The 56,010-nt window shown below is 50.0% G+C and overlaps 13 protein-coding genes across 13 annotated transcripts; 8 read left to right on the top strand and 5 right to left on the bottom strand.

Annotated features, from left to right (window-relative positions):
- Window positions 1-1,472: 1,472 nt before the first annotated feature.
- Window positions 1,473-3,779, bottom strand: FIBRA_08291 (uncharacterized protein; the record flags this gene model as incomplete). The annotated part of the gene is made up of 10 exons (XM_012329938.1): window positions 1,473-1,568; window positions 1,620-1,969; window positions 2,036-2,126; window positions 2,182-2,591; window positions 2,644-2,832; window positions 2,887-3,091; window positions 3,144-3,250; window positions 3,304-3,464; window positions 3,519-3,600; window positions 3,650-3,779. 10 exons carry the CDS (start codon window positions 3,777-3,779, stop codon window positions 1,473-1,475), a joined length of 1,821 nt encoding a protein of 606 aa, XP_012185328.1.
- A 735-nt stretch (window positions 3,780-4,514) lies between these two features.
- Window positions 4,515-6,835, bottom strand: FIBRA_08290 (uncharacterized protein; the record flags this gene model as incomplete). Its single annotated transcript, XM_012329937.1, has 10 exons — window positions 4,515-4,601; window positions 4,660-5,009; window positions 5,099-5,183; window positions 5,246-5,655; window positions 5,703-5,891; window positions 5,943-6,147; window positions 6,213-6,319; window positions 6,373-6,533; window positions 6,583-6,664; window positions 6,712-6,835. 10 exons carry the CDS (start codon window positions 6,833-6,835, stop codon window positions 4,515-4,517), a joined length of 1,800 nt encoding a protein of 599 aa, XP_012185327.1.
- Window positions 6,836-11,079: 4,244 nt separating this feature from the next.
- FIBRA_08289 (uncharacterized protein) lies at window positions 11,080-15,767 on the top strand (the record flags this gene model as incomplete). Its single annotated transcript, XM_012329936.1, has 12 exons — window positions 11,080-11,594; window positions 11,646-11,874; window positions 11,931-12,318; window positions 12,378-12,850; window positions 12,915-12,975; window positions 13,033-13,125; window positions 13,184-13,332; window positions 13,391-13,529; window positions 13,613-14,184; window positions 14,909-14,998; window positions 15,044-15,256; window positions 15,321-15,767. The coding sequence occupies 12 exons, from the start codon at window positions 11,080-11,082 to the stop codon at window positions 15,765-15,767; spliced, it is 3,369 nt and encodes a 1,122-aa protein (XP_012185326.1).
- A 156-nt stretch (window positions 15,768-15,923) lies between these two features.
- On the bottom strand, window positions 15,924-24,350 carry FIBRA_08288 (uncharacterized protein; the record flags this gene model as incomplete). The annotated part of the gene is made up of 12 exons (XM_012329935.1): window positions 15,924-15,963; window positions 16,014-16,105; window positions 16,169-16,311; window positions 16,366-16,519; window positions 16,575-21,982; window positions 22,036-22,325; window positions 22,374-22,666; window positions 22,732-23,436; window positions 23,488-23,869; window positions 23,921-24,120; window positions 24,180-24,260; window positions 24,309-24,350. 12 exons carry the CDS (start codon window positions 24,348-24,350, stop codon window positions 15,924-15,926), a joined length of 7,830 nt encoding a protein of 2,609 aa, XP_012185325.1.
- Window positions 24,351-25,267: 917 nt separating this feature from the next.
- FIBRA_08287 (uncharacterized protein) lies at window positions 25,268-25,834 on the top strand (the record flags this gene model as incomplete). Its single annotated transcript, XM_012329934.1, has 3 exons — window positions 25,268-25,430; window positions 25,482-25,751; window positions 25,815-25,834. The coding sequence occupies 3 exons, from the start codon at window positions 25,268-25,270 to the stop codon at window positions 25,832-25,834; spliced, it is 453 nt and encodes a 150-aa protein (XP_012185324.1).
- A 1,201-nt stretch (window positions 25,835-27,035) lies between these two features.
- Window positions 27,036-30,377, top strand: FIBRA_08286 (uncharacterized protein; the record flags this gene model as incomplete). The annotated part of the gene is made up of 5 exons (XM_012329933.1): window positions 27,036-27,481; window positions 27,533-27,647; window positions 27,694-27,808; window positions 29,640-29,917; window positions 30,108-30,377. The coding sequence occupies 5 exons, from the start codon at window positions 27,036-27,038 to the stop codon at window positions 30,375-30,377; spliced, it is 1,224 nt and encodes a 407-aa protein (XP_012185323.1).
- A 720-nt stretch (window positions 30,378-31,097) lies between these two features.
- On the bottom strand, window positions 31,098-32,539 carry FIBRA_08285 (uncharacterized protein; the record flags this gene model as incomplete). The annotated part of the gene is made up of 5 exons (XM_012329932.1): window positions 31,098-31,508; window positions 31,644-31,919; window positions 32,020-32,163; window positions 32,226-32,475; window positions 32,526-32,539. 5 exons carry the CDS (start codon window positions 32,537-32,539, stop codon window positions 31,098-31,100), a joined length of 1,095 nt encoding a protein of 364 aa, XP_012185322.1.
- Window positions 32,540-32,714: 175 nt separating this feature from the next.
- FIBRA_08284 (uncharacterized protein) lies at window positions 32,715-33,875 on the top strand (the record flags this gene model as incomplete). Its single annotated transcript, XM_012329931.1, has 4 exons — window positions 32,715-32,934; window positions 32,983-33,251; window positions 33,308-33,376; window positions 33,432-33,875. The coding sequence occupies 4 exons, from the start codon at window positions 32,715-32,717 to the stop codon at window positions 33,873-33,875; spliced, it is 1,002 nt and encodes a 333-aa protein (XP_012185321.1).
- Window positions 33,876-35,804: 1,929 nt separating this feature from the next.
- FIBRA_08283 (uncharacterized protein) lies at window positions 35,805-37,330 on the top strand (the record flags this gene model as incomplete). Its single annotated transcript, XM_012329930.1, has 8 exons — window positions 35,805-35,924; window positions 35,990-36,254; window positions 36,303-36,358; window positions 36,415-36,543; window positions 36,614-36,619; window positions 36,673-36,820; window positions 36,880-37,044; window positions 37,098-37,330. 8 exons carry the CDS (start codon window positions 35,805-35,807, stop codon window positions 37,328-37,330), a joined length of 1,122 nt encoding a protein of 373 aa, XP_012185320.1.
- A 1,638-nt stretch (window positions 37,331-38,968) lies between these two features.
- Window positions 38,969-40,751, top strand: FIBRA_08282 (uncharacterized protein; the record flags this gene model as incomplete). The annotated part of the gene is made up of 8 exons (XM_012329929.1): window positions 38,969-39,416; window positions 39,469-39,524; window positions 39,587-39,715; window positions 39,785-39,790; window positions 39,842-39,989; window positions 40,054-40,212; window positions 40,266-40,435; window positions 40,488-40,751. 8 exons carry the CDS (start codon window positions 38,969-38,971, stop codon window positions 40,749-40,751), a joined length of 1,380 nt encoding a protein of 459 aa, XP_012185319.1.
- Window positions 40,752-41,492: 741 nt separating this feature from the next.
- FIBRA_08281 (uncharacterized protein) lies at window positions 41,493-44,385 on the top strand (the record flags this gene model as incomplete). Its single annotated transcript, XM_012329928.1, has 4 exons — window positions 41,493-41,599; window positions 41,663-41,826; window positions 42,146-43,701; window positions 43,756-44,385. The coding sequence occupies 4 exons, from the start codon at window positions 41,493-41,495 to the stop codon at window positions 44,383-44,385; spliced, it is 2,457 nt and encodes an 818-aa protein (XP_012185318.1).
- Window positions 44,386-45,140: 755 nt separating this feature from the next.
- FIBRA_08280 (uncharacterized protein) lies at window positions 45,141-48,663 on the bottom strand (the record flags this gene model as incomplete). Its single annotated transcript, XM_012329927.1, has 24 exons — window positions 45,141-45,256; window positions 45,312-45,334; window positions 45,389-45,420; window positions 45,481-45,600; window positions 45,654-45,666; window positions 45,729-45,844; window positions 45,909-46,033; window positions 46,091-46,248; window positions 46,304-46,428; window positions 46,477-46,547; window positions 46,604-46,629; window positions 46,681-46,734; window positions 46,794-46,818; window positions 46,872-46,933; window positions 46,990-47,130; window positions 47,186-47,287; window positions 47,342-47,369; window positions 47,420-47,479; window positions 47,531-47,585; window positions 47,640-48,091; window positions 48,143-48,257; window positions 48,317-48,341; window positions 48,393-48,411; window positions 48,474-48,663. 24 exons carry the CDS (start codon window positions 48,661-48,663, stop codon window positions 45,141-45,143), a joined length of 2,253 nt encoding a protein of 750 aa, XP_012185317.1.
- Window positions 48,664-49,925: 1,262 nt separating this feature from the next.
- FIBRA_08279 (uncharacterized protein) lies at window positions 49,926-52,669 on the top strand (the record flags this gene model as incomplete). The annotated part of the gene is made up of 10 exons (XM_012329926.1): window positions 49,926-50,062; window positions 50,119-50,241; window positions 50,291-50,613; window positions 50,666-50,785; window positions 50,845-50,913; window positions 50,967-51,261; window positions 51,323-51,703; window positions 51,755-51,946; window positions 51,996-52,369; window positions 52,419-52,669. The coding sequence occupies 10 exons, from the start codon at window positions 49,926-49,928 to the stop codon at window positions 52,667-52,669; spliced, it is 2,265 nt and encodes a 754-aa protein (XP_012185316.1).
- Between the last annotated feature and the right edge of the window lie 3,341 nt (window positions 52,670-56,010).

Below are 56,010 nucleotides of genomic sequence, written 5' to 3'. Positions count from 1 at the left end.
CCCCCCCCCCCCCCCCCCCCCCCCCCCCCCCCCGCCACAGTTACTCGCACAGTGTTCAGCCTCCTACCCCCACCCACACCATCCCCGCCTTCTGCACCCCCCGCACCCCCCGCACCCCCCGCACCTGCATCTCCCGCGCGGCGCAGTCTTGTCGGCGCAGGAATCGGTGCTGGTGTGGGTGTTGGCGGAGACGGTGTGGGTACTGGCAACACTAACGACAACGGAAATGGGTTTATGGGCACTGACACTGGTAGCAATGCTAACAACCTCGAAGACACTGGAGATTCGCCCGACGTCGACAAGCGCAAACGCCAAGTCGGCGTCGCTCCAGGCATTGATCTCGGTATAGGTGGCGATGGTACTGGGGAAGGCTCTACGGATAATGGCAACACAGAAGATGGCGAGGACGATATCGATCCTGTTGGCAGTGCATCCTCGAGCAGGAAGCGCGATGGCTTGGTCGGCGTTTCTCCTGGGATTGGTTTGGGTGTTGGGGGAGCAGACACAGGCACAGGCACAGGCACAACAGGATCGAGCGACAAACGCGATGGTTTAATCGGACTTGCTCCAGGCGTTGGACTTGGTGTTGGGGGAGAAGGCACTGGCACAGGAACAGCAGGATCGAGCGACAAGCGTGATGATCTAGTTGGGCTTGCTCCAGGCATTGGACTCGGCGTAGGTGGAGATGGCTCTGGTGAAGGCTCCACAAGTTCAGATAGTGCAGTAGACGTGGGCGCTGGAGTTGGGGTTGGAGTTGGGGGTAATGGTGTTGGCTCAGGCTCTGATTGAGTACATTTTATTGCCAACCATATCACTAGAATTGCGGAGGATGAAGTAATAGATTAATCATACTGTACCTATAATCAAACATTTAAGATCAATCATAATTCTGCAGATTTTGATGCTGCTTGTGGGGAGGTGTAGACGTTTTGATCGATACAACAACCTGTCTTGGGCTCCTTTTCCTATCGTAACTGTCTTGGGAATGAGTTTAGATTCCGACACGAATGGCCAACACCTACGGAACCATCCGAAAACGACTGATTGAAGTATTATAGAAGCCATGATACTAAGACACGTTGCAATACATTGTAGAAGGGAAGCTTCATACTACTCTGATTCACAAATAACTTATAAACTCGTTTACAAGCGCCTATGCAGCTTCGGAACATGATTTGGGTTCATCTCCGACAAGTCCGTGTCTGGCAGACGTCACCCATGCGTCGGAATCACTCAACGCGACGCACTCTGACTACAATTTTATGGCGAGCGGATTCAATGCAGAAAATATCAAGTTGGAGTAAGGTCATGACACAAGGTGTTGCACAAGTTTTTCCTATATCCGATTATTCTTAACAACCCCATGATGAACGAATAGATAATACAGTGAAAATCGCAGCATTCTTCTACAAATTAGCTACTTCTAACCCGGACACGGGTAATTTTTCGATGGTTATTTTGGCAATGTCGTATCAAGTACTGACTCCCCAAGCGGATTTTATGAGATCAGAGGCCCGCTCCGCAAGCGCGTAGACACAAGCCTGCGGATGCATCGATGGGATATACGGCTGAGAAAAGCATATTAGACATCCATTCCACACACTAGATCGCATGCTCACAAATACGGATGCATCGACAACACGAAGCCCTGACGTGTTCTTCACGAGAAGTTCAGAGGTGACGACACCACCATCCTGTGAGGCGGGCTCCATATGTGCAGTGCCAACAGGGTGAAATACAGTTCGGGTGTACTCGCGGGCGTACTCTTCGAGCTCCGCGTCGGTCGTCGCGCCTGAAAGACCGCCATATGGTTGAATGATGTAGCCATCCCATGCCGGGGAGGTTAGGTACTGCATCGCGTCCTTAATTGCCTGCACCATCACAGCGACGTCGAATGGAGTTCCGAGTAGGTTTGGATTGATTTCCGGATAATCAAATGGACTGTCAGACGATAGTGTCAAAGTACCACCTGTCAATACAAAACCATTGTGATGGTGAGTAAAGTCTCGTCAAGAAATTCTTGTGGGATACTCACGGGAAGAAGGCGATACTACGTTTGTGAGAATGGTCAGATAGTATCCCGTGTCGGGGTACGGGGCCGGGTTGTCAGGCGTTCCGTATCCGTTCTATACATAGTTCGATTCAGTCAAATGTAGGGCATAGAGATGACAAACGACTTACCGCAAACAGCATCTCTAGCTGAGGTGACATGGGGCCCGCCGATGGGTCTGAATAGCTCTCATAGATTGACGCGTTGTCGGGCAATCGGAGCCATCCAATCTGATTGGAGCCATTATCAACGAACAGTCCAGTCCCATTGGTATACCATGCTTCATAAATTTCCGCCTCTAATGTCGCGTTTCGTTCTACTTTTTCGAATGTGTTGGTCGAATTCACTAGCCATGCGTTGGCGAGTAGGGGATGATCAATTAAATTCTGACCGACGTCACTCAGGTTGACGAGAGGAGTCACTCCGACGCTTTCGAGCGATGCGGTGTCTCCTATTCCACTAAGCAGCAGAATCTGTGGTGTTCCGATAGAGCCCGCGGACAAGATGACCTCTTTAGTCGCAGTCACTGTATAGGTCTCACCTAGCATCATCGAGTAAGACTAGTGAAAGCGCAGATTCAACAGGAAACGCACTATCAACGCTCTGTGCCATTTCGACTGTAGTGAAAGCCGGAAGTCCGTTGACGGTGCTAGATGAGATGACCTGAGTCACTTGAGTTTGAATAAGGACATCTAGATTTGAGCGATTATAAGCCAGTTCGAGGTACGCAGTGGCAGAGCTGCTCCTCCTTCCGAATGTACTGATCGAGTTCTGAATCCATCCTGTGTGAATCATAAGGAAATCATCCCTTGATAAGAGAGAGAAAGACCACGCACCAACGCCTAGCGGATTCCCAGAGTTCATGTCTTCATTGTACGGGAACGTAGTCGGCATTTCCACTGTCGTGTTGATAACTCGCCCATCTATCCAAGATGGATAACCCGGAAGACTGACTTGAATGGGGCCAGACGTGCCATGGATGGACGGATTGACTTCCCCAGTTGTGTCGTGGTGATCGCTAGGCGGAACGAGATTTTCACTCTATAATGATAGACTTGAGTGTACCCTCCTCAGAAGAGAAATCGAAGCCTACCTTCAACATGTAGGGGTATATCTCATTCCATGACCACCCATTATCACCAGTGTAGTTCGCATACCTATCCCAGTCATCCTCCGATCCCCTGTTCCATACCATGTAGTCTACAAAGTACGCTTGCATAAACCAGACAGAGTAACTTCAGACCATCACTCACTTATCGTGCTGCTGCCACCAAGTATGCGACCGCGTGGATATGGAATGGCTCTGTTGTTAAGCCCATTTTGCGGGGTTGTTGTGTAATTCCATGTGAGCGACGTATCGGGTGATAGAGTTGGGCAGTAGAACGGGATTTCCACATCTACATTGTTTTCGTTTCTGTATATGACGCCTTAGCTTTCCTACACTTCAATTTGCATTCACAGCACTCACGAGATACCCGCTTCTATGACAAGAACAGAGAAATCGGAGACCTCCGTGAGCCTGCTGGCAACTACGCCTCCTCCAATTCCCGCTGCACACAATCAGGTAGAATACTCGGCGCATTAGGGTAATTTGCTCACCGCCGACTATCACAAAATCATACTCTGTTTGTGGTAAAAGAGATGGGTCTGTGTAAATAGCACAATGGACTGCAGGGTAAGCAGAGGGGGCAAGCAGGGCCCAAAGTAGAAAGCGGTGACGAGGAGCCATGTTGTCGATCCTGGCGAATCCGGTAAAGCGAGGGCCATTTTATACTTTCGTCCATGGCCGATTCCCCGATACAAGGAAAGAACTAAGAGTATAAGCGATAGAAAAGAGAGCCATACAGATTCCAAAATTCACACCTTGTTCCACAATGCCCGTGTAAAGTGATCCATCAGAATGAACCATCCTCTGGCCCGCAGATAAGATTAATTCTGATGCGTCGTCCAGGAACGGCTCGTTCCTGGACGAACGGGAAAGACGACCACTTGTACGGGATGATATGCGTCGTTTTGTACACCAACACATTTTCATCGACGGCGTGGTGTGAACCTAGACTTGATTTAAGCCAGGCTCAACATTTTCTTCAAGTGCTGGACGCTCCGTTGTCAGCAGGCAATGCCTTGGCTCTCGCACGATATTATGCACTTCCCGAGACACTAATACGATCTCCCTGCAAGATCTAATTGCCGCATAAGTCCTAGAAGTTGTGCATACTCGCGTAAAGATTTGACAACAGCGAATCACCTTGATTCAGCAGTAATGACTGAACAGCATTTATCTCAACCTTCTAAGTAGCTGGAGAAAAGAATGGGCAATTGGCCTGGCGGGACCAGGGCGAAACCAAAAGTGGCACGCGAAACCTAACCCTAAGTACAACACTTGTCCAAAATTATGATACTAAAATCACACACCTACAAAGTAGCACAAGTATCGGCAGGAATAATCATAAACAAATAATAATCACAACCATCTCTCCTTAATCAAGTCCGCCGCACGCTCTGCCAGCGCATACACACAAGCCTGTGGATGCATCGAGGGGATGTAGGGCTGCATAATGACACGATCAGGACTTGTTATGACTCGTAAACCAATCAGGCACACTTACCAGGACAGAAGCATCAACGATTCGTAAACCAGATGTACCTTTCACTAACAACTCAGATGTAACCACGCCGCCTTCGCCAGACGCTGGTTCCATCCGAGCCGTACTGACGGGATGCCATACAGTCGCGCCGTTGTTCTTGATATACGTCTCCAACTCCTCCTCCGTTTGTACATTAGCTAGTTCTCCTGCTGGGCCACTAATGTATCCATCCCACGCAGGAGCACTCAGAAACGTCTGCGCGTCTTGGATCGCCTGAGTCATCACCGCCAGATCAAACGGGCTGGAGAGTAGTCCAGGGTCAATGAGTGGGTAATCAAAGGGATCGTTCGATGCCAGAGTAACCGATCCGCCTGAATGGATGTACAGCACGATCACGCGTGTCATCAATAAGTATGATCAGTGATCCCGACCATCCGCATCACACAAGCTAATTACGCACGGGAAGCAGGCGAGACCACAGCCGTGACAATTGATAAATAATATCCGGTTCCTGGGGTTGGTTGTATGCTCGATAAGTAACCGTTCTGAGCATACATTAGTCAAAACCGTACGCTGCGAGTACATAAGCTTGATAAAGCCCACGTACTGCAAAGAGAAATTCTATCTGGGGAGACGAGGGCCCCGCGGAGGGGTCTGGGTATGTCTGGTAGATGGCTGCATTGTTAGGCAGCCTCAACCAGCCAAGTTGGATGATTCCTGGGATGACGAACAGTCCGGTACCGCTCGCACCCCACTCAGAGAGTAGTTGTTCTTCGAAAGTACCGTTTCTTGTCACCTTCTCGAAAGTGTTGTTGGAATTGACTAACCACTGGTTAGCAACGAGCGAATGGTCAGTTAAGTGCTGGCCAACGTCGCTGAGATTAACGATGGGCGTCACTCCGGCGCTCTTGAGCGCGGCCGAATCACCTATGCCACTCAGCAGCAAGATCTGTGGTGTGCCGATTGACCCCGCAGACAATATCACCTCCTTAGTTGCCCGTACGGTGTACGTTTTGCCTATCACATGCGTAAGACATCTGCAAGTGTGGAGAGGGCGAGCTTACTGTTTGCAGACTGTGCAATTTCGACTGTAGTAAAAACGGGGTTGCCACCAGACGTACTTGAGGAGACCAATTTGGTCACCTGAGTCTGAATGAGAACATCAAGATTGGAACGACCATAAGCGGGTTCGAGATACGATGTTGCAGAGCTGCTTCGTCTTCCAAATGTATCAACTGAATTCGGATTCCAACCTTGAGGAAACTTTAGTTCACATAGACATTAACACAGACAAGTAGACCCACCAACGCCAATCGGAAATCCAGAGTTCATGTCTTCATTGTAAGGGAATTCAGAATGAAGCTCTTGTGTAGTATTAATCACACGGCCGTCGATGTACGTTGGATATCCTGCGAGACTGATCTGAACGGGTCCTGACGACCCATGAAGCGCTGGGATGATTTCTCCCGCTGTATTGTGGTGATCGCTCGGCGGGACGAGATCCTCGCTCTACATAACGCACGTGAACAATGAACTGGTGATCACTGCACACTGCCATTTCCTGTTCGACGCACCTTGAGCATGTATGGAAAAATCTCATCCCATGACCATCCATTGTCCCCTGTATACTCAGCATACCGATTCCAATCGTCTACGGATCCTCGATTCCAAATCATATAATCTGCATGACATCCGTGTGAAGACGTTGAACATAGACGTAGACGTACAGCTTACTTATTGAACTGCATCCGCCCAGTACGCGACCCCGTGGATACTGTATAACTCTGTTGTTGAGGCCGACTTGCGGCGTCGTAGTATAATTCCAAGTGAGTGACGTATCGGGTGATAATGTACTGCAAAAGAATGGGATTTCATCCGCCTCATCGACGGTGTTGCTGGAGGGACATTCAGTTCAAATGTTATGTAGTATGCTCTTGCACTCACTTGACGCCTGCTTCGATAACCAGGACGGAAAAACTCGCGTTTTCCGTAAGTCTGTTCGCAATCACATTTCCCCCAGTCCCCGCTGAAACCAGTAAGTCGACATGCAAGGACACGAAAACGACCACTCACCCCCCACTATCACGAAGTCGTACTCGGTCTGGGGAAGCTGAGCGGGGTCAGTATAAACTGCACCCCGGACAGCCGGGTATCCAACGAGAGCGAGGACTGATAGTAGCAAGGCGCGCTGTCGCATATTGGGGGGATCTGGAGACTGCTTTGATCTAGCTCGATCCTTTATACCTATTCCGACGTGATGTGAACATTCTAGCAGATCGGAACCTGAAGCGAAAAGCTGCCGACATACATCTACATATTAAAGATATGTCAGCTCCTATCCAGCGCTCTCGACGTATAGGGCACACTGAATCATAGCATGGAATGGATGTATAGTAGCACACTGAGGAGGCGCTAGGACTATTTTGAGGCGCGCCCATCACCAGTGCAATCTGTCACCAAGCTAGAATTCTGAGGCGCAGGGAGAATTGATACGTAGAATCCCAAGGACACTCGAGCTGATGGCAGGTTGCTGTAGCGACTGTGCTGGCACGAGCGCCGAATCCCGAGAGGTGTCATACCACGAACAGGGAGGAACACCCAACTCGCCGCAGAACGCAAAGGACATTTGTACAGGCGCTTGAACGAAGCGCATCTACGCGATTGTCAATCACACCAGATCAGTGGGAGGAGATACCGACCTAATTCGCCAGAAAGGACTGTAACCATCAAGAAGGATCACACGCATGCCAACCAGTCCCATCGCAAAAGCTGAAAGCTCAAAAATATGCTCATCCCGGCGGTCTCTCTCGGCATTCCATTATCAAGTCGCTCTCTTGGTTCACTGTGAGATAGTCCTCTGCAAGTGCGGGTCGGAGTAGAGCCCAGCGTATCGTAGCCTCGTGATATAGCGTTCTGGCGATAACGTAAGCGATAGCGGTACTAGCAGGTGGTCGTGCTGACTTGAGTTGACAGACCTGGAGCCCTGGGTTCAACAGAACCTTATCGCTCTTCCAGAAATTCCGGAGTTAACACTCATGGTCTTCTCAACCAATCAACTGGGCTCTCACAGGCTTCTATAAGCGCCTGTATAATATGTAGAGCAACTCGCTAAGTCAATTCGGATCACCTAGTAAGTTCAAAGCGACAAATATTGATGGACTGTAGCAGGCAACGTATCTCACCATGCGACCATAGCATTGAGTTTCACAGCTCTCTATTTACAGCCTTCTATGTCTTTCGCTTGGGTTATCGGGTACCTGAGGCTGGGGCACCTTAGGTGGATCATGCGATTTGCGACATCAAACTGTGAGCACCTGTCAATACTTTTTGACGCAAGGTGGCGCTGGTCAGTTCATGCGCAATATGCAACCAAACATTCTCGGAATCCACGGATCTGCAGATACTTCCGACAGACCCGAGCATCAGCTTACATCCAGCACGCATCAGTCTTGGTGATCGTACCTCGAGATGTTGAACTAGCTGTAGTGGAGCTGCCAACGCCGACTCACAGGTGTGGGAGCTTACCTGTTGCTATCTTGCAAGTTTCGCTCTAGGGTCGTGTGGAGCACGAAGAAGATATGTGAATTCAAGCTGTTGTATTCATATACATCGAAGCCGCTGGCAGAAAGCCTTGGGTGACCGCAGCCGCCTGGGCTAAGCCAACTTATAATCCCGGAAGGAAGTTGTGGCCCATCGGTACCTGAATGATCCCAGGGGCGTGCTTTCACTTGAGTAAAGTGGATGGTCTGTGATAGCAATGCCTCGGCGAGGATTGAGCGCAAATGCTTACATGTCTAGGAACCCGAGGTATCCTTTTGCTTTGTGAATGCGTTAGTGGAAATGCTTTCGGACCCAAATATACTCCTGCGCTCGAAGAAGCTTGACCTGGGGAAGGCCGCATTGAGCTGCATCAGTTGTTAAAAACCGGAAAGACCACGTATCGTCGAAAGTCGATGTAAAGTTCCTGGAAGCAAAGTTCAACTTTGCAACGCCCAGACGAATGATTCCTCCGGCCGGTCTGCCGGGGGCTATTTTGAAGCTCCGACGAATACCGCCTTTGGTCCGCATAAGCTTCCAAAGGCTTCCAAGCTCGACTTTGGACCCGCTCAAGGTCCGATTCCAATATAGCGTGCGCCTGGCAGCTCATGCCTTCGACTCTCATGTCAAGTTGCATTACATGTTCTCCCGCTCACTGCGGTGGAACTCTGTGGTATGCGCTACTCAGAATCAGCTACTTCAGACAGCTCGCACGGTACTCCGGCTTGTCTGCTCTCGTCGCCACTCAAATTGATCTGTACAGCCCAGGGCCACAAGACCGACCGCGCTCTAAACAATTGCAACTTTGCGGAATTTGTAAAAGACTTTGGTTTGGAACTTGGGATCACTTGTTTTAGATGGACAGTTAGACTTGAAGAGATGAGACCATGCCGGCGCCCGGTGGGTGTCTTCACGCTTTCCTCTGTTTTTACTGTCATTATGCAGCCCTTCGATGTGTTAACATGCGACATCAGCCAAGGCTGTATGACATGTATATGTGGACTATGAGGGGCTTGAGGATATAGGATTGAAGATATCTTTGTCATGGCAGATTGTTCAGTTGTTCTAGCTCTGCAGATTCATTCATAAGGTCCGATTACTCATCTCATATCACTCCAGGGAATCCGGCACTCGGTGCATTTATAGTGGTACGCATCCTGAAAACTAGGGTAATGCATCATAGCGCTCACTTAGACTATTTAAAGTCTAGTCGGATTGCGGCGAGCCTCTATAATGTTCTGTGGCGTCATCTTCGTCATGATCAGTCGTGAAAGCCGACCCGGTGAAGACACAGGTGCGCAAGATTATCATTCTCCGAAAGCAGGGAAGAGCGTAACGCCCTTCGTTCACTGTACACCTTTTTTGCGACTTGCCGTACTTGTCCGACCGAGCCGCGTTGGCCCAAATCCATCTCATTATACGCTTCATCTCATCATCGCTTCAGTCTGCCATCCTTCTGTTCCATTTGTGCCATAGCTCGGATTAGGTCAGAGCGGATATCACACCCGAGGTAGCCAAGGCCGAATTACAATCATTTATATGTCATCCTCGGTTGTGGCGGCGATGGCAATGATGCTTACTGATACAGTGACGGTAGCTTTGCAATACACTCGAGACGGCCGGCGGTGGCAGTGGAGTTAATCGCCTGTTCTTTGTTCCATCAGTATTCATATATCGGGATCAAACATATACCTTGACCAGTTGGTCCCCTTTACAAACCACAGCGCTACAGTCGCTCTGTACCCAGCCCGTACTTTGCCTTCCAACAACTGTCAACACTTAGAAACTTTCCTACACACACTGAGCTCGCTGTATGCGTAACCTCTCGAACGATCTCGTCTACCAAGCTCAACGGAAATTTGCGCTGCTTACACGCGTCAAGGATGTCGTCCGTCATTGATATTGCCCACAGTGCTATTCTGCTACGAGTGTTGCTCACAGCATGAGCGGCTCGTTCTCTGCCCTGCTCTAAAGTTGAAGTCCGAAGGTATTAAAATGTGCTCGAAGCTTACGGAGAAATGGATTACTACTTCAATTTTGGCGTCGAATATCTCTCTATGGTCAGTGATAAGTCCTCCAATCAATCAAGTTATGAGTGCTGCTGATTCCCTAGTGACGCATACGCTGGTGTTTTATTGATCTCTTGTCTCAAGTAGCTTGCACAAACACTTTGACCTAGATACTCGGTACCAGACGTGTTGCAACAGCTGCCTTGAGGCCTGAAGTCGGCTCACTCGGTACGCCTAGAAGCTCGACTTCCTATGCTAGACTTATTTCGCACTGCGTGGGTTTTAGGCTGTTGAAGTTAGCGATCGACGATCGCATTGTCCACTAGTGTATACTTTGTTTCGCGGAAGCAGAAATTGCCCTAGACATGATCGGTACGAGGCAAGCGCCGATGTGACTCACTCGTGCCGCTGGCATATCATCACTTTCGAATAAGTACTTCAATTTCCAACTGCAATGATGGGCTGAGTGAGTGGAGATTTACCGATTCGGTTCCTGAGGCCAGCAAATGGAAGTGCAGAGAAAGGAAATCAGAGGGGGAGATTAGATTGCTGACCTCTTCAACTACTTACGGGGGAATACAAGCTCACAGGATCGAATACAGCTTCTGATACGCACATCCCTTAATGGATCTCGCACGCCCCAGCTGCAGGTCAATTGCTTGTTTTGCTGCAGCCTCACTCGCCATAGGTCTTCCTTGACTTTCTTCGAGCTCACCCCCTGGCATAGCATCGGGATGCCACGCAAATCACAATAAGAATGTTCGAACTGCACGTGTCACGAAACCAAAAAAAAAAAAGCTGGTGCGCGTTCGCGCAGCATATATGCGTCGGTTAGATTCCCCGCCCTTGCTCTTCGGAGGCGACCACACTCTGCTCTTCCCTCTTCGTCTCCACGATGAGCTCGTCTCTCGTCTCCCAGTCTTGCTTCTTGGAACAGATTATTGTCCCAGCTTTCTCCCGTCGTATCTGTCTGCGACGCTTCTCGAATGGTCACACCTCGACCGCGGTGGAGGCCATACAACAGCTCGAGCCAGATATCCTTGGCGTCTCAATCCAGCTCGCAAACGACGGGACTATTGATGCCATTGCGCTTGCGACAGGAGACCGCGTTTTCCTCTTAAGCATTGAGGATGGCAGCCCCGGGAAATTCGCAGCACTCAATGCACTCTTCGCCGGCCCTCTTCTCGCGACATTTCGAATGGCTGACGTCGCTTTGCAAATTTGCTATCACCTGGGTTTCCATTGCCGCGGAGTTGAGCTCGGGACATTGATTCCAGCACCAGAGCCGTGGTCCCCGAGCCGATTTGTAGACGTGCGAGTTACTCCTGGTATCAATCGCCATCCAATAAACGCTGTTTGGCACGGCCTTGGAGATACTAATCTCTGCCTTCGCGCGTGGCTTTCTGTGAAGTAAGTATTGCATAAACACGTTCATAATCTGCTGCTTAGACGTCCGCATAGACTGGCGGAAGAATCAAGAAGTTACGTTGAGTCTGCGGCAAAGGTCAATACTGCAGTAATCGATGCTGCGGAGTTGCGTTGCCTCGGTCGATGGGTAACCAATATCCAGCTTCTGGAAATGGCCAAGCCAGATCAAATGGAAAACGAGTTTGATGACATTGAACTCGTGGACGGGAATATCGTGCTCAGGAACTCGCGATTCAAGACAAGGGTTCGGAGGAGCGAGCAGGTCAGACATATCCATTGTTCAATCTGACCGGACGAGTCTGACCGGCGACCATGTAGACATCCGTCGTGCTTGATACTGAAGACGGAAAAACGATATATGGACAAGCAATACGCGCCGAGGGAAAGTCGACCACGATTAAGGTCACCGAAGGCCGTTTTCGCCGCGGGATAGGATCTATCCGCGTAGTAGGCAGAGAAGAACCCACTAATGCGGAACGTGCACGCGACGAGTTCATTCTTCGCGTCCTGTATGGCGAAGCCTCTCTTTCTCGTTCGCTATTGATCCAGATGCTGTGGTTTCCATCTGCGCTGGGACCAGCTCAGTGCAACATCACTCAAAAATCCACTCCTGAGAACATCTCCACGGAACGGGAGTTGAATGCATCCCAAGCACGTGTAGTGGAATCCATGATTAGTTTGACGAGTCCGCTTGTTATCGTGCATGGTACTCCTAATGCCATGAGTTTCCTGGCCCAATATGTTCAACTGATCTTCCTTACCTAGGACCACCCGGAACCGGAAAGACGAAAACTATCTCGTCTGCAACTCATGTCTGGCAGGAAAAAGGACAGCCGGTATGGGTCGTGGCACAATCGAATGTCGGTGTGAAGAATATTGCCGCAAGCTTTCACAAGCATAGGATTGGTTTCAAACTGATTGTGTCGAAGGAATTCTACGTGGAATGGTACACTTTCTGTCCTCGTCCGTTCTATTGTAAGAAATCGCTGAAAGATTCTATGACGACTAGGCATGAGCACATATACGGGCCAATTGAAAAGTATCTGATACGCTCAGACGACCTCTTCCGTTGTGATCCAGTTGAAATGGAGCGCATGTTAGGCAGTTCTCACGTCATACTATGCACTCTGGGCATGATGTCGAATCCTGCCCTGGATGACTGCCGGATATACAAATTTGTCCCCGTCGAGAGGCTGGTAGTCGACGAGGCGTCTCAAATCGATACCTTCGAATTTATGGTAAGCGGCTATTGTTGCAAAATAAGAATAAAACAGGTTGTACTGATCCAGCAAGATGACGTAGCATCTGCTTTACAAGTTCAAGAAGTTACACAAGCTGTGTTTCTTCGGGGATCCAAAACAGCGTATCTGCCACTACGTCCCTTTCTACTAGATGAGATGCTGAACACTGCTGAATATAGTTCCCCCTTTTGGGAAAGACAATGCGCCCGACATTCAGACGATATTCGACCTCAAACACTTGAAACCTCAAGCTCATTTCCTTGACACGCAATGTAAGTTCGCCCGCAGGTATAGCCCTAAGTCTGTCATATGAGCTTATCTGGCATTCAGACCGTATGCCCGCTCCGCTTGGCAACTTCATCTCACACAATGTGTACAACTCAAAGTTACGATCTGTGCATCGTATCAAAGATGCCTCGTGTATTGTTTTTGTCGATGTGGCCAAGGGGACAGAGGCAAAATCCGGGAATAGCTGGATCGTAAGCCCCCTGTTCACAATCTCGCGAATAGCACAATATTTTCTGAGGATATTTGCAGAACATGGAGGAAGTACACGCTGCTGTAAATTTGGTACGCCACTACTACCAGAAGATGAGGTTCTGTATCATTACGCCATACGATGCACAACGAGGGGCCATTCAGCGTCAGCTTAAAGCAGAGAAACTTCCTTGGGAGTGTGTGTACAACGTAGATAGTTTTCAAGGAAAGTCATTTTACATTTTACATTTGTACTCCAACTCAATGGTTCTGACGGAACAGGTCACGAGGAGGAGTTCGTCATTGTGTCGACTGTACGCACTGGTGGTCCTGGATTTCTTCGGTCGCAGGCCCGAACAAACGTCATGTTGACAAGGTGTACAGCTGGTATGGTCATCGTAACTAATCGACAATTCTTTAACAACGGGGGACGGGACACGTTACTCGGAAAATTAGCGGAGTACTGGGTTGGTATACGCGGACGGGAAGCCACTTGGACTTCGCCAATGTTGATCGCAGGTCGCACTGCAAAACTTCCCAAATTTCGTACGGGCACTGTTCCCATCTCCACCGCAGCTCCAAAGCTGCCTGTTACCGCGTTGGCACAACCTAAAACATCGATTCCTCCGACGTTATCTATGCAGAAGTTGTCAATCAATTCTAGTGACACCTCCGTCGTTCGGTACCACACCCCACAAGGAGCATTTCCCCCTTTACCTGGAGCATCTTCAAGATCGTCGGGCTCCTCCGGAAAATGGTTTAGCCGCAGAGGCAGAGGCTCTGTACTCCCCGCCGCCATTGGACCATCGTGTCCACGAGGGTCAGATACTCCATGGCGCAAGGACATGGTTGCCGTACGAAAGGATCAAGAAGAGATATATATCCAGGTGTCGAAAAGAGAACAGTCCCAGAACTCGTGGCGGAAGGAAGTACTGGGATCAACTTAATTGCATAAATCCTTGTGGGAACACAATGTCATTCCGGATAGTAATTGTGAATAGAACCATACAGACTTGGGGAAGCTACTAGTTGCAAAAATTGATTTTTGAACCATTGGTCGTTAATTTAAAGGATTTGAGTCAGATTTGTACTATCTGCTAAGTCGGATCAACTCGTACAGGATTTGAAGTCATTGGTACCAAGTGAATCTGGAACACCTGGGCTCATACATTTATTCGAATTTTTGAAACAAAAAGAATAGTCTTCTGATTATCAAATCCAGTGAGCTCTGATAAACAGCGCAGTGAGTGTAAGTACTTACTGAGTAGTAGGCTCGAGCGAGAAGGTATTCGCGGCGACGGCCGAAACACGATCTTATTGAACGACCGCGGCCGGTGGCGTCCACCTGAGGTCTGGAACAAAACTCGAAACCCCTTATTGAGACCGTCCTCTCCCACTCTATAAGGTCCCTATTTACAAGTCTGTCTGCGGGAGACAAGCTCGAACCTATGCTCACGAATGGACCCGTTTGAAGTTAGGCTTCAATTTCTTTCCTTGCTCAGAAAATTGAATGCGTACGTCTATGATATTTCCATCTTTCACAATATCTGAAATGGCTCATGCTATAGCTCCCAACAGTCGATCCAGAAGGTCGTCGGCTATGCCCTAAAGTATTTTTCTGGTTGTGGTGAGGATCTGTGGGACTGTATAGTGGAGGAATGCCAAAAGGTATGTCCTTCCTCGCTGTCTCTCTCTCTGCTGATAGTCTTGCAGGGCTCGATAAACAACCGCATCAACATCCTGTACCTTCTGGATTCGCTTTGCGAGACCTCACTCCTAGCTAAATCTCATCAGGGTCATGTTGGACAAGACGGAGCTCAGACCTCGTTCTACGTTGATTATGTTGCGCGGGACTTGGGGAAAATCGTGGAGTATGTTGTTCCGGAGGGTCGTCAGGGGCTCCCGAACCTCATGAGTACAAAACAAGTATGTCCTCTTCTGAACGTATTTTGCGCGTGTTTCCACATAGTATATACTCACACTGCGATAGATCCTGGAGAGCTGGCGGAGCAAACGTGTCCTCGACCCACAAAAAGTAGACGACGTCATGGCGACTTTGGATACGCGACGAGCGTCGCTCGAGCAGGAGCAACAAGCTGACAATACAGCGAGTCGCGAGCGTACCACAACACTCGCCCGCGGGGAGGTGTTCAAACGCATCGAGGAGGATCGCGAGCGTCACAAACGTCTGCGTGAGCGCCGCTGGGTACAGCCGGTGTCGCACAACCCGCACACCCATTTGCCTCCGCAACTCGCGTCATTCCTACCTCTAACGGACGATGGAGACGGCGAGGGAGAACTGACACTCGATATTGAGTTTGAGAATGACTGGGAGACTACGAGCGATTGGAACGAGGATGACGACGAGGCCGCAGCAGATGAGAACCATTTGTGCTTTCCATCGAATGATGGCGAGCAAGAGATGGATCTCTCATAATATCTCCTTGGTTCTCTTGGTCTCCCCCAGTCCACTTCCTGGCATACTTGGAAAGTATGATATATATTTGTAGAAGAGTGGAGAATTGTAATAAGTTACGTGCAAAATGTGAAAGATTTATTTGCCGATATGACCAGACCATAAACATGAACGATATCATCCTTCTCTAAATCTTTTTGCACGACCCTTGTTATCACTGGGATTCGGGTTAGTCAGCACCAGTCGGCTATATATGCCAGTACGCACGCAAAGGATCTGTTTTTCCGCTTTCGACTCTCCTTCTTCATGACATTACGCTGCAGCTTCTTCTTTGCCGCTAGCTCTGGATTGGTAGTAGCCTGACGATTAGGTATAAAACTTAGCGCCGCACGTATAACGGTGAATCGATGCATGGAACGTACCTGTACCATCCGAGCATTCCGTCGTTCCCTCCGCACGCTCAGCACGCCTTGCCTGATACGGTTGTACACATTCGCGAACTGCGTCGTTCCAACCTTAGCTTGGACCAGGTCCTGCAGTTCAACGGCGAGCGACTTGAGTTCCGCTACATCATAATTTAGATAGGCCGTCTGAGTAGGTGAACGATGAAGAGACTGACTAATTTGTGGATCACGAATTGTATCATCTTCCGCGATTCGGTATACAGGAGACAGAATGTGAACCAGGAATTGCATCGTCTGGCTTGCTTCCATGTGCGAAACCATAGCAGCAAACCACTTCAAGACAGACGCCGGTTGGTGAACCCAATTATCCTAGCCGAGAATGTCTGGTAAGGCGGTCTCATTGAGATGAAAGCACAGAACGTACAGGGCATGACGATTTATTCCTCCTTGCGGTATGTGCATGTCTAGCCTGATATGAGAGCTTCGAAAATAGCCATGGGAGCGGATGCCTGGTGGCTTCCTCGTCATTCTCGCTGTCGTTACGCTCGTTCTCGTGGTGTTCATTGACGCCTTCCACATCATTATCATCATCATCTGCAGATACTCGAGCGGGAAGCTCAATCATACAGAAGCTCTTGCCAATATAAAAGAGATTCTTCACAATCTGCAAGCTGAGCGCTGCATCAAGATTTGGACTACGAAGCTGAATACACAGCTTCTTAGCCACGTCTGCCATACCTTGACGCGACAACGGATCGGAATGAGGAAGGTCGGTCTGTGGAACAGCTACTGGGACTGCAGAAAAATACAGGCCCAGAAGCCGACATGACGCCGCACGGGTCCACGAATGAGGGAAAACGAGATGCTGCACTACAGTCGGCCAGTTCACAGCATTCGGTTGTTTTGTGAGGTCAGGCCTGACCCGCAACACTTTGGAGAAGACGAACAGTGCATGATACGACATTTGCCAATTGAGTTCCTCGTCTGTAGTATCCGCGCCGTCGAGTTCTGTCTCAGCGAACTCCAGCATCTGGGCGCTGCGGCTGAGAGCACTGTTGAGGTCTTCTAGGATGGACAACATATAGGGCGTTATATCCTGCTGTAGGAAATCAACGATGAGGCCGTATACTTGCATCGATACTCGAGCAAGCTGCGGCTGAGAAGTCTGTTGAGCCCAAGTGTGAACGTGCGACATCATGACGCTTCGTTGTCCATCAGTCAAGCGTGCAAAGAGGCTTTTGATGAGCTCCGACGCCATTTCCCTGCATTTTGCAGACTCGTCGTTCGCTACCACCATCACGAGAGCCACGAATAGCAGATCTGCGTATTCGCGCACAAGATCCACCGCAAATTTCGCGATTATGGCACTGAGCAACTCCATCACCGACTTCCGCCCACTTTCATAGACATACGAGAGATTTTTCGCCAAGAGTGTCATTTGAGTTCGAAGTCGGCCCTTGCCTTGCGGATAGTCTAGAAGGAATTGTAGCAAAACCCCTCGGCATAGCTCTTGGACCTGCGGAGACTGACTTGTCACCATGATTTGTGACACTCTGTCCATGAGATCGTATATTTCCGGCACAACGAACTTGCGAGACACAATAGCTCGCAGCATTGTAAAAACAGAGGCTTGTCGCGAAGGATCCTCGAGATCTGGCGAAAGTAGCTCCAGCAAGTAGACGAGGTCCTTTTCCTTCACCTGGGCAGAAGACTGCTCACGCAAAATAGTCGCCAGCGACTTGAACGCGACCTGCACGGCGTCCGACTCGGTTGTTCCTGCCTGCCTTATGATGTCGATCATCTGAGTGATGAGCACAGGTAGCGACTTATCGATGAATTTCAATGGACACTTCGTGATTGCCGCTGCTGCTTTCAATCCTAATATTACGACTTCCATGCGGTCTGAATACAAAGTGTTGCCAATGATTGTAACCATAGGTTCTAGTCGCGCGATAATCTGCTGGTCTTGGAAATCAAACCGGCTGCGACGGTGCGCGGTGACGAAGAGATCAAGGCCGAAATTGACGAATCTGAAGGCAAGATAAGAAATGGTCACGATAATACCACTGAACTCATACCTGAATGAATTGTTGGCGTAATGGTCATTTTCAGCGTAGATCTTGCGTCTCATCTGCACAACCGCATCATCGCGTCCCTTCCTGCCTTTCTTATGAGGCTGCGGAACTTCTCTGAGGAAGCGAGCATTTTGGCTTATGAGGGTGTGACATAGAACTAATAGCTCCTTGGGGACTAAGTATTCGTTTGCGTTCAAGCCGCTTGCAATCCTTCGCAGCAGATCATCCACTTGCTGCAACACTTTCAACGACTCGGTCTCCTTCAATATGTTCCGAACGGGGACAAGGAGGTTACTGATTTTGGGAGGTGTAATGTGCTTCGCCGTGATTGTGAACGAATCGTATCCTTTGGATGCAGAGGAACGAACCTCACGCATCTTTGTCTTGAAGTTCTCTGACTGCACATCTTTACCGGATTCGCCGAAAATTACCTCTGCGGCAATATGAGCAATATCGTTAACACAATCGTCCAGTACGTTGAATAGCGTTGCATGCTCTCCGGACGTGACGTGAATAAGCAGGGCGTGGGTCACGAATGCTAGTACATGAAGCTGAGGGCCACGAAGTAATGCGGCCCTCAGCTCGCGTAGCGTCATCGGAAGATAGGATGGGCCTAAGATGACAGCGATTCGACATAGCGTGTCCCTAGCAAGATCTCGAGTTTCCTGAGATTTGCTCCGGAAGACTTGGCTCAGGACCGTCAGCAATCGGGTAATTTGAGGTTCCCGCTGATCTTGGGGCAGATGTTTCGCGACTTGAACGATTCCAATCGCGATTGGGATCCTTAAACTATCTTCAGTTTCCTCCCGTTGCTCAAGGTGTTGCAGTAAACGAGGGAGTAAGCGTCGACTGACTGCATCTACGATCCGTATTGTCTCCAGGGCCGCTTTTGACGGCCTCGGCTCCAAGTCAGCTGCTTCGCCAACATTCTCCTCATTCTCGGCATCATTTGCATCGGGGTTCTCTGCTTCCTCCACTTCATCAACCACACCGTCCATTGGAAAGTGAAAATTGTCTAAGATGGCCACGAGTGTTCGGACATGAATACGCTCCGAGGCATCCTTCTTGCTAGATTGTCTGAGGCAACGTTCAGCAAGGGCATAGTACGAACCCCAGTTCAAGTGTCGCGCAATGTGCCCGGTGGCTGATATGGCTTCATTGGCCAGAAGATGATCGATAGAAGCGTTATTGACGAGGAAGTTGCCAACTAGGGGGATAAAGACTTCCGCTAAAGTACTATTGCGTAAGTGTCCGCCATCGCAATACTCGATCAGCCGGCGAATGGCCCTAGTGCGTCGATGTACCTGTATATGATGTATATTGTTGAAGAAATTTGCTTCTTCGTCGCCTTCAGCAAGTAAACCGCGCATTTCTCTTACGGAATCGATGGAGTCGCACTTCAAGGCCGCATATGAGACGACGCTTAGCAATTCTGCCCTTACCATCTCGTTCTTGGAGTGAAGACCATTTTTGAGTCCAGGGTAAAGCACCCTTAAAAATATACTTTCGTAGTCCACTCCTCCAATGCAGACGCGATCGACAAAGCGTTTCAGGGCTAAGGAAGCATTACTCCTTACAGTCAATTCCGCGGGATCTTGTATAAAATTGAGCATGTTGTATATAATAGGAAGCCACTGTTGACAAGATAGCGAAGAATGCAAGGTTTCGTTCAGTGTGGCAAATGCTGCTAGCCGCTGGTCAAAATCAGGTTCATCGATTCGTTTTGTCGAATACGCATTGAGGGACTCCATGAGCTCTGCAAGAGATGATAGCGATGTATCCACGCTAGACAGGCTACGGAAAGCAGCGACAAGGGATAATCGGGCCTGTCTCGATCGAAGGTTCTGGAACATATGCGCAAGAGCAGCATAAGTTCTCATGAAAATAGGCGAGTCCGAGGATGCCAGATCCGGTATGAGCGAAAAGAGATCACACAGGATATTCGTTATGTCCGTCTTCACTTTCTCTGGCACGATTTTCGTTGGTTTGCGCAGAAGAGGTAAAAATAATTCTAGCAGCATCCTGGCTTGATCCGAGTCTTCTAGATAGGGAGAGAGTTGAGAGAGAATGGCAATTTGACGTCTGCCGAGTGTATCAGAGAAGGACGAAGTGCCTTTCGTCCGATCGATCAATACGCTCATGTTCTTGAGTAGCAAAGATACGTGGGGCTTGAGCAATGCGTTACCCAGCCGTTCATCTTCAGCAGACAGTGTCAGAATCCGATCTACAATGTCAAAAATTTTGACGACGACAGTGGATTTGACATTTAACGCTATCAAGCAGTCGTATACTTTGGGAAGCGTCCGATTGTCGTAGTTCACGAGAAATTCTGCATGGTCGGCACGCAAAGACCACGTATAGAATAGTTCCAGGATAGCTGATGGGGCCTGAGTATTTTCAGCATCGAGGTTGGGCAGACGGGGTGAGATAAATGCACGGAATGCTTCTGGTAGATACGGGGTGAAGTCGTAGGATATGGGACAGCGGAAGAAGTCGGCAAACCGTTTCAACCCGAGCTGCCGCATAACACGAATGTTCCGCGAGGACCCAAGGACGTCGTCGGTGTCTCCGGCGGCTTCGTCAGTTTCTTCATCTTCCTCTTTGTCACATGTCGATTTTGATGACGTGATACGAGCTTGCGCAGTGCCCAGAATGTTAAGCAATGCCTCTAGAAGAGAGGGCCACTGAGTAGTCAGTCGTGAGCCCAAATGCTTCAGCACATCACCAAGGAGAGTGAGAAAACCGATCTGTTGGCGTTCCGATACGTCATTGGGTACGAACTGGATGACAAAAGACACTTCGTCTTTCGATTTCTCCATTGTTGTCAAGGGCTGTAGCATTAGATCAACCAATAGATGTAGCTCTTCATCAGTGCAGCCGGCCAGGCTGGGAAGAATAGCCGCACGTCGATCTGTGCCACGCGTCCGACCTCGCCTGTCTGACATCATCCCAAACAATATCCTGATGATAACTCCGACGAGCTCAGGCCGATCTGCTTGTTCGATGTCATTCATGTTCAATTGGGTCAGATCGTCTCGCCATTTTGTGTCGTCCATCAGAGAGCGTAAACGATCCTCGTGAGGCGAGAGACGCGGAGACTTGTAGGTGAGCAGACACGAAAGAGCTAGACGCTGCAGAGAACGATCTGGATGGGACAATAGAGTGATATACAAGGATCGCAATTGCTCGGTCGAGTGCAACGCTTTGGGGTTCACGAATTTTGAGAACAGGGTAAGCCAGGCGGACAACTTGTGGCGGGGTAGCTTCGAAGGGGATCCTGGACCGGCAACAGACAGGAAGAAAGGGATGATATCACGGTTGTGTTTCTCCACCAGCGAGCTACAGTCGCCCATCGCGAAAAGTAGCTGAGCTTCGTACATTGAGCAATCGAAGCGTTGGTCTGGAGTCTGCGACTGTTGGAGGATATGAATGAAATGTACATCCGAAATTAGGATAACGAACTCTACCTTGATAATTGCTCGCTTCGTAATCTTCCCATCATGCCACTTGCGGGTTACACTACGCAACTTATGAGCACTTGGATCTCTCCACGACCGTTCCTCTTCCCATGTATCATCTTCATTATCATCACTATCATTCATCCAAGGAGGACTTCGAACATCGACTGTGTCGCCAGAAGCATTTCGTAGTTGTTCGAACATTAGATGCCAGACGAGATCACCAAATCGTTCGGAGAGTATAGATAGCGCCCCCGCGGCAGCGGACCATAATGGCCGAAGATTGACTTTGAGTTGCGCTAAGAAGCTGAAATGAACATTTCATACAAGTTGACGAAGCAGAAATGCTGACCTATGAGCCATCGACAACAGATCTCTGCACTCACTTCGTCGCCGTCTTTCACGACTACAGGAAGTCGTGTGATTTTCAACGTTCGCTCTCGCGAGTTCTGCGCATCCAAAGGAACTTCCTCCGCTTGTAAGCAGCGCTTGACAATTTCTAAATTACTATCTGAAGATGAGATTAATGGCGATCCCAGAAGACTCAGAGCGCCCAGCCGCTGCCCCTGAGAATATGAAAGGAGCGAGTTTTGCAGTGATGTATACAGAGAATCGAATGGTACACGATACGCAGTGGGTTCACTGAAGAGGGATGAGTGACTAAGTGGCGGTATGTGTAGGATTCCTCACCTTGCTCGAATCAGAGAGATCAACCCGAATAATACATTGCTAGACCAGCTCCATCTTTCAGCTATTTTATTCGTCCATGCTATCAGGTCAACTCGAGCAGCCCTTTCAGCAGCTGGACAAATCGACAAGGATTGTAGACACGCTCCCAAAACCCACGCTGAATTTGCGAAAGATTCGTCAAACCTTAGATGAGTTTCCCGTGCGTCCAGCGTCCTGTTCACAACTTCTATTAAGGGACCTGTTATAGACTTAAGGAGAGATGAAAGCGCCAGGATGTCGTGCAGGATAAGTGCCTACAGATGAGAAAGAAACTCAGCGACAGATATAAACACGGCCCTTCTTTGCGCGTCAAACTTACGTTCTCCTCAGAATGTCGCCACTCCGTGATCTGTTCATCGACCCATGCCTGCAATTGTTGCCTCCAAACGATATCTACACCAGAAAACCGTTTTTCTTTGTGCAAGGCAACCAAAAGCTGTAAAGTCTTTTCTGGATGGCTCTCCAGCAGATCCGGAGTGTGCTTGAGTACATGCGGTAGCGCCATCAGCTTCCATCCACCCCAATCCAAACTTGCTAAAGCCCCACAAAGTTCAACCCCGAAAACAGGGCACTGCCACGCATACTCAAGCGCCTTTCGGCCGAGTCCCATCCAGAGCCCCATGTCGCCAGCTGTGAGGGCAGCCGCCAAAAATTTTAATAGGGACGGCTGAAACTCGTCCGTGAATGGAATTTCGACGAAGTGTGAGAGCATAGTCGTCAGATGTTGCGCAGTCAGTCGTGATCCTTGGCGGACTGCACACATAACTGTAGTAATCTCAAGCATGCCAGTGATTCGCAGACGATTAGCGTCATCTGCGATCGACTGTGTGCAGTCGACAAATTGAGCCACTACCACATCAGCAACAAAAGCAAATTGCTCTGCACCTTTGCAGTGGTGAATGAGAGCAGTAAGTACGCGGCGAACGAGGGTAAATGATGCATCTGGGGACGTGCTGTGGAGATGATTTCGTAGAAGAGACGCAAGGATAGATGCGGTGGTCGTGTGCAGTGTTTGCGACGCTGACTAGTTACAATATCAGCCTCTGAGTGCACAAAACTTATATGCGCAACTGACCTTACACGCAGAAACGAACATCCACGCGCAGGCATCTGCAAGCGGACCATCCACACTGTTCGCGATTAATACAACACATTCTCTCCGCGCAGGCGCCTTCAATCTCCGAAGCATTGTTCCCCAGATGTCTGCAGTTGCTCGCTGGACCTCGGGATTACACTGGGGAAGCACTCCGCGGAAGACTGACCATGCTTGGGCGAGTAGCTCTGAATCGACAGCAGGGATGAGAACGTACTTGAATAGGGCGGAAAAGGTTGCCAACAGTGCGGTGAGGGCAGGTGCAGATAGAGAACGCGGCAACAAATGTACGAGACGCATCAACACCTCGGGATACTTGGGCGCAAGAGTTGTGCGAAGGTCATGAGCAAGCTTCTGAAATAGACTTTCCAAGACATCTGAAAAGGTATATTGCAGGATCATCCGAAACACTCACTCCAAAAGTGCCTTTAACGCTTCGTCGTCCGCTTTCTCTAACGCAGCGAGCCAAAGCTCAACGACCGTATGCCAATGATAAAGTAAGAGAGGCATGGATGCTGACAATCCATTCACGTCATTGGCGTACGCGACGAATGCGGGGGAGAGGTTCAGTTCCCTCCAGTGCTGGAGTGCTTCATGGAAGTGTGAATCTGTGTCCTATAAAAGAACATTAGCAAGCTCTGATGTCACTGACAGCGTAGAAAAAAGTCCTCTACCGGAATATCCTGTTCAAATTTGCTCTGAATGAGAGCAGACGGCAAGTGCACCTCCTTCAAGGTATCCTTATACGACTGATGCTAAGAGCCGCTATGAGAGGACGCACAGAACAAGGAGTAATCGCATACCTTGAACCGCTTCGTCGGACGATCATTATCATGAAAGTCCATACTCCGAATAATACAGGGCAGCAGCGCTGAACAGTCGGTGAACGAGGTCCTGGTGAAATCCAAGATCTAAGATTCTTTCAGACTCAATTTGCGGCTTCGCGCATTTCTGAGTATCACGTGACTAGTAGAGTAAGGTTAAGGTTCAAATGTTTAAGATTCTACTTTTCATTACACAGTAAATAAAATAGATGAGCCTTACTGAGAGAGACTGTGAGACACTGAGAGTGAGATTCTCCATATTTATTTGCAGCCTTTGCTCATCAGCCTATAGGGATAAATTTAAAGCTGTTTCCTTACGTGCTCCTATTGAGCTACTGATTAAACACATATCCTTGCCATTTTTTCTGGCGTTTTAACATTATACGCGTACCATCACGTGGTGACTGATCGTTGTTATTGTTCGTGTTCTCGTTCGACGTTCGACGAAGTTCGTCACGACAAGCGTTCAAGCTTCAGGGCCTCAAGCAGGGCTTCATTCGACTTGTTGAACGGAGGCTTATGTTCGCGTTTTATGTCGACCTCCAAGGCCATATTTTATAAGTTTGGCATATCCAGAGCACGAGCTGCGATTTAGTGCGTCAGTCTGTCATCTCGATGAAGATGCCATTTCTCCCGTCTGATCACTCTGTGTGCAGATTACGGCGCAGACCTAACTGGTGACGGAGTTGGACACATCGCTCTTTCAACGTTCGCTCCGTAAGTACTGTCATTCCAGGTGAGATAAACCCCTACTCGGCTTTCAGTATAGCTGATCGCAACAATAGAGTCCACCTGTTCACCCTTTTATTGACCCGAAATCCATGTCTTCGTCAGCTTCAGCAACCTCCATTACCCCATCACCTTCTGCTACACCTTCCTCATCCGGCTCAAATGTCACTGCGATTGCCATTGGCATTACGGTGGGCATAGTCGTCCTGATGGTGGCTATCCTCTTATTCTGGTACCTACGGCGGCGCCGTCTCCACGCGGTTCCGACCCAGTCGCATCCTTCGGTCAGGAGCAGTACCGCTCTCGACCTCAGTCATCCTGCATGCCGTGTCACACCCTTTGGGTCGCCTAGCGGCGACACATCTTACTTCGGTAAGCCTACATCTAATTGTCATTCATTTTCTTAACTCCATTTCGTACCAGTGCACGAACCAGGCGTCAACATGCGCGTCGCTCACAGACTACCTGACGGCGGATGGGAGTTTTCCGAAATCCCGTCAGACAGTCCTGCGACGCTCGAGTATACTCTTCCGCGACGCCTCTCGTTCTCCGCGCGCTCGACGCTAAGCTACTCATCCAAAGAAAAGCTCAAGTTACAGCCTGGAGAGCTTACCACGCGTGGTTTTGTCGAATCTGATACCGACGCAGATGACATCCCTCCGCCTGCCTATTGTCACACCGAACATTCTTGCGGTGAGGTGTAGTGGATGTACATCTTGGCCATTAGTATGCTCTTTGATATGTTGTCGCTTTTAGTTACGTACTCCGAATCGTAGGCTTACTCGCACTTCTTTGTACGCACGCCCTAGTAGGTTTGCTCGTAGTTGTTTGCTTTCCGTTCTGTTATGCTATCTCAATGGATACGTGTTTATGGTATTGCACTAGCAAAACTGGGTGATCTAGCTCACATTGTACCCACCCCAGACATTACCTGCGGTCATGATTCAGGAAGTAAGAATCTTGTCTGGCTTTATTTAATTCATGTGTTGTGACTCCGGCTCTTGCATGTGTCAGACGGTGGTCTTCGTAAGTGTGAGATACGGTTGTGCTTCGACTGACGAAAATATGTCTATCCTGGTTATCATTGTGACCATGCAAGTTCTAAAAGCTTAGTGATCAGGTTATTGACCAATGACAACTGACTCTTGCCTTACCATGGCATTGATTGCATGAACTTGGATGTGTAATCTTGAGCAAAAAATGTTGGCTAAAAAAACTTTCTAGAAGTTGCTAAGTTCTACTGCAAAGAAATCATCTTTTTATGGCATCAAAATGCACTCTGAATGCACCAGAATGGTGCAATAGGACTTTAAATGAAATTATGTTGGAATTTAACTTTTTGACCATAATTGAAACCTTTTCCTTTCCAAAGCTGCAAAATGTGCGTTTACTAAGCCATACTTGTGCGTCGCGCGTCTTTGCTCCCAGTGGAAAGTGACATTAATTAAATCGAGATACTGGGTCACTCAACGAATCGCGTTGAACACGCGTGAAGAAAGCTGAATTAGGTAATTTTTGCCAATTTGGCTTATCGCATTTTTTCTCATTGGGTGACACAGTTTCTCATTTTAATTCATGTCGATCGTCACTGGGCTTTGCTCCTTAGCCCGAATACTACAGAGTCTATCTTCCGACTCGTCCGCTTGTTTAACAAGAATGACACTGAAAAGACATTGTAGAGGTGCCAACTGAATTGAGTTGGCTTTTTCTCTCTTGCAAAATGGATCATTCCCACTAAGGGAATGGTCATTTCTTTGCTGTGCTTGGGTGGCATTACATAGCTAGAAAAAAAAAACAGAATTCAGCAGAAAGAATTTGTGCTGATCCCGATGCATAATACTCATTACGTAATAAGGTTGAGCCACTTCTCTCTTGGTGCGACTCCGGGAGCTGCACGTCTCTAACTTTCCTTTTGATCGATTGCGCATTGATACACCTGATCATACGGCTGAAGCCAGTGTTTCTGGAAAGACAGATATGGCCGCATTCATGAGCTACTTTGGTGGGCGCCGTGATCCGAAGGAGTCGTCAAGAGATGCTATTGTTACACTGCGGCAGCAGCTGCAGATGATAGACAAGAAAGAAGAGTATTTGCAGAAGAAGATTGATGACGAGTTGAAGAAGGCGAAGGCAAATGCTGTGGCAAATAAGAATGGTAAGCAGCATCCTTTGCGTACCGGGACAGGATCATTCATTCCGGAACTATGCACCTTCGTCACCTACGGCCAATGTACGGTTGATGTAGCTGCGACAGCTGCGCTACGACGGAAGAAGGCCACGGAACAAGAACTGGACCGACTGCAGGGTACGCGGTTTCAGCTAGAAATGCAGGTCAACACATTAGAGTCAGCGAGCTTCAATGCGGAGACTATGGCGGCGATGAAGCAGGCGAACATTGCATTGAAGCATATTCACGGCGCAACGTATGTACGACGCATACGATTCTTAGCCAACGTACTTATACTTCAGTCTAGGTCAATTGACACAGTTGACCGGACTGTAAATGAGATTCAAGAGCAGACACAACTGGCCAATGAGATCTCGGAGGCGATTTCTACTAGCGCGTACACTGGTGTGGAAATTGACGAGGTTAGTGCCTCACTCCTTGCGCGCATCATCACTGACATCATCTCAGGACGAGCTGAAAGATGAATTGGCTGAGTTGGAGCAGGACGAGTTGAACGAGCGTCTTATGGGTGCAGATCATGTTCCTGCACACCAACCCCCGGGAACAAGTAGGGTTGCGGATAGTGGGTGTCATTATGGATTCCAGCCGATAACTATATCAATCAGGACGCTACAGGTCGTCAACCAATTGCAATAGAAGATGACGAGGAGGCGCAGCTTAGAGAACTACAAGCAGCCCTCGCTATGTAGCCTGAACGTCCCGACATTCCCTTCATTTTTGTCGGTTCCCTCTGTGCCTGACTAATATCTCCCACTACGCTACTATTCTGGGCCCTTCTTCTCTTGTCTTATTAGTGCTATTCTAGCAACCAACGACGGCACATTGTACGTTCTTGCATCCAAATTTCTCTAGGTGTTATGCGATTTTGGTTAACGACAAAAGGAAATTGGCATGAACAGGTAAAGTGGATTGTGTACATATATTCCACAAGTAGATCTTCGCAAGCGCTGTACTCTTCCGGTATGACACTGTAAGGATCCATGAAGTTGACTACGGTAAGTCCACTGTCTAAATTATCTGAATGTATCTTCCTACGGTAGTCATCCGATATGTTTGGAATGCATTTGCATAGCCATAATATCTTTACAGTGTGACGAATACATTCAGTACCCGCTGCTGGTAGGGATAATCAGACTATGTGAATACTGCTGATATCAGGAAGATAAGCCTATTGTCCTCCAACTTCTTGATGCTTGTTATATTAATCCTTCATCCTTCAAATAAGACATTAATAGCGTAGGATCCAAGCACGTACGTAAGTATGTATCAGTGGTGCAGACACCGACACAGCCGTTCATTTCTGGCTTAGACACGGTAGTTTCACCCATATCTCGAGCTGAACATGAGCGCTTTAAGCTCAGGTATTGATGCTGGATGGTTAGTGCCAATATGTGAAATCATGCAAGAAGAGTCAATGATTATTGGCCATTAAGTAGGGGATCTGTTGTACGTAACTGTGAGAGTCTCCCTTAACGACCCCTTCGACCCCTTCTGATTTCTAGACGAAGTTTGTGGCCTCGTCCCCAGACGTTTCCATTCCTCTGCATCACAGCGTACGATGCACCCGTGCTGCGATATCTATCATTGCTGCCACTTCGGTTATGTTAGTACTACACATTTCTTTAACATCATGCATCTTCCCACCTCTTTGATTGGCTTTGCATGGGCATTCTTAGTGACGACGTCAGCAGCCAAACTGATATGTATCATCAACTCCAATCAGTTCTACCCTACCCACCACCTGTTGTTGACACAATGCATGTAATCTTGCCAACAAAAGTCTGCCTACACCCATGGACTTTTCTCAAAATGCGAATGATACATGAACGAATATATGTCATGTCAGTTGTACCAATCCAAGTCACCACAAACACGTCTCTGGGTAATCACTTTGACGGAAAGAGGACGAGGAGGATATATTGGCGAAAGCGCTACAGATACGTCCCAGGTATGATCTATAGATTAGGCCAGACAAATTGGTGGGTATCATTATCATATATCTGCAATACCGACAAAGCCTTTCAAATGCAGCCTACGACAATGAGAAACAGAGACGGCATACGACTGAGAACCAGATTTATTACGATAACAAGCACACTGATACGAAGAGTAAACCAGCCAGACCGTGACAATAGCGCGAAGGATGTTAGTCCATGATGCAAACAAATCTGTAACAATGAGTCCTCGCCGACCGTGTCGAAAATGATGCGAAGTCCTCGCGAGACAAACTACCACTCCAAAAATATCACGTTACAAGCTCATAATCGCCGCAATGCCGACGCCAACAATCACAGCATAACTTATTTTTAGGCTTTGTTCCGCCGCCGAGCTTGTCGTGCTCGGCCCTGCGCCAGAATTAGTTGGAGAGGCCTGACCGGATGAACCTGACGTAGCAGCCGAAGATCCGGTTGAAGAAGAGATAGTTGAGGAAGGTGACGAACTGGAGACAGAAAATGTAGACGTGCTCAGTGTAGAGGAAGGAAGCGAGGTAGTAGCGAAGCTGATAGATGTGCTGGTTAACGCAACCGCGCAGAAACGGTTAGCGAGACCTTCAGCAGTGGATAAACTCGTGGGACATCCCGCTGCCATGCAACTTGTCAATTTCGAGGCGAAGATTGCCGAGCTGAAGATGTGTGAATATGCTGTCCCATTTGCATGGCATATGGATCACGTACTTTGTACTCGAACAGAAACAGTTTACATCGACAATGCTGTTGCAACCAGCAACTGCAATTGCTTGCGCTAGACACCCGTCCACTACAAGCCGTCCATGAATATAGGATTGGTTAGAAAATGAGGACTTGAGCTTGAATGTCTCGCTTCCGGAATGTCATTGTAGAGGCTCACCGCAAGACGAATAGCCACTTAAACTGGGATATGAAGCCGTGCTCGTGGAAGAGGCGTTCACACTACCACTACTACCCACACCCAAAGTCAATGTCGCGGTTCCAGAAACTGCGGCCGAGGAACTCGACGAAGACGAGGTCACCGTGTTCGAGACTGCAACAGCTGAAAGGAACACAGACAAGAAAGAAAGCAACAGCGACGCGGGGAGAACAACGAACATAGTTGTGGATGATGACAAGGACAAAAGGAAGGGATCTTTTGGAGTGGCAAAAGCAACCGAGTAAGAGTTTAGAAGGTTGGCAGTCGTAGCAAGGCCGCCCAAAGTGGAGCATCCAGCGGCGTCGATGGGAAAGTAAATGTATTACTTCGATGATAGTATGTAATATTTACCTGCCATTTGCCTTTCAAGCAGCATCAAGCTTCGAGCTTGCTTACAAAGGTGTATTTTACAAGCTCACCCCATTTTTCGTAAATAACTTGTCAGTGTACATAACCAATCCAAAGGATATCAATGCATTTCCTTCCTGCGGCCATCGGTGACCGCAGTGGTGCATGCGCAGTTCAACGTTGTCTTGCCAGTGCGCCACGAGCACTGCAGTGAACGACGGCGAGTTCCAGCAGCTTTTCAGCATATAGTTTTATTCTACTTGAATCATTTCTCCTAGAATCGAGCATCTTCTGCCCCTAAGCACGTGCTTGCGACACGATGAATCAAAATTAAAGCACAGGTAGGTTCTGTATGAGCCCCTTCTTAAGGACTGCGTAGTATGTATATCCGAGTTTCCAAATCTTCTAGCTGCTTTCTTTCAACTTCTCCCTCAGTGCTGTGAATTGTATGTAGATAGCAACCGCTTTGATGAATAGAGTTTACGTGCTCGAATCATTCGCTGCACGTACGGTGGCATGAGGTAGGAAACAATTCAGAAAAGCATCCAAAGCAAGATACATTAGTAGGGATGCCAATCTCAGTACCCTAAGCAGCTCAGGAGCTAGCCTACATATAACTAATACTCAACTGCATCATCGTCGTCCGCGTGCATTGGAACCGGTGCATTCTCCTCTTTGTCCCCATGCGTCTTCTCCGGTCCAATTGTACCAGCACCAGAATCGTCTACATCCATCTTGATATCCTCTCCACCGCTTGTATTTCTGCTGCCGTTCTGCGCTGACTGACTCACCTCAGCTTCGGGTGGGCCCCCAGGCCCAGACTTAACATTCTGGTCTGTTTCTTTCTGTTCTGCCTGGTTTTGGCTACGCTCATCGTCGACGTCACCGTCATCCAATGCTTTTGCGTTGGCAGACTTTGTGCGTCCTTCTTCTTCTGCAACGCGCTGACGCAAGCGGGTGATATCTGCAATACCTGCACTGCGCTCGGCTGCAAAATCTGCCCATTCGCTTTCGACAGCGATTCTGACCTGTGCATAGAGTTATTTTTGAACGTGATTGAGAATTTATGAAGGGTGGAGCAAAATGAGTAATCAAATGTATACAATAAAGGGCAGTCACGTCGAACAAAGGTTGAAAGCGACCTAGACATGAATGTAACTTACCTCATCTTTCCGTTTCTTCAAAAAGGCTTCTTGCGCTGATGTAAGCACAGCAGGTCGGTAATACAACGGTGGGGGGTGTGCGCGCGGTGGACCCGACAGCGCAGTTGTACCTGTGGCTCTCGCGGGCTTCGAAATTCCCTCTGAAGAAGGATCTGAGTCCATAGTAGTAGACTGAATTTCATCCAGTGGAGATGATAAGGAGTCAAGTTCGGGTATAATGTCGGACGTAAGGAGGAAGTTGGCGAGGAGGGGAAGCCGCGTACGGCGCATTTTATACTGTTCAAATCACCATTGAGAATATTCAGTGAAGGCCATAACCTCAGGAGCGACCCGACCGTTGGGAACACAGAATGAAGTAAGGAGTGTAGGGACCTACAATGGAATCTCGAAGCTGTAGCTCTTCTTCCTTGCGATTCGCCGCTGTCTTATCCTTCTTTGCTTCCTCAGCACGCCGGACACTATCGGTCTCTGCCTTTAGCTTCTCCTGCAGCCGCTGCTCGATCAGCTGGCGTTTTTTAGCCTTAAGATAGGTATAATAATTATTCAGAGTAGAATCTTCGTAAAGATGCTAACAGAACACACCGCTTCGCTCGAATTCCGTTCCTTGTCCTCGTTCTTTGCCCTTGTCAAAGTACCCACGACGAGTCCAAACATAGACTTGCCACGTTTGCGCTGTTGCGACGACTCGATCCCCATTTCAATCCGTGGTCGCTTTCGCCCCTTCTGCAAAGATTCATCTACATCGGCTGCATTTTGAGCATCGGTATCTGCTGGCTCCGTGTTAGGGTCCATCATTGGAGTATCCGTGTCTGGGGTTTGCTGCGGCTGGAGTCTGCAAAAGGTGAGCATTGACATTATGCAGCAACTCAATAGAGGACGTACGATTCTGTGGCCATTGCTCCTTGCAATCTTGTGTCAAATTGCAGTAAGATCCACAAGTTGGTAGCGGGACATTGCAGCCTGTAAAGGCAGTATTAAGCGCTCATGCACATGTCGCACGCTCACATTGTGAACGCGCGCGCGTTACACCGCGTATGCCGCAACCTGACCGACTTCCAACGTCAAGTCATCATGCCGGCGAAGTCTACTATGCGTCCGTCAACGATTCGAAGTTCTGCGAAGTCTCCGCCAGAAAAATCTATATCCAACAAAGCGACGCACTCTAGGCAGAAAGTAGCACATAAAAAACAACCACCATCGGATGTCGAGCGGCTGAAGCGCCTTTTCACGTCCCTGTGTGCACAGGTTGACGGTGGACATTTTGCTAATGCTATCAAGACCTGCGAAAAGAGTAAGTGTATTGATCTGATCTCTAGGACATACCACTGACAGACTGTAGTCCTTCGCATCGTTCCTCACGATCCGGATGCGTTGCAGACCAAGATATTCTTGCTATTGCAAACTGATCAATATGTTACGGCTTTGTCCCTCTTAAATGATCTAAGCAATGCTCAAGATAATCTGAATAAACCATTCGCATATGAGAAGGGCTATTCGTTATATCGACTACATCGCGAATCCGATGCTATGGGCGTTCTGAATAACATCAAGGCAGAAGCTGGAAGCGACGAGGACAACAGAGGGGTTATCCATCTCGAGGCTCAGCTGGTAGGTCTTTTAACTGGATGTTTTGTGATTATGCTTCAATTTCATTCAATCGCTAGGCGTACAGAGAGGGGGAATATCAGATTGCCTTTGACCGGTACAACACACTATTGGACACCGCCGAACCTGTGAGGTCTTTTCTGCCGATGAGTACTTAACATTTGCTGACTTAATCCGCCACAGCATTCCGACGAGCAAGCAGATATCCTCACAAACCTTTCCGCGGCACAAGCACATGTCGATTTCCTGACATCTGGCTTCCTATCTGCACTATCCTCACTTCCCTCATCAGTCTCCGAGTCGCTCGAATCTGTGCCTCCGCCTGCTCCTGCTGTATCTACAGTAATTGCTCAGAATCTGTCTGTGCCATCTCAGTCTCAGCCGCAGGGGAAGAAACCTCGAGCACGACGTATCCCTAAGGGAATTGTAGTTGGGGTCACCCCCATGCCTGATCCAGAGCGATGGTTAAAGAAGAGCGAGCGGACGAGTTATTTGCATTCTCACGGGAAACGGAAGGGAAGAGGTGCTGGAGGGGGCGCGACGCAGGGGATCGTAGAGAGTCCTGCTATTGCAGGAGCCACTGGGGCAGGCGGAGGAAGCAAGGGCAAGAAAAAGGGCAAGAAGTAATGAGGTGCGTTGTACACATGTTCCATATTGCCCGCTTCTACTCATAGGCGAGCCTCATTGCAGCTCTCCTAAGCATTGGTGGGTTTTCTGTAATCCAGCAAATCTGATACTAATTTGCCATGATGCTGCAGCCATCTTTCGATCTTTTGTTTGCAGCGAACTAACAAGGTTATGAGCTGCGGCGGTAATGACTGCATCTTCTTTCGTAGTGGTTTGCATTATGACTTGCTTCCAGAATCACCATAAGCGGAAATGATGAAGGGCGGCACTCCAGTAATCTGCTCGTTATTCCTTTCAGTGCCACCAACGCCCCGTTGTGTCTCGCCACGCCGTTCAAACGTTCATCGCATACCTTCTGTCACGCAGAGCCAATATCATTGATCCAGTGATCTGGCAACGCTCTTCTGTCTACCTGCATATATTCATGCCAATTAAGTGAGTAAGGTGTGAGTAGGTCAATGTAGACACTACGAAGCGTTTTGCAATCAATCTGTCGTTTTGAGATGCCATCAGTGGTGATCTAGAAATTTCAGGTGAGTGTCCGTCTTATTTTTGCGCCACGCAATGTTGACACTGTTCATCACTGTCAGTTTCAGCCTACAGTCACTGCCCTGCCAAGCATGGGCATATTTCAGTAACGTATGAGATGGCGCGGAAATAAATCCGAGAAATTGGTGTCTTAGATCGTGGGAGCCTCGATCTCATCCTGCCTACCTCGTGGCACTTTCAACGTTCCTCCATTCATGCGGAGTCATTGGACCACTGGACCAGACTCTGCACTGTTTCCACCGCACGTGGATTACGCATGTCTTCCTGCCACAACTTGCCCGAAGCATTTCGTCTGTTACACGCGCATGACAGCCCGCAGCATGGCGCTGCCAATATTACACACCTCCCATCATATCCTGATACTAGCTGTTCTGAAGATTTTGATTTTGGGATGTCATGTCTCTCAACAAGCATAGGCCCTGTACACCTTCGGATACTCCAGATTCCATTTCTACCTGCAACATAATTGGATTGAGAAGATGTGTATAGTTCGAGTCATGGAAATATTAGAAAGTAGGTAAGCGAGGCTCCTCGAGGCTCCAGGTCGTCTCAGATCTGTCTCGTATACAGACGCAGGACTTGCTGTAAGGGCTAATCCATGCCGAGATAGAATGGTTTGCAACCTTAGAAGCAATTGAACAACAATACCGAAATCTTAAGAGGGAAAATTTTTATTTCTCGTTTTCGCACTGCGCGTCTACGAGCCCTCGAGGAATCCTCGAGGTGTCTTCTGCCGCTGCATTTTTTGCGTGTGTCCATTCCTTCTGACATGTCCGTATGAATCACACTGATGTTCTCGATCAAATTGGTGACTAGTATCTTACCGGGCAGATACGCGCAAATAATGACATGTAAAGTTCCATCGGGGCTACCTTTTACATCGGATATCAACACTACTGGAGCTGTAGCTCCGTGGCGGGGATTAAGCAGCTAGAATGTTGTTGAAGCCTGATCTCATATTCTCAACACGTGGATCGAGATCTGCACCTTAGGATTCCACCGCCTTCACGTTTCTCGTGGGCGCTCCGCAGCTAACCTCCCGGCTAGGTCGCTGGTTCTGTCAGTCTTAGGCACATTGGTGGTGTTCCCGTGATATTCCCGTGATACAGCTTCAATTCATCCTGCACGTCTTTTCCCGGTGGAAGACTGATTTACAATTCCAGAGAGCGCACACCGCCGGTGTTTCAATGCGGAGCTATGCAGGGCCAACACATTGTCCCCTCGCGCTCCTCGCTGAAAGAGCCTGACGTGACACGCGCAACACAATGCCTTTTCGACGCACACGCCCTGGGCTTGCTTAAAAGTCCAAGGCTCGTCCAGTTTTTCGTTGGGAAACGGCCTCTTTCACTACTCCTATCTGTCGCTTGTGTATCGCAAACAATGTCTCACCCTGAAGTACTCGGTGTTGTTGTTCTTGCCCGTAACGGTGACCGCACGGAAGCATACCAGGACCCGATTACCTACGAGCCCGGTCCCACGCTCAGCACTCCTTTGGGAGAGGTATGTAGCAATGATAACAGTTGTTCATAACTTGCATTTGATATGATATGATATTGATCACTTAGGTCCAATCCCACCAACTTGGCGTTTATCTACGCGACACGTACTTCAACACCGATAACCCGTCGCATGTTCGCGGGATTAGGACCGATCTTGTCGATCTGAGTCAAGTCCATGTGCGTGTCAAAGTAGGCGCAGAAGGAGCAGCAGTCTTCGATTCCGCCACTGCGCTCCTGCAGGGGCTTTTCCCGCCCAACCCGGCCAACCGTATCACACTCGCTAATGAGACGACTGTAGTAGCCCCTCTTGGAGGCTACCAGTATGTTCCAGGTGCGTCAAGTGTTACTTTTACAGGATATGCACTGACAGAGAACGCAGTCGAGACCGTGGAGCCCAGCAACGACCGCTCCTTGGAGAGCTGGACGGACTGCCCAGTAACTTGACCCAATATTTTCTTCATTGATAGACTCTTACGTATTACCATCCTCAGGCGTTTGAGAGACATGTCAGGGCCGTTCAAGCGTCATCTGAATTCAAGAAAGTGGAGAAGCACGCGGGGCATTTCTTTAGCGACGTCCGCGACTTTGTATTTGGAAGGGCAGCTTCGCTGGAAAATGCGGTATGTCTTCATGCATAGACCGGGTTTGTGAGTATCCATTAATGCGCATTTTCTTTTGCCATATTGTTAGTACAACGTAAGTGCTCTATCAGTCCTGGGTTGCATACGTTTCTTACCAATACTCTACAGCTTTGGGACTACATCTCGACAGAACTGACTCATAACAAGACCTACGCTCACCGACTTCCTCCCACTTTCGTCGAGCAGGCACGTGGACTTGCTAACTTCCGCGAGAACCTCGTCTTCTCCGACTCTGAGATGGGCGGAATCGGAAACAGTATGTTCATCCTTTGGCACACAGCCATAAACTGGATTACTGATTCAATCATATCATAGTTGCTGGGAGGACTGCGCTGAGCTCCATCATTGGCGCTCTCCAGCGGATTGCTTTCAATGGCGACCCCCTCCAGTTCATGCTTGTTGAGACAACGTACCAGCCTTTCATTTCGTTTTTCCACATGACTGAGGCAGTAGACGCTTACCCGGAGCTTGCCGCTATCCGTACGTTCGAATCTGTCCCTGAAAAGATATTCCGGTGTCTCATCCTACCTCAGCTGACTACGGCTCCGCTCTCGCCATCGAACTCCGCCGAGCCCGCGCCCCAGACGTGCGCGATTTCTTGCGCTTCAAGTTCAAGAACGGCACGAACGAAGACTTTGAGACTATCCACGTCTTTGGGCACAAGGAGGACGTTCCGCTCACCGAATTTATCTACCGCCTTGAGGCAAGATTACACTACACTAATTCTCCCTTATCAGCTGACTTTGACTTCAACAGAACTCGGTAATAAACAGCAACCGCGAGTGGGCAAAGGCATGCGGATCCAGCTCGTTCTGGCCCGAGCTGACGGAAACTACCGCAAGAACCAGCCCTTTTGTCACTGCAGGGTGTGGTATTGTTTCCGCCTTCATCTTAATGCTCGCATTGTGGTTTGTATCCAAGTCGATCAAGAACTTGAGACGTTCGAACTACGTCCGTCTACAGAGTGAAGAGGTAATGCATTTGTCTATTAAGTGCAGTATCTAGTGTTGAATCAGGCTTCCATACAGGAGCTTCACAGCGCTAGTGCTCCCGTAGCCGGTGAGAAGCTCGCTGAGAGGGCGAGTCTTCTGCGGTCTCTCTAGACGTCTATCTCCACTACGTTACTTGGACATTACCTCATCAAACGGACCGTCATCTATCGTTGTTCAAGCTGACTCATCCACGTTGTTTGTCTATGTAGGATCATATGTGTGACATATCTGTACCTTGATATTATTTTATAACTGCAGTCGCGAGGCGGCTGAACACAGACTTGTTGCATAACCTAGTTTCAATTTGTTCATATCTGCATCTTGGAGTTTTCTCGAATAGGATGCGTCTTCATGTCCAGATTCGCCGATCCGGAGATCGTGGAAGGGAATTCTGACCTATGAACGAATACTATTTCGGAACTATACAAAAGTATCAACTTAGCTCGGCCTAAATTCTACACGAACCTACGCTGATGTATAGGTACTGATCCCGGAAGAAACGCTTATCTACCGGTTGGATGTGCCAGTTCAAGCCGATACTTAGACACGCACGAGCAAATTCGATGATGATAGATCGCTTAATATGTATAGCGTGTGCGCAGTTGGATATGGAGCTTTGGAGATAAAACTTACCTGAGGGAGGCGGGCATGAGCTAAAGAGAGATACTGGTGGAGGTACTCGGCCCACACTTTATCATATAGTTCTCATGAATCGGATGCATGGTATACAATGCGCACAGTCGTTTTTGAACTTGACGATGATAATATCAATTTGAACGGCGCACTTGTCAACAGGATGCCAGGCCTTCAAATTCCTCACAAGAATTAGCTTGCAGGAAAGCCAATTTTGTTGTGTACGATCTCAATAGTACGAAACCTTTCGATTTGCGCATTTTACTCAAGGCTTTGAGCTTCAAGCTTCATTTTGAATTTCCGTAAGATACGCTGTGCAGGTACTCGTTCAGCTTAGGAACATGTATTAGTACGACTTGAACTTACACATAACAATAAAATGATATGGCTGTAATAGGCAAAGGTCTACGTTCAGTAGGTCGCCCTAGGTTATACATTCCGATATACTGTACGCATGAAGTATGTCCTGCTTCTATAGCAGCACAATGCAACGGCGATGGTAATGATCCGATATTGTTGAAGCTGCGGCGGCCAACTCGGTGCTGATCTGACTTTAAGTGTCATTTACTTGAAGCGCCCAATCAAAAGTTAGTAAATCGACTTCTTGTTTCCAAGACATGTCTAAGTATGAACGCCCACGCGTATTGTTCGTGAACACGCACCTGCAATGCGCTATGTCATGTGGACCATAGCATACTATACTTGTTCTGCCCAGCTGGTAGGTCTTTTGTGGTCTCGGGGCCCTTCGTAGTGCACGCAGCAGTAGCTGTACGAGAATAATGTTGCATTCGGAAGTCATCGGCGCTGTCGTCCTCGCCTGCAATGGGGACAGGACAGCAGCATACCAAGACCCAATAACGTATGAAGCCGGCCCAACCCTCACCACCCCTCTTGGAGAGGTATCGTCATACCAACTGTACACGCAGCATTTCCAGTCTCACGAACCTACTTTCAATCTACAGGTCCAATCCTACCAGCTCGGTGCACAGCTACGAGATATTTACTTGGACCACGACAGCCCCTCACGCATCTTCGGTGTCGATGCTGACCTTGTTGACTTCAGCCAAATCCATGTAATCATCAAAGCAGGTGCAGAAGGTCCGGCAGCTTTCAGCTCTGGCATGGGGCTCCTGCAAGGGCTCTTCCCTCCAAGCACAGATCATAATATTCTGCTCTCTAATGGAACCAAGGTTGTCGCGCCTCTCGGGGGCTACCAATACGTCCCAGGTAGGCTTTGTGGTAATTTTATTGGGATTGGTTCTTATGTTGATTTTGTTAGTTGAAACAGTCGACCCGAGCAATGATCACTCTCTGGAAAGCTGGATAGACTGTCTTGTGAGTTGTCGTAAATTAGTATTCAATTTTTGTATTTTCTTTTGATCTGGCTGGTGATGTAGGCGTTCGAAAAGCATGTAAAGGAGGTGCAAGAATCGTCCGAATTCATGCAAGCTACAAGGGCATCGCAGCAGTTCTTCAACGTGATGCAAGATTTTATGGTTGGAAGAGCTGCTAGCTTGGAGAATGCGGTACGTTCTACGGCTAATACTGTAAGACCAGGCCGACAACTTATGGATCTATTGTTCCGATTCTATCAGTACAACGTTAGTAAGCGCATGCAAAGTTTCAAAGCGCCACTAATGATTTTCCTCTAGCTCTGGGACTTCGTCTCAACCCAGCGCACTCATAATATGACCTATGCTTATCGTCTTCCTCCTACTCTCGTTGAACAGGCGCGAGGATGGGCCAACTTCCGAGAAAATCTTATCTTTTCCGACCCTGAGCCGACCGGGATTGGGAATAGTAAGTATGCTCATGTGATTTCCGTTCCCAATTACTCACCGTCGTATTGAACTGCTAGTAGCAGGTCGAACTGCGCTCAGTCCTATAATCGGCTTCCTCCAGGATATCGCATATAATGACGAGCCTCTCAAGCTCATGATCATCGAGGCTACTTATCAACCTTTCATATCGATGTTCCACATGACTGGAGCAGTAGACGCTCTTCATGCGTTAGCTGGAATTCGTGAGTGAGCCATGATAGTCGTGAATACTTCAATAAATCTTACGTTCGTCCAGCTGACTTCGGGTCTGCTCTTGTCATTGAGCTCCGGCAAACGCAAGACGCAGACACGCGCCACGCCTTACGTTTTAGATTTAAGAATGGCACTGTCAAGGATTTTAGAACTTTAGAAATCTTCGGGCACAGGGATGACATCCCGCTTACTGAGTTTATCTTTCGTCTCGAGGTAAATCTGACAATGTATGCCGTCATGTATGCTGAACCACTCCTTCAAATAGACCTCGATTATCAACACTCGCGATCAATGGGCTAAATCCTGTGGCGTTCGCTCGCTCTTGCCCGAGCTGCAGGGGGCTGCCGGTAGACCCGACGTCGTTGTAAAGGCGGGATGTGGTGTCGCGCTTGTCTGCATCTTGACGCTTGCGCTGTGGCTGCTGTATAAGGCCAAATTTGGAAGCGCTAAGCATTTAACCTATCTTGAATTACGGGATGAAGAGGCCGCAGCGGACCTGTTTCCCATCAATATCTTTGACTCACCATGATACACAGGAAGGTCACGTAGACAGTGATTTTTCGGTCGCCGAGAAACTGATCGACACAACGCCTGCCCCGCATTATGTTTGAACAGTGACGTATCATTTACTCTTCGTTCGTCTACGTTGTACATTACACAACTGATATTCATAACTGTTCGGTGAACCATTTCTCAATAAATGTCATTTAGCACCAGAACTACACGCAATGTCATGCGTCGATATCCATACATAGGCTGTCGCCTAAGAATCAGCTCGCTTGCTTATAAGGTGGATCGCTGAATTTTAGCCTTAAAAAGCAAGTATGTTCGTGAGCAGCGCACCCAGATCGTCCACTTCGTGCAGCGCGATGCGCTGCTGCCTTTCACTATGTATGAGTAGTCCCGGAAGGAGAGATAGTCACTGGCATATGCGAATAAGGCGGTGGTACTGAATGGAGGCAGTTTCGAACGTAACTGTGAGCACAAGTATTATAAGTGCATGTCGCGTTTGCTTTTAATTTTAAATGATTTCGTGGCGGGTTCGTTCTGTGTTTCAAAGGTCTCGCGACTGAGTCACTACTGTAGTACTGTGTACACATGCTAGATCTCTCAGGCCCTACTTATTACATGATTCTGAAGGATAGGTGAATCACGTGACTCTGATTAGTGGTCCGTGCGTGCGAAGAAGTGGGCTGAGCTAGGAGGTCTTGTCCGTGACGCACCCTCCGTCGCGATCTGTCACCACCACACCGCCGTGACGCCTGCGGCCATGCCGTTCTCTCTCATCGTTCCCGACGACGTTAACGCGCGAAAGGACATCGTATTCAAAGGAAAATCCACAAGATCATGGCATCAGCTGCCTGCAGAGATTATCCGGTGCGTCGCTGTGGCTCACACCGAGCAGGATGTTGTTCACACTGTCGCGCCACCCCGCCACAGGTTGATTGCGACCTACCATCTCCTCAACGTCGCGTCGACGGCAATTTATCCTGCAACGTGGGCTCATAGAGACTTTTGGCCGTCGCGATTCGTCTTTGGCCTCCTCCACGATGTAGCCGAGGTGGAAAAGCTCATGTGGGTTTGGCCGACATGGCATATTGCTCGTAAGTCGTGTTTATGTGCTTAACTTGCCGGTTCTTGTGGCTTTTGTGCATATTATTTCGGATGTGTATATGCATTGTTGCATCCGAGAATAGTGTAGTACAATGCATGGTACGGACGTCGATCTCTATCCACTTCAAATACCCCGCGTATGTGCTCTGTTACGATGCACGATACCTCATCCATAATTTGCGATGTGTGAGAGAGATGGATAAGGATGATGATAGCTAGCGATCCAACATTTCTGGCTGGAGTTCTCATTAATTCGGTGCTCGTTTTGCGCGTATGCTTGATGCCGACACTGACTGTATTTTCTCCCAGTCGAGACTCATCCCTTTTGGCGCCATGCGTGCATGACTATTGATCCACACGACGCTCTCATTCAACACTCGGTCATTCGCCCCGCTGGTGCCGTAGGATCAGCGCGAGGTTACGTGCGCTTGTCTCCGTACCAACATTTTCGAAACGTAACCAACTGGTCGTGCATAGTTTGCCGAGTTAACGCGCCGATGACAACACAGGGCCTCGGGCAAGGGAAAGTTCCAGTGGGCACGATGTACGTCGGCGGGATAATGACGTGCAAGGAGCACAGGAAGACCCCATATTGCGGAGTGTGTTTGCGAGAGGCACGGCTGATGGAGAATGGATCGGAATACGTGCAGGGGCCGGCGATGTGCTGCGCCGACAATGAGGATAACGACCAGTTTCCAAAGGTGGAGTCGACATGCCGGTCATGTAGAGGCGAAGCGCTGTGGCGATCGGTTCAGCGGAGCGCATGGGATCGAGAGGCGGTGGGGGGCGTGAAGCTGGCTAGTGAAGACTGGGAGGCGCGGCAAGCAGTTGAGTCGTTCGTGGATCTAGGAGAGGGGAGGGTGTCGGAAGTGGTCACTCTGGCGCGGGAGCGACATTGGTACAAGATGAATACGAAGTTGGGGGACATGCTGCTGCAGGCGCTGGCAGCAGCACGATATGGAGCAGTATCGGGCGAGGTACCTGATGGAGAAGGCGGCGGGTACGGGAGCGACGGGGAGGGAAGCGATTTTGAGGACGACAACGAGTTGTTGAGCAACATGGAGGAATCGGGGGGCTTGCGGGACCTGGCGATCGCGGACTATGCGCGAGGGAGGATCCTGGACGGTTTCTGGATCGCGCCAACCGACGTATGGCATGAGAGACCCGGCTGGCGAGAGGCCGTACCAGCACAACATCCATGTCCATGGCATCCGAGCGCGATGTATGGCGGAGCGCTCGATGATGCAGAACGCGAGAAGGCTCTAGACGGCGAGCAGCTATCGCATCCGCGGCCGAGGACAGTGCGGGCGCGTCTACCGCCATCATTGGAGCTCTGTACGTCCGTGAGCCATGCGTTCGCGAAGCAACTGCGAGATATCCTGACGCCAGCGATGAAGAACATTGTTCGTCGATTGGTTATCGAATGTGCGGCGGATGGGAAGGACCCGGCGGTACTGGCGGCGAGGATGACACCGGAGGATGTGGCAGAGAGTCTGCGCGACGAAGCGACGTGGTTCGACGGCGTGGACTGGTTGCAGAAGAGGACGAATACAATTGCGGCAGAGAAGGAGCGTGACAGGAGGGAAAAGGAGGAGGATAGTTCGTCAACATCGTCTCGGTCAGACGGGTCACGAATGACAAGTCCCATGTTGTCGACTACCACGCTGCAGACCACGCCGTCTCCTCCCCCGAGTGGGAGCGCGAGCTCAAAGGATGATGATTCGATAGCGTCTCCGATTGCGCCAAAGCCCCTCGTCATCTCTGTAGCGCCGGTGCTCGCATCTCCGAAGATGATACATCCAATTCCTTACGTCCCGGTTTCAATCTCACATTTACCAGAAGACAGCCTAGATGCGTTCAAATATGTACGTAAGCCTAAATTATTCGCTTCTGAGTTGCGCTGATGGTTTCTGTATCAGGCATGGAGGGAAGCATCTGCTCCCCTTTATGAGTGTTATTGCTCAATTTGTGAACGCCGGATTTTGAAGGCGAATATGGCAGCGGGAATGGCCGTGCCTAGTCAGGCACTTGCGAATATACATCAACCTATTCAAGCACAAGTTCAGGAGTTTACAGTCCAGTTTGCTCGTGCTGACGTAGAGGAAGAAGAAGAAGAGGAGGAGGAGGAAGAAGAAGAAGAAGAGGAGGAGGAGGAGGAGGAGGAGGAAGAGGAGGTAGGAGAAGTTGAACTTGAATCGGAACAGGACGATACGTCTGTGTCAGATGAGGCACCTGGTTCTCTAGCCACGCCCCGTAAGCGATATTCGGAGGAATTGGGCGCACAAGCCGGCAGTGGCATGGATTCTGAAAGAGGCGGGTCTCCTCCGAAAAGGCCTCGCGTGAACGGTACATATTCCTCACGTACCGCGGTGTCCCCTTCACCCGGGGGACTACGCAAACGATCTTCAGAAGACCTGGAAGAGGATGGGGCCTTTCCACATACCAATGGCGAGCCGAAGAGATTGAAGGCAGAGGTGACGAGCCGTCCCCGGCTCCCGCTTCCAAGGACGAACACCAAGCAAGCCAACGGGCCGGATACATCTCGATGAGCCGTCGCCTGCTTGTTCGCCATTTGCAACTCCGAAAGGTTCTCGATGGTCCTCTGGTTGCTATCGCATGTGTCATTGTCCGCGCAGAGGACTCGTGTCCATGCTAATCGTCTTGGGCTACGATCGAAGGATTTGTTACACCTGATCCTGCCGAGTTGAGGGCGTGAGATCTGGGTCCAGATGCGCCCCGACGTCGTGTGGGTTCCATGAAAAGATAGAACGTCCCGGAGGGGAGAGGATTTTGTGTTCTGTGAGCGTGTGGGAGACATCTTGTATACTCTTTCCGTTTATCTTTTCACGTCTTTCTCGCTCCGTTTTGGCGTTTCCATTTTGTATAGTAGTACACATGCATTCGGTGCCTGGCGACGGCCCGCCTCTGCATCTGCAGTTCTCGAGCATGCATTTTCCTCCGTTCTGATCCAATTTCGCTTCTCGACCGCGTTGTGAATCATATATAGTCGCTGCCTTCGTATGACTTTGTAGAACGTACACTCGGCCCATTCTTCGAATCCGCAATGCTGTAGCAAAATTTTATACAGAACCTGTATTTTATATGTGGAACTCGCTCTGGGTATACATCCTCAGAATAATTCGATATTTATTCTCCAGCAGATGTAACACTACCATTCGCACTATGCTCATTTATGATTGCGAAGCAAGTGCGTGTGTGTGATGTTACATAATGGCAGGGATAATTTCATGCATGCAACAGTTTAGTAGATCGAGGTGACTCAACAACACATCCACAATACATCCTAGAGCAGAGACGCCGATTGTACGATAATGAATTGAGATGAGACACCAACAAACGGGGTGATGGATCCGGTTAGGTGCTTCGCGTCGCCAAAGTAGGATAGACGATATATGCCAGCTAGAGGAGTCCAGATGATTGGATGTCCCGCAAGGATACATTCTCTAATACTCACCTGGGGTTTCAGGTTCGATGCGCCTGGGCATACCAGCAAATGAGCATCATGACGAGAAGACAAAGCGATGGACTGACCATGTGATGGTGACCGTGCTTGTTCCGAATAACTAAGAAGTTGATGTTAGGGGCACTAATCTTCTGCACAAAACATTGGCTTTGACACTTACGGTGTTCGTCCGTGTCCATTGGAACGTCGTAGATGGATGCGAGTCCGATCTGATGGGCGTCCATCGTTCATTGAGCAAGCGTTCCACCGTAAGAAATGTTCCCTCAAGCCGTAGGTTGTTCTGAACGATGGAGCATTAACTTTAATTTTTGCTTGCTTTGCAGGCGTACATACCCTCGGATTGGCCCTGAGATAGCATAACCTGTTAGGTGGAGATCTAGACGATGAATTGCGATAGTCAACTCTTACCCAACGAACTGTGCTGTCACAGCATCTCCGGCATGATATGCAGCATTGGGGTTGACATCCACAAGAACATCCCCAAATTGTTTCATCAACGGTGGATGATCCTGGCTTACAGGAAGCTGACAGTCACAAGAATGGAATAAGCTCCGATTTGGTAAAGTCAAACGGATTTCGAGGCGATACCTGTAAAGAGATCGCCTTGCCTGTGAGGTCCAAAGGCGCTGGGTCAGACGGTGGAGAACCTGTCGCGTTGATCGTGAGATACGGAACAAGATTGCCGTATTCATGGATGTATGCGTCGAGCGTGTCTTGTAAAATGCACTGTGAGAATGGGAGAGAAATGCCGAAAGCAAAGGTGGACCCACTGGGACCATATATGGTAGAAGCACCCTCATAGCGTTGCACAGCATACTCTTCTCGCGTAGTAACATAATGCGCGTATGTATTCGCAGGTCCTGCCACAACTATGTATGCATCCTCACCGACGACCCCTGAAGATATGAGCTGAGCACGGAGTGTTTCCCTAAGCGCATATAAAGCTCAAAAGTGAACAGAGCATCGAGCATAACAAGACTCACCGTATGCGCCTTCCGGCCATCGTTGTCATTTCTCCAGGGATGATGAGCATCACGAAATTGCCCACACGCAGTATTTGTATGTCGACCGTATCTGGAGACCATTGGTATGGCTCATGGGCATATCCCTAGTGAGGATATCAGCACAGCGCTGTTCGTCTACTATTGTCGCTTACAGTGTCCAGAAGAATAGGTTTTGGATCTTGGCAGGCAATCTGCTCTGGCGGTGGCGGAGGCGTTACAGCGCCTGCATTGAGTATCAGTAAGGACACTTGAAACTAGCATGATGGGACGCTTATGCACCCTTTACTAATTCCCAAAAAGGATTCCTACGCACTACGAGTGAGTGTTATGAACAGACCGGGATGGTAATTTCTTACTGAGGGGAAGATGAGTTGTCCCCTTGGATGAAATCGAACTTTCCTGGTCCGTCACTGAGCCAATGAATGTGAATATCAACTTTGGACAGCGTCATTGCAGAGACCGTTCGTACGTGGTGCCTCCAGCAAAGGAGTATCCTACGCAGCATTAGCGCAAGATCAGTCGCTCAACTTGTACGTGAAAGATTCACCAAGAGCGGGAGGGCATGTCTGTACAACTGTGCCATTGGGCAGCTCAAACCTGTGGAAGTTCCTGGAGTGTGCACAATTTTAGAGCTTAGAATTCCAATGTTAGTACTAGACGCATACATATCGAGGTATCGATGCGCCCAGCGCACAGGCCCGGAAACAGAGGCTAATTCTTGCTCCATGAGCTCCTTCGCCCCATCTACTTGACGCTGTGCAATGATCAGATTTGACTCATAGTCAGAAATCCGGAAACCGGGACCACTGGAGTCGCATTGTGAGTACCAGAGTGTGCTTTGCGTGAGCGATACAGACGCACCGTCCTCGGCAGTCTTCCGTCCTGTTTCCGCATGTTGAGTGCTCAAAGTCACATACTTGACCATCCCAAGGGTTTCCTGGGCTCTCGCAAACTGCACCGAGACTGATAATTCATCAGTTTAAATCCGATTTGGATGTTGGATATGAGTGAACTGACGTATTCGGACTCGTATCACCAACATTGGCTATGATAAGTTATGTTAGAAAGGTACACGATGCGGAGACATAGACGTACACTGCGTGAATCCAGCAACGAACGTGGTATTGCCCGGCATTGAGGATGGCTCAACCATAGCTATATAGAAATCCTTTATACGCGTGGGTCAATTCAGCGACCTCCACGCACCCTCATAAAGATACGCCGCCATGCCCTTATTGTCACCGCTCACGAGCGTGTTGTTCTGTATAACCACGACTCAACCCCTACACTTATACGCGAGCATATGTAAAATTACCTGATAGAGGCTAGTTCCATGAACGGGAAAGAAGCTCAAGAACCCCCTGGCGTCTCCATCGAGATCATCGAAGCGGAGCAATGTCATCTCCTTGTCCACATCATACTCATACTTGGCACGCTCGTCTGCCGGATTTGCAAGGTAGGCGCTTGGTGACCGATTAATATTTGCATTAAGAACAGTTGTGTTTCCGACACTGAGGATGCCTGGAGCTAGGCTCTCGTGTGCCCGCCGCACAGCCATAACGGTCCCGTCTATGATGGCGTCCGCTGTCTGCTTCACATAGCCCAGTGAGGTAATGTGAGGCAGCAGGTTTTCGAGGTAACCCCCGACGCCAGCGTGCGAATGCGTCGCTACGAGTGCAATATTCTCGTTTGTGTACAGTCCAGGATACGTGGAGGAGAGTGCTGACACAATTGAGCGGCGGATGCCTGTGTCGCCCATCCCAATATCTGTGAATGGGGTAAGTTTGTTGGGATAAACAAATGGAGTGACATACGTACCTGCATTAATGAAGACGACCCGATTGAAGGGTTGGGTAGCGTCAGCAACAATCCACGCACGACTTCGTTGCCGCATGTGTAATCCAGTGTCGGTCTGCTGCCTATCGGCGTACCCCTGACCGTGAAAATGAGTGTAGCAGAAGAATACGCGAAAACTGGACACTCATGACGTACCATCATGTTAGTCTCAACGACGGGGCTGAAGAATCGTTTTAGCACATATTCTTCCACGAGTGCTCAAGACATGTACCCCGTAATATCTCCAATTCCTTAGGCATCCAAGATAGTATTCAGCCATGATCTTCGCGTAAACAAGGCGAAGAACTCATACCAAGTCCCAGAAGATATCCAGATTCTACTTGCGTGCCGTCTGACTGCACCGTCGGCGTGGGTATTTTCAAGGCACTGTGTGTCGAGAGCAGGACGGACGTCCACAGAAAGGCTTTTCCAAGCAGCTCTGCGACCGAGTGCATGATCCTCCAGACATCTGGAGTCAGAGCGGAAGGGTCGACGAGATACATGACTAGCTTGTATCTTCGGAGATGTTACTGTCTGTCTGTTTTCGACTGCAGCCGGTGCATATATTTGTGAGTGACGAGAGACACAATCAGAGAAAGGAGTAATTCAGAGGATTGTAAAGTTGTCAAAGAACACAGGTCGCTGTTAGCATGGCGAGCCACCGGTAACATTGACCGAGCAAGTGAGGATCGGCTGGAGCGGCATACTCTTCCGATCAATCACGTGAGGTTACCGCTTGAGTTTTTGACGAGTTTTGGACATTTGGTCTCTGTATCATAGCCGCGGCCGACCTCATGCATCTGTTTTGCACATGAGAGCTTGGACTTCAGCACTTCGGAGAAGATCTTCGCCCTTATCATGATTATAGCTCGCCTTTTTCTGAGGCACCGCAGCTCGTGTGATGTATATGGCTCTTTGAGTATCGCGTTCAGCTAATGCAGATACCATCCCCTTTGTTCGGCGAGTGCAATTCGTGTTCGTTTCACTCAAATATGCTCATATAATCCCCCCTGGGCTGACATCGCTATTTTTAAATCAGGCTCTCGATGCTTATATGCCACGCATGTGAAGCGGATTACTGTGGACAGATCTTGCTAGCGAGACGGCGCTTGAACTGTTGCTCTCAGATTCAATTTGTTTCTGCACTATTCTTCAACAAGATTCTCCGTATTGATTGACCCTATATTCGGTCTGTAGATGTTTATCGGGCGAAGAAGGTGCCAGTATGGCGTTCGGTCGTTGGCACGGCATGTGCAACAGTAGGCTCACGCTGAAAAGTGCTCTTGTGCTTCGTCGGATTGGGATTATCAACGACAGTAACCGTTTGCTGACGCGAATAAGGTTGGTTCCAAGTGGCATGTGGAGTACTCGATAACGAGTGCCGGCGCGCATGTATTACTACATACGCAAAGTCGTGAAGCGCCTTTGGTCTGAATTTCTAATCTGCCAACGCATAAAGCTATTGGTAGCCTACAAGAGTAAGCTTCTCTGATCGTGCAGAATGCTTCCCTCCTCTACTTCCATCCGCGCGATGCGGGCGCTCATAAGGAATGCGCTACACGTGTTCGCTCGCCCCCTTGTACTTATGTGTACGCTTCATATTTTGGGTCATTTTCGTAACGCAATAATTTTAGCGGATTCACAGACGGCTGTTGAACGAGAACGCCATCATGGGCGCCAAGTTTCGCCTTCAAGAGTGTCCCGTCTGCGAATTCTTGACTTTGACTCCCCACTTTTACTCTCTGAGCGATTCGATTTCGCTAAAATGTCCTCTGACCCCATCAATCTCAAGGTCTACCGAGAGGACAGCTCCGACGGCGACGGCGTCGGATTGTCCGACCCGCGCTTGTCGTCTGGAAGACGCCAAATGCTGGATCTCGTCAATGGTCTACACAGCACAGGGTGGGCTACCATTCATAGTGAGGATCAATGATGACGTGCTAATCTTTCATGGAAAGGGTCCAAGTGGACATAGACCTTCCTATGACCGCGGTCATAGGATCCCAGAGCGCTGGGAAATCGTCGCTGATAGAGTCCATCTCTGGCATTACGTTGCCTCGGGCGAGTGGCACCTGTACAAGGTGAAAACTTACTCTCTTAGTTTTAACCCAAGTTCATGAACTTTTGTAGATGTCCTACGGAATGTCGCCTGTCGAGCTCAACTGATCCATGGTCGTGTACCGTCTCGCTTCGCTTCATGACGGATGCCCTTGGGCAGACCATTCCCGTTCGCAATGTCGCTTTCGGTGAAATGATTTACGAGAAGTCACAGGTGGAAGAGAGAATCCGACGTGCGCAGCTGGCCATCCTCAACCCAAGTACCAGCCCTCTTCACTATCTGAACACCGATGACGGTGAAGAGGATGATAGGGAAGTGACTTTCTCGACTAACTGCGTGTGTCTACACATCAGTGGCCCTGGAGTTGCGGATCTGTCATTTGTTGACCTTCCAGGTAGGTTGTTTTGTATTTTGTGAGGCGTGCTCTTCAACTTGTATCCTTGTAGGTCTTATTGCGAGTGTTGGAATCGGAGGGAACCCTGGGGATATCGAACTAGTCAAGAATCTTGTAACACAGTATATCCAGCGCGACAGCTGCATAATCTTGCTGACAATCGCATGCGAGAGTAAGCTCTTCCCATTAGCTGTAGCTTCCCGGCTGACATAGGTCATATGTTCACCTCAGCCGACTTTGAGAACCAAGGTGCCCATCACCTGGCGCAAAAATATGATCCCGAAGGGAAAAGGACCATTGGTGAGCGCTTCGAAGACTTGATGAGACTTCTTTTCACAATAAGCCACTTACAGGTGTCCTGACAAAACCTGACCGGATTCAAGTCGGTGACGAAGATCGATGGATTAAGCTTCTCAAGAACGAGTTCCCTACTCTCACGCTCGCGAATGGTTGGTTCAGCGTGAAACAGCCCGACTCGCGTGCGTTGGCATCCGGAATCACTTGGTCGGAAGCACGCTGTCAAGAGCATGAGTTCTTCGCAAATACTGCTCCCTGGTCCGGCCTTCCTATTCAGTTCCAAAACCACCTGGAAACCACGAATCTGACAGAACGATGCAGCGACATCCTGTCTGAACTGATCGCAAAATGGTCAGCTTTTTGCTCCTGACAAACACTCCATGGCTCATGCAACATCATCTACGCATCACAGGCTTCCTGTTATCCAGGATGAACTACAGAAGATGTTGAAGGCGACAGATGACAGACTGCTCGGTCTGCCCCGAGCACCCTCCCTTGCCGACGCCGTCAACGAGGTATACAATCTGGTCAGCAAATTCACTGATGGCCTATCTGCATATCTTGAGGGCACACCCGAGGGGGATGGGCTGCTTCAGTCACTGCGACCAAGTCATGACAAGTTCAGGAAGGTGATTCGTTCAACGGCTCCAGATTTCAGGCCATATGAGCGAAATGTCGATGTGGCCGACGATTTCGTGGCACCGAACATACTCATCGATGAGGAACCTCATTTTAAGCCCGAGGATGACCGCAACGCGATATTCGTTGATGAGGTGATGACGCGCGCGCAGGAGTAAGTCGTCGGTGTATGCTGCATGGTCGTCGCTTACCTTTCGTCGTGCAGAGCTATCACACGAGAGCTCCCCGGATACTACCCTTTTGTTGTCGTCAAGCAATATATTGCCGATATCATATCTCTGTGGGAGATACCCAGCCGTAATCTCCACGACGACGTCGAAACCATCCTCATGCACAAAGTGAAGGAGTTCATCCGCCGTGAATTTTCTCAGTACCCCCAGCTCCAGCTGCACGTCACGTACGTTTCGCGTCGTGACTCTAGACGTCTACTGACTTCGCCGCTACAGGTGTGTCATGACTGAGCACATCTCGACTTGCTCGAAGTCCACAGTGGATCGCCTTGACTGGCTCTTGGAGCTGGAGAAGCAGCCGAGAACGTCGAACGACCACTACTACCGTTCTTACTTTGAGAAGTTCGCCGCATACTACAAAGCGTGCCGTCTGCGGTCAGGAGACCAGTCGCTCGTCGAGAAGCTGAAGGCATACGATTCTAGGTCTCCAGATGAGTCGTCGTTTGGGACGGCCGTCACGGAGATCTTGGCCGGCTTCAGCAAGCTGGGGATCTCTCGGGTCACCCCTGCCGACTTGCTCAAGGTCCTTCCCTCGGATCCGTACGAGGCCGCGATCGGCATCATGGCAAGCGTGCGCGCATATTTCCAAGGTAGAGCGCCGTTGTATCGTCCGTCCGCTTGCTCATGTATACCACACAGTTGCGTACAAGCGTTTCGCAGACAACGTCCCCAATGCTGTCGACCACGAGCTCATTCTGGGCCTCGATCGCGACAAGGCGCTCGAGAAGGTCTTGAGGAAGGAGCTCGGGATCAGTGGACCCGATGGGCACCGACAATGCTTGGAGTATCTGCAGGAGCCGTTGAATGTCTCGCGGACTCGGGGAGAGCTCACGCACAAGAGAGACAGGCTGCTCAAAGCAAAGAGGGAACTGATGAGGCTTCGCCTCTGATCGTATTCACATATATCATGATGCTGCGCACGGGTGGGTATTTATGCCATATATCGTAAAAGTCTTTGTCTTGCGTCACGTTTGAGCTGTGTGTTCAACTATTGGAAGTCACAAGTGTGTTGCTGCACATCTGTCACTTCTCATGGTGTGAAACAACATCAGGAACACATACATTTTGCCTTTTTGCACTTTTTTGTGCTTTTTGTGCTTTTTTTCACAAAAAAAGCAAAAAAGCAAAAAAAGCAATGTTGCATATGTGTTATAAAATTCATTAAGATATACATGAAAAATAAAAAGCACAAAAAGCACAAAAAAGTGCAAAAAAGCAAAATGTATGTTTTCCTGATGAAGCATGAACATTATCGGTTAGGATGAAGCAGGGGTGCCCTACATTCTGACATCGAGGCCTGTAACCTCACACCATCGTCGCAGGTGTTGCCTCGTGGGCTTCTTATGCTGATCGTTGTGTCCAGAACCCGTCTTGCTTTGGGAGTGTTAGTGACTTCCAACCGCAGCCCGCCCGCCTCGTGAGCCTGCACGCAGCACACGAGGCCCGCTCCTCACTCGCAGATGTCGGACAACAGCCAAACATAGCTCCGGAGAAGAGGTGCCCCTGCTTCGGCGTCACTCCTGGGGTTTAAATACACTCGAGGCACTGGTGTTCGCTGGCCTCCCGCCATCTCCTCATCGTCTCACTCGACCTCCATGTCAGACAATCCGGCACCAGGCGGCACTACCACCGCTGGCCATGCGGGGGTCGGGCTATCCGACCCTGTCTATACAGCGGGCAGACGCAGGATGCTAGACCTCATCAACCGTCTGCACAGCACCGGGCAAGTCGAGTCCGTCGTCTCCCCGCGCGCCGTCCCCGCTGACTCTTCGCCCCGTCCAGCGTCCAGCGCGACGTCGACCTGCCCACCATCGCGGTGATCGGCTCCCAGAGCGCGGGCAAGTCGTCCTTGATCGAGTCCATCTCGGGCATCACCCTCCCCAGGGCCAGCGGCACTTGCACCAGGTCCGTGCGCCGTCAGTTATGCCGTGCCGGGGGCAGCGGGGCTCATGACGTTTGCAGGTGTCCGACGGAGTGCAAGCTGTCTTACTCCAGCGGGCCGTGGACGTGCACCGTCTCGCTCCGGTTCACGACCAACGAGCTGGGCCAGGCTCTGGGCCAGGCGCGCAACGAGCCGTTTGGGGAGCCGATGCTGGACAAGGCCGCCGTCGAGGAGCGGATCCGGCGGGCGCAGCGTGCGGTGCTCAACCCGGGAAAGAACCCGCGGCAGTTCCTCGAGGGGCCCGACGACGACCCGTTCGAGCGCGAGCTCTCGTTCTCGTCGAACTGCGTCTCCCTCGATATCAGCGGGAGCGACGTCGCGGACCTGTCCTTTGTGGACCTCCCAGGTGCGCGCCCCGCCCCTCCCGCCCCTCCCCCCCTTTCCGCTGTGCCGTTCGTCGTGACATTCGCCGACAGGTCTGATCGTGAGCGTCGGGGAGGGCGGGAGGGCGGGAGACATCAGCCTGGTGAAGCACCTCGTCACGTCATACATAGCCAAACCCAGCTGCATCATCCTGCTCACCGTCGCATGCGAAAGTACGCACACGCACACGACTCGCCGCTCTTCCACGCTGACGCGCAGACACTCTCAGCGGACTTTGAGAACCAGGGCGCGCACACCCTGTCCAAGCTGTACGACCCCGACGGGAAGCGCACCATAGGTCAGAGACGCGCGCCTGCACCCGCGTCGACAGCGCTGACATGCATCACCAGGCGTCCTGACGAAACCAGACCGCATCCCGCCTGGGGAGGAAGACCGCTGGACGCGCTTCATCAAGAACGACTATGAGCCCCTCGAGAACGGCTGGTTCAGCGTGAAGCAGCCCGATTCGCGCGCCCTGGCCGCGGGGATCTCGTGGGCGGGTGCGCGCCAGCAAGAGAAGGACTACTTTGCGCAGACCGCGCCGTGGTCCGACCTCGAGTCGGCGTACCAGAGCCATCTGGGCACGGCGGAGCTGACGAGCCGCCTGAGCGCCGTCCTCACGAGCCTCATCGCGAGGCGGTGCGTCTGACACTGTTGTTCTGCCCTGTGTCTGCGCTGACGCCGCGGCGCCAGGCTCCCGGAGCTGAAGGACGAGCTGCAGGAGCTCCTGCGCAAGACGGTGGACGAGATGCGGCAGCTCCCCAAGCCTCCGGCGGCGAATCCGTTCGCAGAGGTGCTGCACGTCGTTTCCGAGTTCTGCCGCGACCTCGCGCAGCATTGCGAGGGGACGCCAGATGAGACCGGGCTGTTGCAGGAGATCCGGCCGGTCAAGGACGCCTTCCGGAACGCGATCAGGAGAACAGCTCCGGACTTTAGGCCGTACACACAGGCTGAGCAGGCAGCGGTCAGCGAGGCCGCCTCGATGTGTGCCGAAAAGGAAGCTAGCCGAGATGTTTACAAGCAGGAGCAGGAGGAGCAGGAGAACGTCGAGCTGGATGTCGGAGACTCTGAGTTTTGGATGCCTGACTTCCTGTCGAACGAAGAATACCCTGTTGCAGCACCGGGCGGCAGAAACGCGATCTACATCGACGACGTCATGGATCGCGCAAACTGGTGCGTACGTCGTCTTTCGCGGCGAGGGGGCTCGCTCATCGTCCGCGCAGGGCGATCACGCGCGAGCTGCCGGACCACTATCCCTTCATCATATCGCAGAACTACATCGTCGCCGTCACGTCCACATGGGACGCGCCAGTGCGCGCGCTCTTCGAGGCCGTGCAGCGCATACTCGCCGCCCACGTCCGGCGGCTTATCGCGCGGCACTTCTCCAAGTACGCGCAGGGCGGGCTGCAGCAGCAAGTGACGTGAGTCGCCGCCGCCCCTCCGCATCGCGCGCCGTCGCCGCACTGACGCTGACCGCCGCGCAGGCTGCTGCTGCTGGACTACATCAAGGACGCGTGCACACGCACCGCCGAGCGCATCGCGTGGCTCCTGGAGCTCGAGCAGCGCCCGTCGACGCTCAACGCGCAATACTACCGCGACTACCGCGACAAGTTCTTCGCCGTCTACCGCGCGCGCCGCGAGCGCGACACGCAGGCGCCGCTGCTCCGCACGCTGCAGAGCTATGCGCCGTTCGTCCCGGACCCGTACGGCAGGCGCGAGCCGTCGAAGCTGCAGGTGAGCATGGCCCAGGCGTTCGCGGGGCTCGCGGAGGTCGGGTTCCCCGGCCTGCGCGCGACGGACCTGCTCAAGCTGCTCCCGGCGGACGCGTACGCGCCGGCGCTGGACATCATGGCGACCGTCCGCGCGTACTTCCAAGGTGCGTCTCAATCGCTATCCCCACCCCCACCCCCACCCCCATCCCCATCC

Source organism: Fibroporia radiculosa (genome assembly GCF_000313525.1).
Source record: "Fibroporia radiculosa TFFH 294 genomic supercontigs, scaffold77501, whole genome shotgun sequence".
Taxonomy (NCBI): Eukaryota; Fungi; Basidiomycota; class Agaricomycetes; order Polyporales; family Fibroporiaceae; genus Fibroporia; species Fibroporia radiculosa.
The sequence above is the reverse complement of the archived record's forward strand: the minus strand, read 5'-3'. Positions and strand labels throughout refer to the sequence as shown.